At 39.6% G+C, this 72,089-nt stretch overlaps 2 protein-coding genes and 1 non-coding gene across 3 annotated transcripts; 1 reads left to right on the forward strand and 2 right to left on the reverse strand.

The window, feature by feature from the left end:
* Nucleotides 1–8,926: 8,926 nt before the first annotated feature.
* Nucleotides 8,927–9,877, reverse strand: LOC110870131. The gene has a single exon (XM_022119333.1). It carries the CDS (start codon nt 9,875–9,877, stop codon nt 8,927–8,929), a length of 951 nt encoding a protein of 316 aa, XP_021975025.1.
* Nucleotides 9,878–9,934: 57 nt separating this feature from the next.
* Nucleotides 9,935–11,792, reverse strand: LOC110870132. The gene is made up of 4 exons (XM_022119334.1): nt 11,522–11,792; nt 11,234–11,369; nt 10,645–10,838; nt 9,935–10,398 (listed from the first exon to the last, which is right to left on the reverse strand). Exons 1-4 carry the CDS (start codon nt 11,790–11,792, stop codon nt 9,935–9,937), a joined length of 1,065 nt encoding a protein of 354 aa, XP_021975026.1.
* A 56,168-nt stretch (nt 11,793–67,960) lies between these two features.
* On the forward strand, nt 67,961–68,067 carry LOC118481356. Its single transcript, XR_004865563.1, has one exon. It is a non-coding gene; the product is annotated as a small nucleolar RNA R71 (small nucleolar RNA).
* The last annotated feature ends 4,022 nt before the right edge of the window (nt 68,068–72,089 follow it).

Raw genomic sequence — 72,089 nt, forward strand, 5'->3', positions numbered from 1 at the left:
GATTATCAGTTGTTTGAAGGCCCGAAAGTTTTTACAGAAAAGACGTGTTGCCTTCTTGGCTCACATTGTTGACAAGGAAGCTGAAGAGCCGAAGCTGGAAAATATCCCGGTGGTAAGAGACTATCCTGATGTCTTCCCCGAAGACTTGCCAGGATTGCCGCCGCAACGACGAGTCGAATTCCATATTGACTTGGTACCAGGCGCCGCGCTTGTAGCCAAGGCACCCTATCGACTTGCGCCTTCCGAGATGCAAGAGCTGTCGACGCAACTTCAGGAACTTTTGGACAAGGGATTTATTTGACCAAGCTTCTCGCCTTGGGGAGCTCCAGTTCTATTTGTCAAGAAGAAGGACGATAGTTTTCACATGTGCATTGACTACCGAGAGCTGACCAAGTTGACCATCAAGAATCGGTATCCCTTGCCGAGGATTGATGACCTCTTCGATCAACTTCAAGATTCAAGTTACTACTCCAAGATCGATCTTCGATCAGGTTATCACCAGCTGAGGATTTAGGAAGAGAGTATACTGAAGACTGCCTTTAAAACTCGTTAGTTTCTAGTGATGTCGTTTGGGTTAACAAATGCACCGGCAATGTTTATGGATCTGATGAAACGAGTTTGCAAGCCATATCTCGATAAATTTGTGATTGTATTTATCGATGATATTTTGATTTATTCGCGGATGAAGGAAGAGCATGAACAACACCTTAGAGCCATCTTAGAGCTGCTCAAGAAGGAGAAACTGTATGCTAAGTTCTCAAAATGTGAGTTCTGGTTGCGTGAGGTATAATTCCTTGGTCATATAGTGAATGAAGATGGAATCCATGTGGATCCCACCAAGATCGAGGCGATTAAGAATTGGGAAACTCCGAAGACGCCAACTGAGATCCGTCAGTTTCTAGGTTTAGCTGGGTACTATCACCGATTCATTGAGAATTTTTCAAAAATCGCTCAACCGTTGACCTCCCTTACTCAAAAGGACAAGAAGTATGAATGGGGAGATAAACAAGAAGAAGCTTTTCAGTTGCTCAAGAATAAGCTTTGCGATGCACCTATTTTATCCCTACCCGAAGGCACCGATGACTTCGTGGTATACTGTGACACCTCGCGTTAGGGATTGGGTTGCGTGCTAATGCAGCGACAGAAGGTTATCGCTTATGCTCCACGCCAGTTGAAAGTTCATGAGAAGAATTACACCACGCATGACTTGGAATTAGGCGCAGTGGTGTTTGCTTTGAAGATCTGGCGACATTATTTGTATGGCACCCGATGTACAGATTACAAGAGCCTTCAGCACATATTCGATCAGAAAGAGCTTAATATGAGACAGAGACGATGGGTTGAGTTATTGAAAGATTATGATTGTGAAATCAAATATCACCCAGGAAAGGCGAATGTGGTGGCAGACGACTTAAGTCGGAAAGAGAGGATTAAGCCCATAAGGGTTAGGGCTCTGGAGATGATCATTCAAACAGCCTCTCGTTGCGCATTCGTGCTGCGCAGAAAGAAGCTCTCAAGAAGGAAAACTTGAAGGATGAATTTCTCCGTGGGATGGAGAACCAGTTGGTACCCAACAAGGAAGGAACCTTGTGTTTTATGGGACGAATTTGGGTTCCGCTTGCTGGTGGTCTTAGAGATGTGATCTTTGATGAAGCTCATAAATCAAGGTACTCGATCCACCCAGGATCGGATAAGATGTACCAAGATTTGAAGGAATATTACTGGTGGCCAAGACTGAAGGGTGAAGTTGCAACTTATGTTGGAAAATGTTTAACATGTGCCAAGGTGAAGGCCGAGTATTAGAAGCCTTCAGGTCTTCTGCAACAACCCGAGATACCTATGTGGAAGTGGGAGCAGATCTCGATGGATTATATAACAAAGTTGCCAAAGATACCCAGAGGTCATGATACGATTTGGGTAATCGTAGACCGTTTGATAAAGTCTACGCACTTTCTGCCAATCAGAGAGAAGGATAACACTGGTAAGCTAGCTGAGCTGTACCTAAGGGAGATTGTTGCACGTCTTGGAGTGCCTATCTCGATTATATCTGATAGAGATGGGAGATTTGTGTCAAGGATTTGGAAATCTTTCCAAGAAGCGTTTGGTTCACAGTTGAATTTGAGCACCGCATTTCACCCACAGACGGACGACCAAAGTAAGAGAACGATTCAGACACTTGAAGATATGTTACGAGCTTGCGTAATGGAGTTGGGTGGCAGTTGGCACACTCACTTGCCTTTGGTAGAGTTCTCCTATAACAACAGCTACCATACAAGCATTCAAGCTGCACCATTTGAAGCTCCCTACAGACGAAAGTGTCGATCACCGTTATGCTGGGCAGATGCAGGCGATAGGCAGTTAGTTGGTCCCGAATTGGTCCAAGAGACGACAGATAAGATCATACAGATCCGAGAGCGCATTAAGGCGGCTCGTAATCGCCAGAAGAGCTATGCGGACCAAAGAAGGAAACCTTTGGAGTTTGAAGTGGGAGATATGGTACCGTTAAAAGTCTCACCTTGGAAAGTGTAGCACGCTTTGGGAAGCATGGAAAGTTAAACCCATGATTCATTGGACCGTTCAAAATCCTGGAGAGGATTGGTTCTGTAGCATATAAGTTGGAACTACCTGCAGAACTTAATGGTGTTCATGATACATTCCATGTATCTAATCTGAAGAAGAGTCCAACTCAAGAGACAGTGATCATACATGCCGATGAAGTTCACATTGACGACACACACCACTTTACCGAAGAACCTGTTGAGGTTACTGACTGGAAAGTTAACAAGACTCGGAGGAGTAGTGTTAAGCTTGTCAAAGTAAGATGGAACGCACGTCAAGGCCCCGAGTTTACTTGGGAGCGTGAGGACCGTATGAAAGCTAAATACCCGCATTTATTCCCTAACACCCCTGCAGCTAGTAGTAGAGCTTAAAACTTCAGGACAAAATTTTCTTAACAGGGGGAGAATGTGACAACTGTAAAAAATTCAGGTATCCGTACAAATAATTAACCTTGATTAGTGATTAATGACTGTGCTGAATTGCAATTAAGTGCTTTCTGAATTCTGCCATATACATTGCATCACATATTGCTTGATGTCATATCATTATTGCATGATAGCTTTTTAATTCAGATGATGCATTAAGTACAATTAGCACAGTTATCTGATAAATCAGGAAAATGCTGACAGAACTCAGCACATAGACAGACAGTGCATTGAGACACAGAATGAGCCAAAAACTAAGTACTACGCTAGTGTAGTGTGTAGGAAAGTGAGGATCACAAAACTGCCTTTCTAAGTGATAGTTTAAGTGCCGGAAAGTGCCTAAAACTCACCCAAAGTGCTGAATTCAGCAAAAATTAGCATTTTAACAATCTAATATCATGCAGAAATATGATTAAATGGTCCTGAATGCTTTCCTAAGTGTCGGGAATCAAAAGTGTCACAAAAGGTACATAAAGCACAGTAAACTGCAAAGTTTAGCACTTTAACGAACCAGTAACCAACCGAACAACCGGACACTACCCGAAACATCAAATTCACGCTTGAGGCATTGTTTTAACATTACCAAGCTAGTTATGGTCCCCGAACATCATAACACCCTATAAAATATCAAGTAACTAAGTAACTAACTATATACTTGAATTTTTACCCTAAACTAACTATATGATTAAACCTACTCCACATACCCCCCCCCTAGTAATCGGCCCATGCCTCACCCCATACCTCAAGATTTTATTTCAATATTAAAAGGGATATTATTCCCTCTCTAATGACACATTACACAAGAGTTAGAATGATGAACTTGGTTTATAAAAGAATATACAAGACCATGAGTTCATTTCACACACACTAGAAAAACACACAACTCTCTCTCCCTCTTGCCTTGCTCTCGGCCGACCCCAATCACCACCATTATTCATCCATTCTCAACCATTCAAAGCTTATACAAAGGTGCAAGAGATCATACAAAGAAGCTAGGAGCTTGTGGAAGTTCAAGAACCTCTCTTATTTGCTTTTATCCATCTCATTTCTTCACTTGATCATCCCTAGCCTTGTGCTAGTGGTAAGAATCTTAATATTACCAGTTTACTTCTATTTTAAGTGGTTAAAAAGAGAAACACAACCATAATCTTGAAGAACACTAAGATACATAAGAAGTAAACATGAACATAAGCATGATTAATGATGAAACTAAGTTGTTTATGTGATGATTTGCTTGTTGAATGTTGTTTGTTCATGTATATGATATAGATCATCATATGATCTTGCTAGATCATGATTAAAAACATAATCTAGCAAGATGAGAAAGTAGAAATATTGTAGGATGATGGATCATCCACACAAAGATCATGAACTTGAAAGAATACATGGATTTCTTGAAAAATAGTGATCAAAGTAAGTTGTTAGTCACATAGATCTAAAGATTTATGGATGAGTTCTCAAAGAAACCAAGTTAAAAATATAAGTTTTACTAAATCTTGGTTCTTACATAAATAAACATTATTTTCGGTGGTTAAACAAGTGTAGAAACACTTCTGTAACAAAAAGATTTCACAAAGAAGTATTTTTAGAAATGATGATCACAAGTTGTAAACATCTATATTCTTTAAAAATGAAGTTTTTAAAGAACTATTCACACTTTAGAAGGTAACAAGGCTTACTAAGAACACTAGTAAGTTCCTACAATTTTTTACAAATATTCAAGTTCATGAAGTAGTAGATTATTACTTGATTTTGGCAAATTGGTAAGTAAAGGTTGTATATTGTTAATTGTGGATTGATTGTGATGATTTTTGCAAAAGAAAATGATATATTTGAAAGCATGGAAACCTCCATTTTTAGAGGGAAACTATGGCAAAATTTTCTAAAAATCTAAACACTTAGAAAAATATTTCTTAACAAGTATTTACAAGTGTATTTTAAACCATAAATTGTTACAAAAACTTTGCCAAAATTTTTTGTTACAAAAATACAAATATCAGATGTTGGTTTTTATAAATAAAAGTGACTAAATATGTATTTAGGATATATATATATTTAGAAGACACCATGTGCATGATTGTTTGTATATATTTTTTGTATTAGCTATCTTATTTTAGGACATGAAATAATATAACACATCAAATACCAAGGATTACTATCCAAAAATATTACCAAAATTCCAAAGAATGAATATACACATTTACACAAAAATATTGGTGAAAACCGAACTATTGAATAAGACTTACAAAATATTCCGGAAATTATTCACAAAGTATATTTTGGTAAATAATATTTTGGACACCAAGGAAATGAAAATATGATTTTTACAATTACTACAAGAATATATCATATTTTGACAAGGGAAAAATATATTATTTTTGACATGTAAGAATGTATATATTTCTTGAGATTTTTAGGAAATATATTATTTTTAAGAAATATATATTTTCTTACACAAACACGAAGTACAATATTTTTGAGATGAAAGATATATTTTCTCGAATAAATATGAAATATATCATTTTTGGAGAAAAATGAGTTTATATATATATTTTACAAGTTGGGCATGAAAATATATTGATTTTTAGAACTTATAAGAGAATACAAATATTTTTGCCAAAAAAAAAATTAAAAATAATTTTCTAAATAATATTTATTACAATATATATTTAGGAAGTATATATTGGTGGACTTTTATTAAAAGATAATATTCCGGAAAAATTAATACGAAATTAAGTATAAAGAATACTTAATGAATACAATAAAAATGCGTATTCTCATACGTATAAATGCACGCCGGAATACGAGCCTAATACATGGCAAAAATATACAAGTATAAGAATTAAAATACAAATACACCCATCCTTGGGAAGGAAATACAAGTATGAATACTTGGGAAGTATTAAGTTAAAATAATTGTTTCAACAATTATTCGAAAATTTAATAAATATAATTTAAGTTAAAATATTAATTATTTTAACAAATAATTATATAACTTGGGATAATATCGAAGATACACAGAACGTAACTCAAAGACAATAACAAATACTAAATTAGGGCACGGCTCGTTCGTCTAATAGACATTAGTACGTTGTAGGTCTTGGACTCTGTATGCCCAAGACACATATTAAATTGATGTGGCTAGTACGTTATGATCCAAGTCGAGTAATACCCAAATACAAGCTAGACTAACACTTATAATATTTATTTATGATATGATCAAACAAATAAATATTAACACTTATAATATTTAGAAATTGGTTTTCTAAATAATTGCACTTGACAAACAAATAAATTATATGGATAATTTATTTTGAGAGAATATTTTATTTTGTTATTTAATTTGTTAAATAACATTTTAAAAGGTTATGAGATATTGCATAAAGTCTTGTAATATGATATGTTATATTTTATAAATGTTATAATATATATATATATATATAAGACTTATTTTTTAAAAGAAAATTTATTTTTTTTAATAAAAGGGGTGGGTCCCCCCCCCCTTCCCAAGACAAGGGTGGTCCAATAGCGTTGCATGCAAATGCATGTGTTAAAGGCTCTTTCGTTGGGTGATGTTGGTGGCCATGTCTCTCACAAGTTTTATAAACATTTGAAGACATAATTTCAAGATGAAGAACTTGAATATATCCCCTAAATTTTTGGCCAAGAATGATGAATCAAAGAGAACTGGGACTCTGGTAGTGGTCAGTCTTTTGCTGCTGAACCTGAGACTGAACTGAAGCTGAACCTTTGCTGGAATCCCCATCCCATTTCCGCTTGTTGTCACTAGGAGTAGCAGGAGTAGCAGAAGTGGTAGCGGTAGTAGTTGCACTGATACGTTTGGGCAGCTTGTTCTATTGCACTGCCTGATCTGTGAGGCGATGAGCAAGATGCTGAATGTCTTGGATATTGTCAAGGTTAGCCGATGTCACATGGCTCTGAATCTCTGATGCTAAACCCTTGAGGTACAACTCAATGCGTTTGATTGGAGGGTCCACCATGGTTGGACACAAGATGGCCAGTTCGTTTGACCGTTTCGTATAAGCTTCGATTTCCGACCCCGTCATTTTCAGATGATAAAGCTCCACCTCCAACTTGTGGATGTCATCACGTGTGCAGTACTCTCGCTTGATCAGTTCCTTAAAATCGTTCCAAGGGGTGGCGTTAGCAGCTGCCAGCCCTAGAATCTGAACTTGCGCGTTCCACCAATTCAGCGCAATTCCTTCCAAAGTACCAGTGACATATTTCACCCTGCGAGCCTCAGGGCATTCACACATTTCAAACACCGACTCGAGCTTCTCAAACCAATGGAGGAGTCCCACTGCTCCTTCAGTGCCACGTGTTGATTGGGCACGGCCCCGTGTTTAGCTACTGTCTGAGTTAAAACAGATTGCCAGTACCAAAGATTGGGCATGGGGGCGTGTTCAGCGGGCACGACCCGTGCTTAGCTCTGCAGAAGCTGAAAATTTTACGAAAAATCCTAAAAAAGTAGAAAAATAAGAAAAAACGATTAGGCCGTTGATTCCTAACTTTCTTAAAATCCTTGTGTCCCCGGCAACAGCGCCAAAAACTTGGCCATTGGATTTAAATAATCCCAACATGCTCAATTTGGCCGATAATAATCCTAACTTAGTTATTGGCCGATAATAATCTGAACTGGTCCACTTTTGGCCGATAATAGTCCGCCGTTAAAAACAGCTTAACGGGGTTAAGCTTTTTTCTGAATTGCAAACCGATGTTTTATGGATTTTGATCAGAACGAGGATACGATTCGATTTATGTAAAACTTACCTCGAAACGGTGCTTCAAACGACTTGAATTTTGTTAATCGGAAGTTTAAACACCCGAATTGAAGCACCGTTTTCGTCGTTTGGGGCAGTATTTCGAGGTAAATTTTATATCAATCAACTCGTATCCTCGTTCTGATCAAAATCCATAAAACATCGGTTTGTAATTCGGAATAAAAGCTTAACTCCGTTAAGCTATTTTTAACGGCGGACTATTATCAGCCAAAAGTGAACCAGTTCGGATTATTATTGGCCACTAACTGAGTTGGGATTATTATCGGCCAAATTGAGCAAGTTGGGATTATTTAAATCCAATTTTCCTAACACAATTGCATTTTTTTACATAATATTTTCGATGTAACATTTTCCCAGTGTAACTTCCAACATCAGTTTACACATGATGCAAATCCATTTTTTTTAAATACTAGACAATTAAATCATAACATAGTCAAAATAAGAACCCACTTGAGTTAAGAAAACTATGTTTCAACCATTGATTAGTTTAGATCTATGGCTCTCCTTTTATCATGACCAAATGTATCATTTTTACATATTTTCAAGTGTAAGACTTGTAAAAATAGTGTCATATTTTCGGCCATGAGATGGTTATTCAAGAGGGCTTTTCAAGTTTGAAAATCAAGTGCAAGAACTCCACAACCTCCCCTCATATTTCGGCCATGGTGGTTGATCTAGATGGAAATTTTAGTGAGTTTATAAGTGTAGAAATCCTAGCTAAACATAAGGTGTTTGTTGGAAGGCTTGGGGTATACAAGCTTGAGGTCTTCTACACTTGAAGGCAACCATTCAAGAAGCATCATCTTCTTCATATCATTTACTCCTTGGAAGGTAGTATTCTAAACACTCCATGGTTGAGTTTTAATTTTTGATAGCATGCATGTTCGTATATGGATCCGGGATTGGGTTTTGCATATAAAATGGGTTTTATATCATGTAATTTTTTTTTTTGGGTAAGGGGTTACCCCGGTGATTCTATATATTCACAACCAAACAAAACAAGTAGTGTAGTGAGTCTACACTAGTTCAAACATGGGACATGCCCCATGAAAGTAACCAAATCCACCAACAAAAGTAAAAACAATAGAAAACACAACTAGACTACAATCTAGAAACTGAAAACCGAAACCAAATGCCTACTCAATCGCCATCACCATTAGTATCCGCATCTGGAATCCCCCATTCTCCTAAGAGTCTTCGAACTCTATCATTCCGCTTCAACTTGACTCCCATAAGCTTATACCGAACAGTCTCGATTATCAAATCATAGAGTTTCTCCGGCGGTCGCAGTTGATTCTTGAAAATCCTCGCATTACGTTCCTGCCATATAAGATAAGAAGAAGCTGCCACTACAAGTCTACTCACATAATCAGCCACCATCTTCGAGTGGCATTTGAGCAGAAGCCAACCGACGATATCCTCCCACTTTGACTCAATACTATCCATGCCAGCTTTGACTCGAACCATATCCCACACCTGCGTTGAGTATTTGCATTCAAAGAATAAATGTTTATGCGAATCGTGGTTTTCATAACAAAGCAAGCAGCATAACATATTCATGTTCTTCCTCCTCGATATATCCCATTGAAGGATAATATCTTGTGTAAGTAATTTGTTCCTCATGATTAACCACATCAGAAAAGAATGTTTTGGAATGCATTGCGCAAACCAAACTATTTTCGTCCAGTTGACCTCCGGATCGCAATACCGAAGAGAATCCCATATGCACGAAGCCAAAATCTCATGAATCACATCACCAACTCGCCATTTCACACTGTCACGCTTATAAACATTCGGCTGAATTTGATCCAACTGGTTAAGAACGGGATAAATATCCCTCCAGGCCGTGGGCCATTGCCAAACACCCTCTATATTAATATCAGCCACTGAACTATCCAATCTGAATCCCGCGTTTGTTATCGTTCTAGGGGATAGAAAAGTACCTAAAGGCCCTAAAGCACTCCAGGTGTCATACCAAGCTGATGTTGATCTACCATCCCCAAGAGACGTCCAAATATAGTTCCTTATTATTAGCCGAAGTTGGAGAATTTTACGCCAGCTCCAGCAACAATTCGTAGGAACCTTGACCATCCAGAAACTTTTGCCTTTTAACTTGTAGTCATGCACCCATTCCACCCAGAGAGATTTTCATTTAGTAAGAATACCCCAAACATGATTAGCCATGAGCGCTTTATTAAAATCACCAATACGCCTAATACCCAATCCCCCTTTATACTTCGGAGTGCAAACCGATCTCCAAGACACCTTTGCCCTCCCTTTTTGAAACGAATTATCTTGACTCCAAAGAAAATTTCTCATTCTAGCTTCTAGATCGTGAATCACCCGAGCCGGTAAAATAAATACCGAAGACCAATAAATATGCATAGAGGATAAAACCGACACAATAAGCTGTAACCGACCTGCAAAAGAAAGAAGCTTGTTCTTCCAATTGGATATACGCTTATCTAATTTTTCAACCAGCACACTACAGTCTTTATAAAGCAGTCTTGTGGAAATAAGCGGAACCCCCAAATACCTTAGAATAGCAGTTTTCACGTGATGAGGGACATTGCAAAAAAATATCGTGCTCTTTTGAATGCTAGGGACCAAACCTGACATATTCGTGAATTTAGAGAGAGACGCCATAATACACCTTGCAGAGCTAACATCTCCTCTAGCAAACAAGAAAAGATCATCCGCGAAGCACAGGTTAACAATTTGCTATTTCTCACACCCGTTATGAAATCTAAACGAGGAATCCAACCGTGTTTCATGATGCAGAATACCCGTTAAAATCTCCATGACAAGCGTAAAAAGGTAAGGAGAAAGTGGATCCCCTTGCCTTAGCCCCCGTTTACCTCTAAAATAGCCATGAACATCACCATTAACACAAACCGAGAAGGTTGGTGTAGAAACACAGGTCATAATCCAATTCACCATCTTATCATGAAACCCAAACCCTAGCAGCACATCTCTCAGAAATCTCCAATCTACAGTATCATAAGCTTTTTGGATGTCCACCTTAAACGCACACCGCGGGGGCCCGACATTCCTGTGATAAGAGCATTCACATTCTATCCATCAAAATTTGTGAGGGGGGTTTTTATATTATAAAGGGTATAAAAAGTGGTTGTGAGTGGAGGAGAGAGAAAATGTTACTGTTCATCTGTATATTTAAGGGGACACTGTTCACCCACTATAATTTTTTTAATATATATTGAAAGTGGTTGTGAGTGAAGGAGAGAGAAAAATGTAATGATAATATTATTTAATTGAAAAGAGAGAGAAAAAGTATTTGTTTTTAGTGAAAATATATTGATATAGGAGTTGTTTTTAGTGGAATGTATGTATAATTTGATGGATTGGATGTGAATGCTCTAATTGTGCATGAGCTCCTGAGTAAGTAAAATGTTATCTGAGATTTTCCGACCCGGAACAAAAGCTGACTGGTTGACATTGACAATCGTATTAAGGGCCCCTTTAATTCGATCAGCAAGAATTTTACTAATACATTTGTATAAAACATTGCAGCACGCTATTGGACGGTAATCTGTAACATTCGAGGGGGTAGCAATTTTCGGCACTAACACAATAACCGTATGGTTTAATTCACGTAACAGTTTACCAGTTGAAAAGAAATCAATAATAGCGTTTGACACGTCTTCTCCTAGAACCGACCAAGCACCCTTGTAAAAGCTGAGGTATAACCATCCGGACCTGGGGCTTTGTTAATACCAATGGAAAACATAGCCTTTCGAACCTCATCCGCCGTAACCTGACGCACCATAGGATTAGCAATTTCTGAAGTCAAGGTATTCGAGAACAAGTCAGCCTTTGGGGACGAGCCAATATCACCCCGACAGCCCAAAAACTTTTCATAATGTTGGACAAGCGCTTTAGGAACATCCTCACCTTCATACATGTCACCACTCGAATCCTTGATAGCATTAATACGACTTATATGGTTTCTAGCTTTTAACGAGGAGTGAAAAAATGCCGTGTTCATATCCCCCGCATGTAACCAATCCACTTTTGATTTTTGTTTAAGAAACCGTTCCTCATCCAGACACGCAACCTGATAATCTCGGTTAATAGAAGCCTCCTCGGCCCGTAACTCAAACATTCAACGGGTCCGTATCAATGCGACTTTGAATATCATCCAGCTTAGCTCGAATTTTGCTAACATTCCGATGTAAATTTCCTTGTTTGAACAGAAGAGCTCTAAGAGGAGCTTTCATCAATCGGAGCTTTTTAACCACACGAAACTGTTGAACACCATCAATATCTAACTCCCAAGCCCGTTTCACAATATCCAAAAATTCTGGTTTATGAGTAAGAAAATTTGCAAACTTAAAAGAACGCCGTTTAGACACCTCACGCTTCGGAATTTTAAGGATGCAAGGGCAATGATCAGACAACCTGTAAGGATGAAATATAGCAGTTGAACTCGGGTACTCAGCCACAAAAGGAGTATTTCCCAAAACTCTATCAATTTTCTTCAGCAAACCCACACCTTCCTTTGGTTTTTGATTCCATGTAAAGTGTAAACCAGAACGATTGATATCAAAAGCTTCAATATCATCAAGACAGTTTTGGAAATCTTTCATACAAGCCGAAATGGTAGAAGATCCCAAAGAATTATCTTTAATGTTTAGAGCTAAATTGAAATCACCCATAATGACCCACGGTTGGTTACCCACCAGCACTTTATGAACCGAAAGCTGATGCCATAATTCCCTTCTCGAGATGTAATAATTTACGGCATACACAATCGAGCAAAACATCATCTTGTTGTCAACCTTAAACCGAACCTGAATATGCATGACCTGCGATGTCTGATTCAAGACCATAATGACAAAAACATCCGGATTCCAGCCAATAATTATTCTAGCACCTTTATCACATTGCCCACCATTCGACGTCCAATCCCAATTTCGAAACACAGACTTACAAACCTTCTGAAGGTTACCCACATCAACATGAGACTCTAAGATAGCACAGAAACTCAGATTATAGTCTTTCACAATATGTCGAACCTCCTTTTGTTTCAGGGGGCGGTTCAACCCCCTTATATTCCATGCAGCAAGACTAATCATCAGAAACCATCTGATTAGGAGTGCTTGCTCCTTTATTAGAAGTCGGCTTCTGAGTCCCTCGAAGCATAAAATCACAAGTTTCATCATCCACCTCGGTACACACATCGTCCTCATCCGCAACCTGACCTCCACCATCCCCTCCCTTCGAACTTCCCGCGCTGTTATCCGGATCCGTCTCATTCAGCACATCAAACGGGTTAGAAGAAACAAACTTTTCCACGGCTTTCGTTACCTTGTTTATACCCTTCGGCTTAGGAACAACAGGCCTATACTCAAATTTTTGCTTTGGTTTATTCACATTAAAACCAACCTTCCTAGCTGCCTTCTTACCTTGCACAGTTGTATACCCATCTTCATCCACAATAGGTTGCCGCTTTAAAGGTCCAGCATCCTGAATAGGTTGCTTCATCTTCTTGTCATAACCCGGAAACTTGCTCTGTTGAGATCTGTCTTTAGACACTTTAGAAGACTGCATAGGGCAGCTATCTTCATTGTGACCAAAAACACAGCATCGGCCGCACCTATGGGGACACCATTCGTATTCAACATAGACCTTCTCCTTTACAAAACCATCCCCATCAAGGCAAGGGACCGCAATAGTTAACTCCTCCTTGAGATCAGTATCAGCTGAAATTTCAACCAGAGCACGAGCATAGCTACTTCTACCCCATACATCAACACACATTGAGGTAGTAAACGAATCCAAAGCTTTTGGCTCACCAATAGTGGTTGCAATTAAACTTAACCCATCCTCCGTATAAGCCGCTAGAGGAACCTCATGAAACTTAACCCAAACCTGAACCTTTTTCACTTCTCTCTTCTCAAGCTTTGTCGACGGCGACCAAATTTCTAAAAACAAAGGCTGTGACCGAATAATCCACGGCCCCTCAGTAAGAACTTTTTTCATACCTGCTTGATCCGCAAACTTAAAGAAGAAGAAACCATTGGCATTCATCATTGATTTTTGCAATCCAAACCGCTTCCAGTTATTCCTAACATAATCATCCACCACGGGGTAAGCAACCTGATCCCCCAGAAAATACCCATACAACGTGTTAGCAAGCTTATCATGCACTACTCTGACCGAATCCCTAGAAAGGACAACGTCACACCCATCCTGTTTCTCAACAGTCGCTAAAGAACGAAAATTCACCTTCACCGTATTAGCTCCTCTAACAGAATCAGCATATGATGCAGGTTTTACTACATTACCAGGTTCCTGCTGACTACTCTCACCCTGACTACTAGCACCCTGAACAGGAATATTCACCTTCCCCACACTTTCAAGGTTAACAGGTTTTGACACAGCCGCAAGCCCATCAATGACCGAAACATTATCAGAAAAAAACATACCTCTCCTCGGCATTAAAGGTTTACCTTCAATGTTAGTCACACGCAGACCAATACCTCGAATAGGAATTGATCCCGGAGTAGATCCTGAGTCTTGAGACGCCAAATCATTCAGAACATCCGCACCCGCCGGATAAAAAGGATAACCCTCCTGATCGCCCACTCCTCGATTCACCTGATCTGGTGGGATGTTACTCCCATTCAAATCACGATCAATCATTGAAAGAAACACAACTCTCTCTAAAACAACGTAACAGAAAGCAGCATGCACAGCCAGACACGTCCAAACGCCCAGTGAACGACGAACCAGAGACAGAAAATAAAACCCTAATCCTGAAACCCTAGTGCCGAAAATCAATCCTCAACAGATTAACCCAGAGAATCAATCTAGCTAAATTAATCTTAGTTAACCGTGACAAATATCAACCAGATTAATATGTCAGGATCTCAAAACAGCAACTATGGTGGCGATTGAAACAGAAACGAATAGAAACCCTAATTTCAGATTGATTACTATTGCTAACTAGTTCGTTATAGAGATTTGATAAACAAACTCTAATCACAGACTGTTATACAAACGAATCTCAAAGAAATTTAGGTTTCATGAAGACAAGAAAATCGCCCAGGAGAGAGAGCTTAGGGTGGAGATGTTCAGCTTCAGTTACGAAAAAGTATTGCTAACTAGTTCGTTATAGAATTTTGATTATATCATGTAAGTAACATGTTTTAAATAATATTTTCCACTGTGTTTTTATTTTATAAGGATAAAATAACTTTGATAAACATGTGTTAATCCCAACAATGGCATCAAGAGCCGCTTATATGAGTGCATGCTTCATAGGATTTAAAATTTTCGGGTTTGGAAAAACCCTATGGCCGAATTTTTTCTCCATGGTTATCCTTTTGTTTTTTCAAGATTTATTTCTTACATGCATAAAGGAATCTTGAAAAAATTATGGCATATGGATGATTGTTTTTTGTTTGGACAAAAACCCACTTTTTCGGTTTTTTCATTCTTGACCGAAAAGTAGGTTGTAAAAAGGAAACCATTTTTGCTTCTTGAATTTTATATATGTGGATATACATCTTGGTGTTCTTAACCTAGCCATGACCTTGTGTGAATATGTTGAATGATTGTGTTATGATTTATATTAATTATTTCAAAGGTTGTAATAATTAATTATTTTTGTTCTTCCATTTGTAAAGTTATGTAATTTATTTATTTTCATTTGGTATGTAAAATAAATAGATTAGGTGCATTTTATTTTACTAGAAAAATGTATTAGGATATTTTTTGTAAAAGAAGACGCACACAAAAATGCGGTTTTGGTTTTGGCTAATTTCGGGCCTAAAGGACTTCATAGTTCTTAACGGGATTTTAGCCCGATAAGCAAAACACATTTTTTAAGTCCAAAGGAGTTCGGAGCTGAATATAAAAGACATTTGGAAGCCCAAAGAATGTGAAGAAATCACAACACAAGAAGAAGACTTGAAGCATTTGGATGCGGGATCAAGTGGGAGTTTAACGACACATTATTTGTGTCTATATTCACCCTTAGGAAGGACCTTTTGGCACACTTGTTTCGGCTAACAAGTGTTGTCAAAATAGTTGGCTATGGTTATGCACCTATTGTTATGTATGTTGTGCTTGTGTGGTTGCTTATTTATATTGTTTTGATGATATTTGGATATGCATGCTTAACAAACTAATAATCAACAACAAGCTTAAAATTGGTTTTTTAAAAATCATTAAAATTGGTTAATAAAAGGTTATTAAAAACTAATGATTTTATAATAAAATGGGTTTTATTAAAAAGAACCTTGAAAATTTGTTTTCACAAAAGTACCAAGGATTTGAATGCATGCAAATGTATGGTACATAAAGTTTTCTAAACTAGAATTTTAAAAACTCAAAATCCCTTTTATAAAACAAGTCAAACACCATCCTTTTATACAACACTCGAATCACTTGGGAATTCTTATTGTGGGATAAAGGTCACCTAACCACATTTGAGGGAACTTGTATATTCGAGGTGGGTTTATCATATTTGTGGGATAAAGGTCACCTAACCACTTATGTGTATAAACTCACACGTGTGTGTAAGTTGGACGACTTGATTTGGAAACCATGAACTTAGGTCACCGAAGCATGGCGAACAAAAGGTGTTGATGGGATTAAACATGCCAACTAAACATAAAGTTGTTTAACCGATCCCATATGGCTAGAAGTTGCAAAAGGGTTGCAATTATCAAACGTTGACTACCTTATTAATTTAAATAATGGGATAAAGGTCACCTAACAAATATTTAAATGTAACGTTGGATTCTAGATTTTAATTATTAATTGTCTATGAGACATAAAAGGGTATTAATGATTAAAATATAATAATATCAAAAATACTAAAATTTGAACCCTGTTAAATTTTGTAGATGGCCGCTAACAATATTACCCAAACCGTCTGTAACCTATCACTAAAAACAATCCTTGATAAGGATCGTCTCAATCATAACACTTTATGGATTAATGTCGAAACTTAAGAATCGTTCTCAAGTAAGAAAAAATATCCTATGTGTTGAACGATCCTAGTCTCGATGAACATCTTATGGAAGATAAGGATGCCTATAACGATTGGATTAAGTATATTGAGGATACTATGCAAGCCTCTTGCCTCATGTTAGGAACTATGATTCCCGAGATTCAAAAGGATTTTTGAACAACATGAGCGTACGACATGATTAACCAATTGTAGGAAATGTTCCTAAGGGTAGAACGCTTCGAAACGGTTCGAGCGCTTCATGCATGTCGAATGGAAGAAACCCAATCGGTCTCATCTTTTGTCTTTAAGATGAAAAGCCACATTGATCGCCTCAAAAGGCTCAATATGGATAAAAGGGCTTTATCCATTCTAACGATCAATGAGGGTGACAACTAGAAAGGGCATCACCCCGACACCAAAGCAAATGCTGAAAATGGAAACGGGTAATTCAAAGGGAAAAGAAAAGAAAGGCTAAAGCAGAACCACAGAAACCAAAATATAAGAAGGCAAAGGTTGCCGCGAACGATCCATACTTTGAGTATGGAGAGATAGGACATTTAAATAGGAATTGTCCAACCTATATCAAGGAGTTGAAAAAACAAGAGGGATGCTAGGCAAACCTCAGGTACAATCTTTATGAAACATATTGACCTTAATGTTATTTCTTCTAACACATGGGTATTAGATACCGGATGTGGAACTCATGTTTGCAATTTGTTGCAAGAGTTCAAGAGAAATTAGCATTACAAGAAGGGAGACATTAGTCTCTTTATGGGCAATGGAGCGAAAGTTCAATTGAAGCCCTAGGAGACTATGTTTTGAAACTTCCAAATGGTTTGGAAATTGTTTTAAAAATGTTTTGAATGCTCCTAGTTTGACTAGGAACATTATTCAAGTTTCCCTTATAAGATAATATGGTTTTTGATTTAAAGTCAGTAAACAATGACATTTATATTTCGATTAATGACATGGTTTTACTTTAAAGCTATGCTTTCAAATGGTATTTATGAATTGGTTCATAATAATACATCATTTGATAGTTCAATGTACCAAACAATCACCAAGAAACTCAAAATGGATTTGAGTGAGACCTATGTTTAGCATTATTGCCTTGGTCATATAAACAGATGTCGCATGTAAACACTTTGAAAGAATTGTCTTTTGGAAACAAATGAAATTGGTTCATTTGATACATGCGAATCTTGTTTACAAGGGAAAATGACCAAGTAATCCCTTAGTGGGAAAGGGCAAAAGATTTATTAGGTATTATTCATTCGGACATATGTGATCCTTTTAAGCCAATGACTAGGAATGGTGAAAGATACTTCATTACCTTTTACCGATAACTATAGTAGTTATGGTTATGTGTACTTGACACAAAGATGAAGTTTTGAAACGTTCAAAATCTTCAAAAGGAGAAGTACAAAATCAACTCAATCAAAGTTCTTCGTTCCGATAGAGGAGGAATCGAACTCTATTTGGATATGGTTCGATCTGTGACGGCTAAGAGCGCATTATCTCTATCATTTTCGGGTTACGCTTTGCTCCCCACGGCCCGTGTGGCCCCAACCAAGAAAGTGGATACGACATCTTTTGAAATACTGCATGGAAGGGTTCCATCATTATCATATTTAAAGGTAAGGGGTTGTAAAGCTTATGTTAAGCTATACACCTCAAATAAATTGAAAGTCCGATCCACTAAGTGTATCTTCGTAGGATATCCTAAAGATGGTACAGGATATTAATTCTACGATCCAACAGAGCAAAAGGTATTTGTTGCTCGCAAGGCTGAGTTCTTGGAAGCTAACTTCCTTGTGGAAGGAATAAGTAGAACAGTGGAACTTGATAAGGATCAAGAAAACACAAGCCGATACACGTTTAGTTAAAAGTAGCACTCAACAAGAGGTTGTTAAAAAAATGATCAAGTGGTTGATCAAAGCACACAAAACGTTCGCAGATCTGGTATAATTAGTAGTCCACCTGAAAGATATGGATTTTTCATGGATGGATGCTACGTGGTAGATTCGAGTGAACCTACCACATACCATGATGCAATGTCAAAATCCGATTGTGACAAATGGCTTGAAGCCATAAACGTAGAGATGCAATCCATGTATGACAACCAAGTATGGGAATTGGTTGTGCTACCTCTTAACTCCAAAGTAGTTGGAAGTAAGTGGGTTTCCAGGAAGAAAATGGATATGCATGGTAACTTGGATACTTGTAAAACGAGACTTGTAGCAAAAGGTTTCACTCAAACTCAAGGGGTTGACTATGATGAGACCTTTTCGACTGTGGCGATGCTAAACTCAATAAGGATATTATTTGTCATACCTGCATAATATGATTATGAGATTTGGCAAATGGATGTCAAAATGGCTTTCCTTAATAGATATGTTGAGGAAGATGTCTATATGGTTCAGCCTGAAGGTTTTGTCGATCCAAAACATCCTAACAAAGTATGCAAGTTAAAGAAATCAATCTATGGATTGAAACAAGCATCTAGAAGTTGAAATCACCGTTTCGATGAAGAGATTAGGGAATATGGATTCATCAAGAACGACGATGAAGCTTGTGTGTATAAGAAAGCTAGTGGGAGCATTATTACTTTCTTAGTATTATATGTCGATGACATTCTACTATTTGGAAATAACATTCCAAACCTTGGAAGGTGTAAAAGCCTGGCTTGGAAGTTGTTTTTTCCATTAAAGATCTTGGAGAAGTCGCCTATATTTTGGGAATACAGATCTATAGGGATAGATCGAGGCGCTTGATAGGTTTAAACTAAAGTGCATACACTGACAAAGTCTTGAAATGGTTCAGGATGGAGAACTCTAAGAAAGGTTTGGCACCTATTCAATAGAGGACAATATTGAAAGCGTTTCAATATCCAAGCTCAAAGGATGAGCAAGAAAGAATGAAAGGAATCCCATATGCGTCTGCTATAGGATCTGTAATCTATGTAATGATATGCACTAGACCGGAAACGTCATGCGCCTTAAGCACGACGAGAAGATACCAGCGACTAACGGTCATTAAGTGACTGTTAAAATATATATATTGAAATACCTTAGAAGGACAAAGGATATATTTCTAATGTATGGATCTGGTGAAGAAGAACTCGTTGTAAAGGGTTACAGGGATGCGAGTTTCGGAATTCGTTTTAAAGGGTTACATGGATACGAGTTTCCAAATTGATCGAGATGGTTCTCGATCACAATCAGGGTAGCGTTGTCCACTACAGAATCAGAATACATCGTCGCTTCATTGATCGAGATGATTCATGTGGATTTGCCACTTGAATTATTGCCGATCTAGGGGTAGTCCCTACCATTCAGGACCCTTAGAGATCTTTTGTGATAACGATGGTGCGATTGCTTAAATCAAGGAACCTCGTGCACATCAGAAGACTAAGCACATTGAACGGAGTTTCAACTACATAAGAGATGAAGTTGAAAAAAAGGAAAGATATGTATTCGCAAAGTTCACACTGATCAAAATATTGCGGATCCACTCACGAAGCTCCTTGAACGGGCAAAGCATGAAGGGTCATACTTGTACCTTAGGACTTTGATATTCTAGTGATTGGATTTGATCTATTTTGTATTTGGATATTGGAACAATTGTTATTTTAACTCTCTCATGTGGTATGTTGAGTTATGTTCAATTTTAGCATGTTTAAATCCGTGAATAAGTTACTTATTCTAAATGTCCGTAGTCGATCATACTTGTGGGAACAAATATGAATGTAAGACTATTATGAACTTGGATTGGTGGATATTCATTAGGTATGAATATAAAGCAAAGTGTTTTGCCAAAGTTCATAGATATTTGTGGGATACAAATATTGGACTGACTCGCTCCCGAATATTACTGCATGGAATCATTTGTGATTGATCATAAGTAAATTTGAGTAAAGGAGAATATCATAATATCCTCAGACCTGAGATACATATTGGGTCTTGATATTCACCAAATATTGTACCTTGACTTATTTCTTCGCTGTTAGTAATATGACAGTACATAAGGCTAAGCTCAGGTGTGGTACAAGGTGATTGTGAGAGACGTATGTAGTCAAGATGGGATTTATTCCTCTTATTCGTTGAGAGTAAGATGTCTAAGGCCTGCTAAAGTTAAATCAACAGAGAGTGATCACTCTATGTCTCTGGATTTAACATGACATCTGTAACGAAAGGATAAATGATAGATTCACCTAAATCATATTCAAGTAAGGGACTTGAAAGGGATGATGTTATTGAATGGGACATATAGTCATACGTATTAGGGGTAGTAAACCGTAGTTAGGCGTTATTTACTACTTGCATCAATTTTCTATGTATCTTGTGCAAGTGGGAGATTGTTGGACTCTGTATTCCCAAGACACATATTAAATTGATATGGCTAGTACATTATGATCCAAGTCGAGTCATACCCAAATACAAGCTAGACAAACACTTATAATATTTATTTATGATATGATCAAACAAATAAATATTAACACTTATAATATTTAGAAATTGGTTTTCTAAATAATTGCGCTTGACAAACAAATAAATTATATGGATAATTTATTTTGAGAGAATATTTTATTTTGTTATTTAATTGGTTAAATAACATGTTAAAAGGTTGTGAGATATTGCATAAACTCTTGTAATATGATATGTTATATTTTATAAATGTTATAATATATATATATATATACAAGACTCATTTTTAAAAGAAAATTTATTTTTTTAATAAAAGGGGTGGGCCGCCCCCCTCTTCCTAAGACAAGGGTGGTCCAATAGCATTGCATGCAAATGCATATGTTAGAGGCTCTTTCATTGGGTGACGTGGGTGGCCATGTCTCTTACAAGTTTTATAAACATTTGAAGACATAATTTCAAGATGAAGAACTTGAATATATCCTCTAAATTTTCGGCCAAGAATGATGAATCAAAGGGATCATTTTTCAAGTGTAAGACTTGTAAAAAATACTGTCATATTTTCGGCCATGAGATGGTTATTCAAGAGGGCTTTTCAAGTTTGAAAATCAGGTGCAAGAACTCCATAACCTCCCCTCATATTTCGGCCATGGTGGTTGATCTAGATGGAAATTTTAGTGAGTTCATAAGTGTAGAAATCCAAGCTAAACATAAGGTGTTTGTTGGAAGGCTTGGGGTATGCAAGCTTGAGGTCTTCTACACTTTAAGGCAACCGTTCAAGAAGCATCATTTTCTTCATATCATTTACTCCTTGGAAGGTAGTATTCTAAACACTCTATGGTTGTGTTTTAATTTTTGATAGCATGCATGTTCGTATATGGATCGGGGATTGGGTTTTACATATAAAATGGGTTTTATATCTTGTAAGTAACATGTTTTAAATAATATTTTCCGCTTCGTTTTTATTTTATAAGGATAAAATAACTTTGATAAACATGTGTTAAACCCAACAGTAGGTAGTCGTGTTCACCGAAGGAGCTTGAGTTACGATTGTTGAAGACGCAAGACTGTGAGTTCATGTCCCCCTTTTCTTTAAACTGTTTTGTTTTATAACTTCGGGGGTGAAGTACATTTTACAAAATGATTACAAACAATTTCAATTGGTATGGTTAGCTTTGGAAAGTACAGTAGATCATGTGAATGGGTAGGCGCACTCTTAAGACCATTAATCCTCATGTTAGGACCGAGGGGTATGAGTGATAGATCTATTAAGTGTAGCGAGCCCACACCCGTGTGGACCAGGGTGGCCCATGAGGTGACTATACCTTACAGCCGGAGGCCCGGTACAAATCTGCTAGGTTTGAGCCTTCCTACGCCGTTGCACGTATGTTATTGGCCTTGCAAACCATTAATCGATTTGTTTCCTTGTTTTGCTTTCATACCGAGATTTACAAAACTTACATACATACAATGATATCAAAGATTTATTCATACACACAAACAAACACATGAACTCGCTCAACTCTTGTTGATGTTTTTAAAACTACATGTATTTCAGGGAATTAATGTCACACCCCAAAAATCCACCATGCGGAGTATCACCGCTTGGAGGCGTGACATGACCAGGATCAAGCCACCAATCATATTGAACAATGTATTTAAGAAGATAAAATCCAACCACACAATATAATTGGTGATCAAAAGCTAGTTAACCAAGTTCAAATTAAACAGCGGAAGCATAAAACGTGAAACCAAAACATAAGTCTTATAAGTTCATAAAGTTCAAATATTAAGCACGGGACATAACGGTCCATATCCCACAATGACCTCCTCCTCGTGCAAGCTCCATAAGTATCTAACGACCTGTAAGGCATGTAACAACGAGTCAACAACAAAGTTGAGTGAGTTCACAGTTGGTTGTTTAGCTTTAAGTTGTTTCCGAAAACATGGTTTGTCTTTTGCTGGCTTACTTGCCGTGGGGGTTACCCCATAGTTGAAAATATGATTAACCAGTTCCTTCTTTATTACCCAAACCATATCCATAATCAGTGTGGGGGCTTCCCCATGTGAACCACTAGACCGTTACCATATCGACTACTAACGAAAGTAAGTTGTGCCCTATGTCAATGTCTATCATCATTGACAGTTTGCCATAGTCCATTAGTACACGCCCGTCCGACTGGCAAGGTGTGAGGTTTGTTAAACCTAATAGCGCTATTAACTAATGACCCGCTCACCATTGGCCTCGGCGATTAAGTCGATATAAAATGAGGGACTTAATGATAGAGTTTTGTCTAGTAAGTTTCAAGGTTGTTGTCCTACCCAAGGAGGACGAGCGTACGTATTCTACCCAAGGAGAATACGCAGGATTAATATTGGCATCCTACCCATGGAGGATGGCGGTACACATCCTACCCAAGGAAGATATGTAGGTTCCGTTTTAATTCTTTAACCCATTCCCAACCACCGGGAATCCCATGCCTTAGAAAGTGTGTGAACTCACCTTGGTTTGCTCGGTTATATTAGTTACTCTAATAATCAGAAATCAAGCACGTCCTAATAAGGTACAGATAACAATCAGTTTCTCGTGCATGCATAACACGTATCCTACGTACAATTTATCTACTCATTACTTCTATCACGTACCACACAATTCTAATGGTTAAGTTATATTATTTTACCCTCAAATAATATATAACCATCTCACAAAATAATCAAGTATCCACACCAGTGTTCTAGTATAAAATATATATTCTATACATATATTTATCCATTTTACTTGTAAAAATCAACCTCCGATACTTTGTATTTTTGTAACAAAACTCATGGCGAAGTTTATTTTGAAAAACAAAGTTAAAACGTATTTGCGAACACTTGTTAGAAAAATAATTTCTAAGTGTTGGAATTTTTAGAAAATTTCGCCAGAGTTTCCTTTGTAAATGGAGGCGTCCATGCTAATAAGCATATCATTTTCTTTTCCCAAAAATCATTCAACAAACAACAACAATTTACCAAGAGCAAACTATTCCATTTACAAACCAACATGAACTTGATGTTTCATAAAAACGCGTAGTAACTTGGTAAGGCGTTTAGTAGGTTTAGTTACCCTCCAAAGTGTGTTTACTTTTGTTAAAATCTCATTCTCGAGATTTTTAGATGTTCACAACTTGTGATCATATTTTACAAAAATATTCATTTACAATATTTTCATGTGTCACTAGTATCCATATACTTACTTTATTTCCAAAATAGTGTAAGGATCATGATCTTTCAAAACCGTCTTTTAAACTTGGTTTATTTAGGAAAATCATTCACAAGTTTTAGATCTACAAGATCACTAGATCACTTTGTTTGTTATTTTACAAGAAATCATTTTGTCACCAAGTTCATGTCTAAATATGGAGGTGATTCTTTTATGTAAACCCCTAATCACCTCCTACTTGTTAAATCATGTTTTTAATCATAAGTTAACAAGTCTCATATAATGATCAACAACATATTTCAAGTAATCAACAAGCAAGCATCAACATACACCAAACAACATTATACTAGCATTATTTCATCATGTTTCATCTTATTTAAGCTTATGTTTCATGATTCAAGATTCAAGTCTTTTACTGTTCATATGGTTCATCATAATACATCTATTAACCACCAAAAACATGAAGTATCTAAGGATTAACAAGAAGCTTACTACTAGCTTCAAGCTAGGGAAGAACAAGATCGAAAATCAAGTGGATAAAACTTGTGGTTGAGGTCCTTTAAGTTCCAAGAGTTCCACACTTCGTTATTCACCTTGATACACCTTTGAGAAGCACTTGGAATGGATGAACTTGAAACAAAAATGTGGTGGTGTGTGTGTGTGTGAGATCGGCCGAGAACAAGGGGAGGGCAAGAGAGTGAGGTGAGTTGTGAGAATGATGAAGATGTTGGTTATTTGTAATCTCTAATCTTTATTGTCCAATGTGCATTGTGTTCCCCAAGTACCATTCAAGATCTCACATAATCCAAAGGAGATTTATATGGGAATTAGGGAGATCACCAAATCTTGGTGGTGATTATGGTGGGGGCCACTCTTGGGCCGGTTCTAACCAGGGGGGGTTATTTGTAAATTATTGGTAAGTAGGTAGTTTAGTGGAAGTTAAATGGTAAAAGTCTAGTGTTATGAGTAACTTGCATTTTGTAATAAGTTTAAGTGTTCGGGGACCATAACTAGCTTAGAAAAATAAAAATAACGTCTCTGGTAATATTTTAGTGTTCCGGGTAATGTCCGGTTGTTCGGTTAGATACCGTTCCATTAAAGTGCTAAGTTATTCCATATAGTGTCCTATATATATCTTTTTGTAACACTTTTAATTCCCAACACTTAGGAAAGCATACAGGACCATTTAGTCAATTTTTCTGCACAAGGACTAGTATGTTAAAAGGCACATGTAAGTATGACACAGTAATCAGAAAGCAGTTAAGTAATTCAACACAGTCATCAAGCACTTTAATTAACATTAATAAATCGTACAGATACATGTAATTATGAGGGTTGTCACATTCTCCCCCTATTAAGAAAATTTCGTCCCGAAATTTAGCACGTGGTTACTGAGGAAGCTAGTTAATTTGCGTTGGTTTCCTGGTTTTCCTGGGGTGTCACATCATTCCCCCGTTGGTTTGGAATTTCGTCCCGAAATTCTGCAGTAGCTTCCGCCTCAGTAGTGGTTGCACTTTTCTTAAACAACTTGGGATACTTGAGTTTCATTTGGTCTTCTCGTTCCCAGGTATACTCTGGGCCACGACGGGAGTTCCAACGAACTCGAACAAGAGGTATTCTGGTACGCTTGAGAACCTTAACATCTCGATCAGTAATCTCTACTGGTTCCTCGACGAATCGCAGGTGGTCATCGATATTGAGCTCTTTGAGAGGAACTATGAGGGTCTCATCTGACAGACACTTCTTCAGATTCGACACATAGAAAACATTGTGAACTCCGCTGAGTTCTGTCGGTAGATTCAGCTTGTAGGCCACTTTGCCAATCTTCTCAATGATTTCGAAGGGTCCAACATATCGTGGGTTGAGTTTGCCTCGTTTGCCAAAACGAACTACACCTTTCCAAGGTGAGACTTTGAGTAGCACTCGATCCCCAACCTGGAACTCGAGTGGTTTCCTTCGCTTGTCAGCATAGCTTTTCTGACGGTCACGAGCTGCCGCCATTCGTTGTGGTATTTGAGCAATCTTCTCGGTTGTATCTACTACAAGTTCTGGGCATGTGATTTAACCGTCGCCAACTCTGCCAATCAAAGAGGTGATCGGCACTTCCGTCCATACAATGCCTCGAACGGAGCGGCCTGGATACTGGTGTGGTAACTGTTGTTATACGAAAACTCCACTAACGGGAGGTGTTTTTCCCAGCCTTTACCAAAGTCGATTACACATGCCCTAAGCATGTCTTAAAGGGTTTGGATGGTGCGTTCAGAATGCCCATCCGTCTGTGGATGATATGCCGTGCTCATGTCTAATCGAGAACCAAAGGACTTGTGCATAGCTTGCCACAACTCAGATGTAAAACGTGAGTCATGGTCAGAAATGATGAAGGTTGGCACTCCGTGCCTTGATACTACTTCCTTTAGGTAGACGTCTGCTTGAGTAGAAAGCTTGTCGGTTTCCTTGATAGCCAAGAAGTGTGCAGACTTAGTCAATCAATCCACTATCACCCAAATAGTGTCATTTCCGTGTTGAGATCTAGGCAGGCTAGTAACGAAATCCATGGAAATTTGCTCACATTTCCATGTCGGGATCTCTGGTTGTTGAAGTAGGCCTGATGGGTTCTGATATTCAATCTTGACTCTCGCACAAGTCAAGCATTTGCTGACATAGGTTGCTATGTTGGCCTTCATACTAGGCCACCAGTGTGTAGTTTTTAAGTCTTAGTACATCTTATCCGAATCAGGATGTACTGAGTAACGAGACTTGTGCGTTTCATCCATCACACGCTCACGTAGATTACCATGGAGTGGAACCCAGATGCGCCCGTTTACATAGTTGGCGCTGTCTTCCTTTTGTTCTAACCGTTTCCTTGATCCTCAAAGGGACTCCGCCCTGACGTTCTCTACTTTCAATGCTTCAACCTAAGCATCTCGTATCTGAGTAGGAAGACTAGATTGGATGGTAAGTTGTAATGCTCGCACGCGCTTAGGTGTAGTATCCTTTTGACTGAGGGCTTCGGCCACAACATTGGCTTTGCCCGGATGATATTTGATAGCGCATTCATAATCATTCAAGAGCTCGATCCATGAACGTCGTCGCATGTTTTAACTCCTTTTGCTTGAAGATATGCTCGAGACTCCTGTGATCGGTGTAAATGGTGCACTTGGTACCGTACAGGTAATGTCTCCATATCTTAAGTGCGAAAACAACTGCTCCCAATTCCAAGTCGTGCGTAGTGTAGTTCCTTTCGTGAACTTTAAGTTGGCGCGATGCGTAGGCAATGACCTTCTCACATTGCATCAACACGCAACCAAGTCCTTGGATGGAAGCATCGCAGTAAACCACAAAATCATCTGTGCCTTCGGGCAATGAGAGGATAGGCGCGCTACAAATTCTGTCTTTTAAGTTCTGAAATGCGGACTCCTGTGCATCACCCCAACGATAGGTGACACCCTTCTGAGTCAGTGAAGTGAGAGGATGCGCAATCTTGGAGAAATCTTTGATGAATCGTCTGTAGTAGCCTGCCAAACCCAAGAATTGGCGGATTTCTGTTGGTGTACAGGGTGCGGGCCAGTTCTTGATCGAGTCGACCTTGGATGGATCAACATGAATCCCATCCTTGTTTACCACGTGGCCTAGAAAGTGGACTTCGCGAAGCCAAAAGTCACATTTCGAAAATTTAGCATACAACTGCTCCGTTCGGAGAAGTTCCAAAATAAGCCTCAGGTGTTGCTCGGGTTCTTCCTGACTCTTCGAATAGATCAGGATGTCGTCGATGAAAACTATGACAGACTTATCCAGGTAAGGTTTGCACACTCGGTTCATGAGATCCAAGAAGACCGCAGGTGCATTCGTCAATCCATAAGGCATAACCAGAAACTCGTAATGCCCATAACGAGTCCTGAATGCTGTTTTAGAGATATCCTCGTCTTGGACTCTCAGTTGATGGTAACCTGACCTCTGGTCAATCTTGAAATAGAAACTTGACCCTTGCAACTGGTCGAATAGGTCATCAATACGTGGGAGGGGATAACGATTCTTCACGGTCACCTTGCGATAGTCAATACACATTCTGAAGGTACCGTCTTTCTTCTTTGCAAAAAACACTGGAGCTCCCCAAGGCGAAGAGCTAGGGCGAATAAAACCCTTGTCCAAGAGCTCTTGTAGTTGCGAGGACAGTTCTTCAAGTGGGTTCGAATGTCGTCAAAGAAAATAAGGGACATATCTATCATGTCTGGGGATCCATATCAGCCGTATCAAGATCAAGGAAAAGTACCTTGGGTATCAACATGTTCATGGCCCAATGCTCACTGAGTAACGTTCATAGAGCGTAACTTGTCCACGTGAGAGTCCGTGGGGAACACTTTTAAGATTGTAGGGTTCAAAAGTATAACGTGTATGGGTGGGGAAACATGAGAAAGGGTAGCCGCAATCATTGAATAAGCGTTTAATAATCCCTAGCAGGGGTTTACCTGATGTCGAAGGTACGGCTGGTTGTATGCAAGTTGGGTATAGTTGGGATAAAGTATGCCGTTGATCGAATATAGCTATCACGGGGTTAAATCAATCAGAACAAGAATTCAACATAGCATCATGATTGTCATACAAATGTGTAGTGTTAAGATTCACTGAGACTTCCATCAAAAGTCGTCGGACTCGCCCACATGCGAAGGAGGAACAATTCACCTGAATCCATGAACTTAGGTGGGTTTGTGATTCATCAAGTAAGCAACCAAGTTAGGAGGAGTCCCTTGGGTTGTGCGAATGAATCCAAAATACGTCTGCGTAGTCGTGAGGTTCCAAAGGAAAAACGCGAAAACGTGTTCAAGAGAGTATGATCGTATCAACAATACATCACCACCCTCAAGGTTTCAAGGAGTGATCACTAATGATCGGAGATCGAGCCTTCCAAATTCTCTAAGCGAGTGCGTGTTCGTTTTGGTATCTCAACATGGAGTAGTGAGAACGAAATGTCACTGTGGTAAGGGAGTGATGGTTTGATCTAAGCCAATGGTAGAAATTTGGACGTATCATTAATCAATAATCGTGTGTCGGTGCAAGAGCTGGTGCAAAGATCCTGTATATTTAAGAAAAACTGTCATGAAATTATAGTACGTCTCTTGTAGTGTAAGGTGGGTCAGGTAACGTATAAATTATCGTGTTCGCCGGTGGGTTGAGTGATCCATATCTCCGTCCCCAAATGTCCTGAAGACTATTTCACCAGTAATGGTATTCATTCGCTGAGTTGGGTATACGAGAGAGCTAATAAACCATCCAACAGGGTGATAAGGTAGTCTTGTGATTGGTGAAAAAATCGTGGTATGGTTGTTGGCGTTTCGTTAAATCAGTTGCCAATCGAAGAAACAGGGAATAAATGAGGTTCATGCAAAGAATCGAGCGAAAACAAGGGTCCACCAATAACAGAAGAATTCAACCAAGTAATCTGTTGCTTAGAAGCAATTCTAGTAGTGAGGTGTGGCGGCACGACACAAATAGGGAGGCTTGTTGCATTGTGGTTACGGAAGTTCATCACTTGTTCAAAACAGAATTTGGTTGGTAGGGTTGCGAGTTGCAAAACGACAAACGCGTGTAACCGTGGCTGCTTCGTTTCTAGTAACGATGACCGATGGAGATGACGAGGTTTGTCAACAGGGATGTGTGGGTATAGTTCACCTAACCCCGAGTTCGTTTGTGCCAGGTCTAGTCTTCGCGAATGTTGACGTACAAACCTAATGTATGGAGGTCAAATGGCGACGTCAGGTCGAGATAGTGTATGAATAGATAGAACGTATATACGATTGTCGTAGCAGGGTGATGAGAAATCAGAAAGGGGTTTGACCACCACTTGTCAAATAATTAAACAATTGTGTGTCATAGAGGACGCAGTAGGGCTAACAGGCAGCATGCTACTATTCTCATTAAACATACTATAAACAACACATTACACAAAAGTGATCTAGCAAGTAGGCAATATAAACTTAAATCACATCACCTAAAGTGTTAAGCCTTGCACGTGGAGCGAAGCGTCGTTGTGTATCGTTGAGCACTGTACAGGTTATAGTATGGTTTTGTCAAAAAGCTTTTCCCTTTTTAAAACCAAGTTCACTATAACCAATGGCTCTGATACCAATCTGTCACACCCCCAAAATCCACCATGCGGAGTATCACCGCTTGGAGGCGTGACATGACCAGGATCAAGCCACCAATCATATTGAACAATGTATTTAAGATAGATAAAATCCAACCACACAATATAATTGGTGATCAAAAGCTAGTTAACCAAGTTCAAATTAAACAGCGGAAGCATAAAACATGAAACCAAAACATAAGTCTTATAAGTTCATAAAGTTCAAATAATAAGCACGGGACATAACGGTCCATATCCCACAACGACCTCCTCCTCGTGCAAGCTCCATAAGTACCTAACGACCTGTAAGGCATGTAACAACGAGTCAACAACAAATTTGAGTGAGTTCACAGTTGGTTGTTTAGTTTTAAGTTGTTTCCGAAAACATGGTTTGTCTGCTTACTTGCCGTGGGGGTTACCCCATAGTTGAAAATATGATTAAACAGTTCCTTCTTTATTACCCAAACCATATCCATAATCAGTGTGGGGGCTTCCCCATGTGAACCACTAGACCATTACCATATCGACTACTAACGAAAGTAAGTTGTGCCCGACGTCAATGTCTATCATCATTGACAGTTTGCCATAGTCCATTAGTACACGCCCGTCCGACTGGCACGGTGTGAGGTTTGTTAAACCTAATAGCGCTATTAACTAATGACCTGCTCGCCATTGGCCTCGGCGATTAAGTCGATATAAAATGAGGGACTTAATGATAGAGTTTTGTCTAGTAAGTTTTAAGGTTGTTGTCCTACCCAAGGAGGACGAACGTACGTATTCTACCCAAGGAGAATACACAGGATTAATATTGGCATCCTACCCATGGAGGATGGCGGTACATATCCTACCCAAGGAGGATATGTAGGTTCCGTTTTAATTCTTTAACCCATTCCCATCCACCGGGAATCCCATGCCTTAGAAAGTGTGTGAACTCACCTTGGTTTGCTCGGTTATATTAGTTACTGTAATAATCAGAAATCAAGCACGTCCTAATAAGGTACAGATAACAATCAGTTTCTCGTGCATGCATAACACGTATCCTACGTACAGTTTATCTACTCATTACTTCTATCACGTACCACACAGTTCTAATGTTAAGTTATATTATTTTACCCTCGAATAATATATAACTATCTCACAAAATAATCAAGTATCCACACCAGTGTTCTAGTATAAAATATATATTCTATACATCTATTTATCCATTTTACTTGTAAAAATCAACCTCCGATACTTTGTATTTTAGTAACAAAACTCATGGCGAAGTTTATTTTGAAAAACAAAGTAAACACGTATTTGCGAACACTTGTTAGAAAAATAATTTCTAAGTGTTGGAATTTTTAGAAAATTTCGCCAGAGTTTCCTTTGTAAATGGAGGCATCCATGCTAATAAGCATATCATTTTCTTTTCCCAAAAATCATTCAACAAACAACAACAATTTACCAAGAGCAAACTATTCCATTTACAAACCAACATGAACTTGATGTTTTAGATCTACAAGATCACTAGATCACTTTGTTTGTTATTTTACAAGAAATCATTTTGTCACCAAGTTCATGTCTTAATATGGAGGTGATTCTTTTATGTAAACCCCTAATCACCTCCTACTTGTTAAATCATGTTTTTTATCATAAGTTAACAAGTTTCATATAATGATCAACAACATATTTCTAGTAATTAACAAGCAAGCATCAACATACACCAAACAACATTATACTAGCATTATTTCATCATGTTTCATCTTATTTAAGCTTATGTTTCATGATTCAAGATTCAAGTCTTTTAGTGTTCATATGTTTCATCATAATACATCTATTAACCACCAAAAAGATGAAGTATCTAAGGATTAACAAGAAGCTTACTACTAGCTTCAAGCTAGGGAAGAACAAGATCGAAAATCAAGTGGATAAAAGCTTGTGGTTGAGGTCCTTCAAGTTCCAAGAGTTCCACACTTCGTTATTCACCTTGATACACCTTTGAGAAGCACTTGGAATGGATGAACTTGAAACAAAAATGTGGTGGTGTGTGTGTGTGAGATCGGCCGAGAACAAGGGGAGGGCAAGAGGGTAAGGTGAAGTTGTGAGAATGATGAAGATGTTGGTTATTTGTAATCTCTAATCTTTATTGTCCAATGTGCATTGTGTTCCTCAAGTACCATTCAAGATCTCACATAATCCAAAGGAGATTTATATGGGAATTAGGGAGATCACCAAATCTTGGTGGTGATTATGGTGGGGGCCATTCTTGGGCCGGTTCTAACCGGGGGGGTTATTTGTAAATTATTGGCAAGTAGGTAGTTTAGTGGAAGTTAAATGGTAAAAGTCTAGTGTTATGAGTAACTTGCATTTTGTAATAAGTTTAAGTGTTCGGGGACCACAACTAGCTCAGAAAAATAAAAATAATGTCTCTGTAATATTTTAGTGTTCCGGGTAATGTCCGGTTGTTCGGTTAGATACCGTCCCGTTAAAGTGCTAAGTTATTCCATATAGTGTCCTATATATATCTTTTTGTAACACTTTTAATTCCCAACACTTAGGAAAGCATACATGACCATTTAGTCAATTTTTCTGCACAAGACTAGTATGTTAAAAGGCAGATGTAAGTATGACACAGTAATCAGAAAGCAGTTAAGTAATTCAGCACAGTCATCAAGCACTTTAATTAACATTAATAAATCATACGGATGCATGTAATTATGAGGGTTGTCACATTCTCCTCCTGTTAAGAAAATTGCGTCCCGAAATTTAGCACGTGGTTACTATGGAAGCTAGTTTAGTTGCGTTGGTTTCCTGGTTTTCCTGGGGTGTCACAATTAATAATGGATCTGGCGGGCGTTGAATGTTTCAAGCTGCGTTAAGAATAAATGATGTCATCTGTTGTTTTAGGGTTTGGTCAGCATGTCTTATTCCTAGAAGAGACATGTCTCCCAAATCCCGGTTTTTGTATAGTATCTTTTGTCGAGTCTTTGTGAACTCTTAATCAAGTTGCATGGGTTGTACTCGAGTTTGAAATCTTATGTCTTAAAACAATGTTGTTGTTTTGTTTCTAAACTTAATTTAATGGATGACCATCTATGGTTTTTGTCACATAGTTGTTGTTATGATTGAATGCAATGGTATTAAGAAAGTCTCACCATAATCATGCTTCCGCAAAAGTCAGGGTATGACATCCTGAGCGTAAATCGATTTTCGAGAAAAATCGAGCTCCTTGCAATTGATCAAACAGATCATCAATTCTTGGTAATGGATGCCGATTTTTTATCGTGACCTTGTTCAATTCGCGGTAGTCAATGCACATACGCATTGATCCGTCTTTCTTTTTAACGAATAAGATCGGCACTCCCCATGGGGATAAACTTGGTTGTATGAATCCTTTCCCCAACAGTTCGTCTAATTGTTTCTTCAATTCTTGCATTTCTGCATGTGCCAAACGCTAAGGTGCTTTGGCAATTGGTGTTGTTCCTGGTAGCAAGTGGATTCTAAATTCAACTTCCCTGTCTGGCGGTAGTCCTGGTAATTCTTCTGGAAACTGAGATACTACAGAAATATCTTTCAATTCTTTTCCTTTAGTGTTAGTGATTATGGAAATCAAATACACTAGCGATCCTTTTCTTACATAACTGGCCGTTTTCATCACAGAGATGAATTTTGTGGATCTAGATGGCTTATCTCCTTTAATTGTGATCTTTTCACCCCTTGGTGAATTTACTTGGATTAACTCTTGATCACATAAAATACTGGCTTTATTGGCTATTAACCAATCCATTCCTGGTACAACATCAAATCCTGCCAGATTCATTGGATAAAGGTTTGCAATAAACTTTTAATTTAAAAATTCTATTCTTGCTCCCTGCAAGATTTCAGAAATCTTAATGGTTACCCCATTTGTTGTCTCTACTAGACATTTTTGTGGGAGTTTAGTTAATGGTCGATTGAGAAGCTTGCAAAATGAAGTATTAATAAAACTTTGGTTTGCACCAGAGTCAAATAATACTTTAGCAAAAACATCATTAACTAAAAACGTACCGGCTATCACGTCCGGAATCATCTTAGCTTCTTCTGCTGTCAGAACAAATGCCCTAGCATTTTTGGTAGTCTTATTGTTCATGGCTGGAACTAGTTTCGGACAATTCGGCTTGATGTGACCCTTTTCTCCACAGTTGAAGCACATCCCGTTATTGGGTTTCTTCCTACAATCTTCTTCCTTGTGTCCTGGTATCTTGCAGAAATTGCAGTAAGTGGAGCATTTTCCTGAATACTTCTTCTTGTAAGCCTTACAATAAGGTGCAGAAGTAGAACCTACATTTTTTCCACGGTTGGAATTACCGTAGCGAAATTCCTGGGTAAGCCTTTAAGCTAGATTTCTCCTCTGGTCTTCTTCTCGTGTACGTACTAATTCATCAGTCAAGGTGTTTGCTAGTTCTACAGCTTCTTCTATGGTTTGAGGTCTAGCTGCCTTGACTACATGCCTAATCTCACTGATTAATCCCCAGATGTAACGGGAGATTAATACTGGTTCCGGTGATGCAAGGGTTGGCACTATTCTAGCATATTCAAAGAATAATGTAGTATACCCCTTACTATCCACTCCAGTTATTCTAAGGTTTAAGAACTTATTTGCTATCTGTTCTTTTTCATTGGGAGGGCAGAATTTTCTTTCCACCATGATCTTAAATTCCTCACATTCCATATTATAAACCCTATCACTTCCCCTAGATTGGAGGATAGTGTTCCACCATTCTAGTGATGAGTTCTTAAACAGATTGGAAGCAAACATTATCTTATCCTCTTCCGCACACTTGCTTATTTTTAAGACAGCCTCAGTCTTTTCTATCCAGCGTAGAGCTGCAACAGCCCCTTCATTGCCCGAAAATTCCATTGGTTTACAAGACCAGAATTCTTTATAAGAACAACCATAAGACATGGTTCTTCTTCTTTTGGGAATGGGTACTTGAAGTATGGGTCCATTGTTTATGTTGTGTTCAGGTTCAGTGGGTCGTTTACTGCCATGATCACTTTTGTTTTCTGCTTCCTTAACTGTTTTAATAATATATGGCATCGCATCTATTATTCCTAGTGCCACTATGTGTTGAATGGCACTGTTATCCACTGGGTTTCCATTGTTATTGTTGTTCGGGTTATCGTTATTCTGGTTATTATCATTCTGGTTTTCCTGGTTCACTTTGTTGTCCATCTGAATTTTAAACATTTGCCACATATTAATATCACAAGATAATATTTAATCAATCACACACCACGCATATTGATCAAAATCGTCGAACATTGCGACTTACTCTTTCTTATATATTATGCATCTAATACAAACTGGAACTGGAAATTAAAATTACAATACTATTATGCATCCACATCTATTATCTAGATATATATATATATATATATATATATATATATATATATATATATATATATATATATATATATATTTTCAAACATACACACATATTATATATTATTATTATTTTATTATTATTATTATTATTATTATTATCACCGTCACTGATATGGGTTCATCCAGAACTCCATATTACACTCATCACACTTCCAGACGAGTCGTTCTTCGATCTGCCTCATCCTCTCACTACCTTCTAAAATCTTCTCACCAAAGGTTCAAAGTTCTTGCACATTCTCTGTGCTCATTGGGGGTGCGGAGGATGGTACTGGGTTTAGGAACTGGGGCATGGGTTCCTGATAAGGGTAAGGATTCTCTAGAATTTCCCTAATGTATTGGTCGTTATCATAGTAGGGATCTAGAGGGTCCAGGTCTAGATAGGCTGCTAGGTTTGGCATGGGTTCGTCTTCTGGTATTGGGTAGTGATGCGGGTTGGTGTGTATATGGAATTAAGTATATTTTAAGCCCTTTTTACACGTTAGTCAAGTTTTAAGTTTATAAAACACGATATTTTACTAACACCAAACACACATATGGGCAAGTGCACTGTCACACCCCGACCACGTAAAACAACAAAACGTGGCGGAAACGTCGGGGAGTGTTGTAACAGAATCATTGTTTCACAACCATGGATTAAACAAATTTCGTTTTATTGAATTAAATGAGTTACAATGTCTTAACAATAAAGAAACATAACAAAAATTAATTAGTCTTGCATCTTTTAATGTCACTAAGGCCTCGTCCAATCCTATGTGAGCATGCATCAATATCATCATCAATAGTCATCAACTATAGCACCTGAAACACATGTGAAAATACATCAGCATAAAAATGCCGGCGAGTACATAGGTTTTATGAAAAATAGGATTCATGACCTAGGTTTTAGAAAATGTTTAACAAAAACTTGTCATGAATCCAGTTCAAGTGTTTGCTTTTATAAAATGTTTGAAAATCGATGATAGATATGTATAGTTAAAAAGAATGATGTAAGGTTAAATGAATAACCAAGTAAAAATGAGTTTGTATAAAACAAACTGTCTTGTAAAACAATGTCTTGTGAAAAAATATGTTATTTGTGTAAAAATGTATAAATCCAAATGAATGATTCAAATAACGCTACGCCATGTAATATAATACAAGCACTTATATATAGGAAGTACCAGCGGCGTATCCACCATGCTTGTATCACATTACACACGTCTCGTTACTTAAGTCACTTACCCAAACAAACCACCAATGTAAATTGCCCATGTCTAATCCAATTTCAAATGTCTTTGTGAAAACCATGTCAAAATGTTTATGAAATGTATATGTCAATATCAAAATGTCTATGCCAAATGTCAATCATGTAATGTGTAAACAAATGTCATGTATGGCAAGTGATATATGTATCAACTAAACCATAGGTAAAAATGCACAAAAAATGTACTAAGTATGCGACGGATGGACATACATAGCATGATACCAAGTATAAGATGTCTTTGTAAAACGATGTACTAAATATGCACACAATGGGCATACATAGCATGTGATGTAAAATGTACTAAGTATGACGAACATACATAGCATAAAATGTTATGTAAAACGATGTACTAAGTATGCACACAATGGACATACATAGCAAAAACATAATAAAATCATGTACTACTAGTGTACTAATGAACATAGCAAGTATATGATATAAAAGCATGAAATCATGAAAGTAACAAGTAGGCACATGTGTTTCACCCCAAAATGTTTGGAAAACAGTAAAAGAGGGGTCTATGTACTCACTTGAGATTGCTTAGAAGTCCTAGGATAACCACCAAGCAAAGCTAGAAGATCACGGAAATCAAACGGCACCTATATAGGTATCTACATTAATAACCGGACCTATCGGAGGATCGGGTAGTACGAGGGTTTGTAAACCAAATAAGTATAGGAACTTATGTAATATGGTTTAACAAAGCCTACATACTAAAACGAAACCTAACCTAAGTGCTTACGACCCATTACGACCCGTTTAGGTAGCTTACGCTACTTTAACGCGCCGTTCGCGTAAAATGCGTTCGGAACGCCTAACTAGTCCTATGACAAGCAAGATATGCCTTAACATGTTTAATATTGTTGTTAAATCAGTTTAGATGTCAAAAATTACGTTATATAGGCTTAAAATGAATTTTGGCGCAAAAAGGGCATTTTGGTAATTTACCTAAGGCATATAAACTACCTATCATACAACTACTTAAACGACGTGACCATAAGGTATAACCTCGGAAGGTTATTCCCTATATAACTATGGTCACCTAAAGTGTTTGGTCGGATCCCAAAGATCGACCAAATGGGTCGGGTTCAAAAGCATAAGCGATTGATTAGATCGCTTACCTTTACGACCCTAAACAAGCACAAATCTGAAAGTGACGAGCTAAACATGCTAGAACATGCTTAGTAAAGTTAGAAAACAGGTTTGGTATCAAAACAAACGGTTTTGATACCCTAGAGTAGTTTGGTTACAAAATACGCGAGGAAACGCATTTTGGCCGAAACTACGACTCGTCACTGAGCCTAGATAACGTGGTAATCAGTGGGTATAGTCACTAGGGACTATAACCATCGTGATTACGCTCACGTTATGAAGTTCAAACGAACTTCACATTGACCATAAACTGGTTAATGCAGAAAGTCAAACACAGTTTGACTTTAACGCTAAAACGAATGAAAAACGCTAAAGAATACTTACAGAAGGTCCCCGCAAGATTCGAACCCGATTCATTCTCAGGTAGGAAGCTTATAAACTTCCACTTAGAGAGTGTTGAATCAGATTCAAATGTGAGGGAAAAATGAGCAAACATGGGGGGGGATTTATAGGAAACGTAGGACCGTTGGGATCGTTTCTTGTTCCCCAAGCGATAAATCTGAGTCGTACAACACACACCCACTGAATTACAAACCCATGGGAGCCCCTAGGATTGCTAGAAACCAGTTGCAAGTGGTTTTGAAGTGTTAAACAGCTGTAAACAGCTGTTTGCAACAATTTTGCAGAACTGGGAGTCTGATGCGGCCCGCCTGAGAGTTACCAGAAGTGTAGGCGGGCCGCCTGGCCATGTCAGATCAACAGCAACTTTGAAAAATGACAGTTTTGGTCCCTGTTGATGTTTAAACTCATTTCCGACAATTCTAAGGCCCGTTTGTAAATCCGTGAGGATCTTGATGATATCAATCTAAACTTGTATAAGCGCGGAATTCAAATACAAGTCGATTCAAGAACAATATAAGATCAAATAATAAACAAACAATAAAAGAACAATCAAACCGAAACTTGCATTCAACTGTAACGATGACTGATACAAGATCGGATGGAACTCGGTTCCTTGCTTGTGTCGCCTTGCCTTCTACTCGTGATCAACAACCCCTAATCAAGTGATTAGGGGTGTTTATATACAAAACATATTAGGGCCGAAAACACTCTTGGCCCATGCGACACCTATTCTAGCCCAACCCACAATGTTTAACCCAAAACATAGTTAACTAATTACTAATCAATCCCTAAACGTTGTTAACCTACATGAATAAACCTTCAGGTTCCAACAATCTCCCCCTAGGTTTATGCAGGCAGGTTCTTCTGTCTTCAGCTGCTTTGATGACCACCACTCATATTATCCTTGTATCCACCAAATCCCCGCTTATGAATATGCATAACAGAGGCTACTGCAGACGTCCACCCCTTAGCAATTTCTTCATACTTTTCAGTGGCTCTGATTTGGTTGCTCGCCAGTACTTCAATATCTTCAACTGCAAGATTCAACAAATCAATCTGATCGACCAAACAGTAGCTTTCATCTCCATCACAAACAATCACAGCTTGACCAAGACGTTCATTATACGCCCAAAAGTGCATTGTCTTCAGCGCCCCTTTCGGAATCTTTCTAACCAAAGGAATCGTCTTTTCTTTGTCAGTAGCGGGCCAGTGCACTATCTTCATCCGCTTGTTCGTATATGGATCCCTGATTCCTTTCGCTGGTTTAACAGTGGTATCTGCTGTACGCATTGAGGGAAAACCTTTGGCAACTTCCCTTTTCAATCTCTCGAAGAACATGTGACCAGGTCCACTAAGCTTATCATCCACATAAGGTTTATTTACCAAATCTGTTAAATCTACCTTAGTGAATGACTGAAATTGCCCTGAACGCTTGTACCATTCGACCGGTCCAACTTTTCTCTTAATCCACCACCTGTTACGATCATGATCATAACCCCAGCTAACAACACCAGATCGATTCCCTTTCTTGTCGTAGAGAGTTTCACCAACATCCATCAAATGATGTGTAGCACGTGCATCTTCATCATCAGGATTTGCATTTTTGTTCTTCAGAATTACAAACTCTCTCTTCTTCTTCAACCTCTCTGCTTTCGCTTTCTCTGCTTCTGGATCAGTAACCCTTTCAAAGTACTTTTCCATAGCAGCAGCCTTTTCAGCATTATCTTTCTCAAAAGCTTTCTTTCTGTTCTCTACATCAGTGGGATCAGAAAACTCTTGACCAAATTTCTTTTCAAGCTTGCCTCGCAGATCATAAACAATATTGAACAATAGACCAACATCTCCCTGCAGTTGCTCAATCTGTTGATCTTTCTTCACAATAGTGTCTTCAAGTTGTATGATCTTCGCATCTTTATGAATAGAATCTTGTTCGAGCACAACCAAGCGTTTCTTCATTTCTCTCATACTTATAAACTCATCATCATCACTGGAATCACTGTCGAAAGGCATTCTGAGTGGTTCAAAAGGCCGTTTACCACTTGAACTGTCCGGTTCTTCATGAATAGTACCAGAAGGTCCAGCACTAACAGTTTCAGAGGGCCCAGCTTCAGTGTGAGCTTCAATATTAGATACAGCTTCAGTTTGAACTTCAACATTAGGCACTGCTTCATTTTGAGCTTCAACATTTGCCATAACTGTATCATCACCTTGAATTCCAGCATCAGACTCAAAGAAATTATCTGTAGTGGTGGTGGTGTCATCAACATTTGTTTCGAAATCAAAATTATATAAACCTTCAGCATCATCAGCAACAGTTACGGATTGATCTTTGCTTTGTTCGATAAACATTCCGGGTCTCGGATCCCGTCTTTTCCTTTTTAACGGAATAGCATCAGAATCCCGTGAGCTTTCTTCTGGCTCTTCAGTAGATACTGACAGATTGGTAGGAGGATTACCCATCGTATCAGCCACTTTCTTTAACAACATAGCCAAATTCTCAGCAGAAATCACCGGATTAACTGTAGAAACAGCATCAGCATTGACTTCAGGAGGAAGTTCAAAGTCATCATCATCAGAATCACATGCAATCTCAACACCTTCATCGTCAGAGTTAATAGTGATACGCTCTGGCTCTGGCTCATTTTCAGTACTCCTTTGAATGTCATGTTCTTCAGCAACTATGGCACGTGCAGGTACGGCTAGTGCCCTGACTGGATTCTCAACAACATCTTCGGTCTCTGCAAACTGACCGAACTTCTCTAACTCAATCAAACCCTCAAACTTCTTCTCTGTTCCTTTCTTTGTTGTAAGGGTACCAAAGCAAGAAGGACCCATGGGCTTTAACTCCAGCGTGTTACCCGATCTCTTCAATTCAGGATAACGAGCATTTAGAATCATCTGTACAAATCTAGGATACATCAAAAACTTATCCTTTCGTAGCCCAATAGCATTCCTTTTCATTGCTTCTAGAACGTATCGTGAATAGTTGAACGGCTCATTCGTAATCACACAAATCAATGCAGCCGTCTGCGTTGTGTTTAGTTGATCAATTCCCCCTCGGTTCTCTGTCATGCACAACAGAAACATGTGCAATAATAGACGCCAGTACGGATGAACAAACTTCTTAACCAGGGGAGGAAATCTTCCTTCATAGCTTAGTCGTGGCAAAATAGCTTCAATTGCTCCAGCAGCAAGCTCGATTGGATCTGTTTCCTGATCATTGAACTGCAATACATCCCTGATAACCTGCTCCGTCACAATGATCTTCGTCCCGTCGATCTCAGCAGCTATTGCTCCCTTTCCTTCAATAATTTCCACCTTTGCAGTCTTCCAGAAATCTCGTATAAGACTTTCATACACAACCGGATTGTCTCGAAGAGCGTGAACAATACGGCATGTATTTAGCCCTTTGATCAAAGACGTGAACAGCTGCTTATGCTTTACAGGTGGAGGTGCCAAATAAGCTACTTGATTGTGCGATGCAATAAACTTCAGATCCATTTTCCTACAAAAAATCAAATTATATAAGTTTCCACCCTCAACAGTGATAAAAATTAAAATAAAACAACACTGTTACTGTTCACTCGTAACCATGAGTCGCAACCCAAGGTTTCGAGTCGAAACCATGAGTCGCAACCAGGATAACTGAGTCGCAACCATGAGATTGCGAGTCGCAATCATGAGTCGCAACAAGCTAACTTGAGTCGCAACCATGAGTCGCAATCTCGAGGTTGCGAGTCATAATCATTGGTTTCGAGTCCTGTTGTTCTTGATTGCGACTGGAATCTTCATCGGAAACTTCAAAAATTCGTCGGAAAACTCATCGGAAACATCAAATCTTCATCGGAAACTTCATATTTTCGCCGGAATCCTGCAAAAACTTGAACAGTGACGTCACAATACCTGTTGATGATCTAACTTGATTGCGAGTCGCAACCGGATTTGAGTCGGAATCTTGATTGCGGCCGGAATTTCGAGAGAGAACTTGAACGAGAATGCGAGTGAATAATGAAGAATGACTCGTAATCTCCTTTTATATATGCACAGTTTCACTTGGGCCCAAGTCTGTTGGGCTTGGGCCTTATGGACTTGGGCTCAATAAAATGATTTTCAACACTTGGGCTCAAGAAAGGTTTTTCAAAAAAATGTTTTCAACAAACCCAATAAAAAATTGATTTTTCAATAATAACCCATTAAACCCATTGAGCATTATTTTGCAAAACAAAACCTAAAACAAAAATAAATAATAAAATATTATTTACAAAAATAAAATCAGGAAATTTGCAAAGATATTCAGGGATCAAATCACAAGGTTTCGGGCATGACTTCACTTATCAACACTGATCTACTAGAGGATGATCTAGACGATTGCCAGTATATTTGTCCTCTTAAACTCATCTCCCTAGATCTTTTCCATATAACTGCCTGTATCTCTTTTTATCATGTTTTGATATTTTTAATAATGAACACCCAAACAAATACTAATCAAATCCAGGAATTATGCACAGCTCACTCTATCATGCAAGCAGTTTCCCTACCACATATTTCACAAGCCCAATCCAAATTTCTGAAATCTTAACTGGGAATAGGTTGAGAAAAGAACAGAATAGATCTTAGAATGAGATGATATAATATACAGATCAAATGAGTTTTCTCAATTTGATATAGGTTTATTGGGTTTCTTTTGGGCACTAGAGGGCCTCTTTCGGGTGTTAATTGATCTACAGATCGACAACGTACAGCTAGGTCAGCATGTATCTGGATGCAGCAGAAGCTGACGTTGCCTAGCACCTCCAGGTCAGCATGTATCTGGATGCAGCAGAGGAGGTACACGACTTTTTCAGATAAGATTTCAGAATCAGACCAAAATTGTGTGTATCGGGAAAAGCATACAAACATTCAAATAGACATGAGCTAATTCCAAGTGATTTTCTTTTCTGAGGTCATGTACTGGTTTAGTTCTGAACAGAAACAGCTATTGTTTCCAATCTTAAGGATAGAGCCTACCAACACATCATACTAGAGTCAAACAATTTCGATACTGGTCTTACATGAGTCAGCCCTTGACCATAAAGTGAAAATTCATTTCATTTCCCAGTCCAGCCATACTTCCTTTTGAAACTCTTTTTGTATTTTTTCAATTTTTCAATGTTTTTGTATTTTTCGATTTTTCTCCCCCTAAATTTGTGCATAAATAAAAACTACCTAAGAATAGAAAACTTTATGAACAAATTTACCTACGAAAAACAAGACAAGACAAAATATGCTCAATCAGTAAAACGGATCATTTTTAGAAAATCCACAAGCACTCTGAATTTCGAGCTGCTGACAGGTTTAGTGAACAAATCGGCAGCATTTGCATCTGTGTCGATTTGTTCAAGCGTAATCAGACCTCTGTCAAAACAGTCTCGAATGAAATGAACTTTAATATCAATGTGCTTGGTTTTGGAGTGAAAAACAGGATTTCTAACAATTTGTATTGCAGCATCATTATCGCAGTAAATAGTAGTGTTAAGATATGTCAAACCATAATCCTGCAATTGATGTTGCATCCACACCACTTGAGAGCAAGAAGCAGAAGCAGCAACATACTCAGCTTCAGCTGTGGATATCGCCACCGTTTGTTGTTTCTTGCACTGCCAAGAAATGAGCCGATCACCCAAAAATTGACATCCCGCAGAAGTGGATTTCCTGTCACTGTCAGTACCTCCAAAATTGCTGTCAGAGAAAGCAAACAAGTCAAAATTGGAATCTCTCGGATACCACAGACCAAACCGAGGTCGGCCTTTTAGATACCGAAAGATCCGTTTAACAGCAATAAGATGAGAAGTTTTAGGATTAGCCTGATAGCGTGCACAGTTGCAAACAGCGAACATGATGTCCGGACGGCTAGCTGTGAGATACATCAATGACCCAATCATTGACCTATATTGACGTTGATTTACAGACTCTCCTTCTTCATCTTCAGTCAACAATGGTCTCTCAGCCATAGGTGTCTCAGCAGGCTTTGCATCCGTGAACTTGAACTTTGCCAGCACATCATCCACATACTTCCCTTGATGAATCAGAATTCCTTGCGAACTCTGCTTGACTTGAAGGCCCAAAAACAGAGTCATTTCCCCCAGAGCACTCATTTCAAACTTTTTCTTCATAACTCTCTCGAACTCCTTGCACAGATCCTCGCTTGTAGATCCGAAAATAATGTCATCAACGTAGATTTGAACCAAAATTTGATCACGTCCTATCCTCTTGATAAACAGAGTCTGGTCTATGGTGCCACGCGTATATCCATGAGCCAACAGATGCTCTGTTAGGGTGGCATACCAAGCTCGAGGAGCCTGATGTAACCCATACAACGCCTTGTCTAACTTGTAGGCGTACTCAGGATGATCTGGATGCACAAACCCTGGTGGTTGCTCGACAAAAATTTCCTCCTTCACATCTCCATAGAGAAACGCGGTCTTGACATCCATCTGATAAACAGTGAATCCCATGTACGACGCGTAAGCCAAAAAGATCCGGATGGCTTCAAGTCGTGCAACCGGAGCATATACTTCATCATAATCCAGTCCTTCGATTTGCCTAAATCCCTGAACCACCAGTCTTGCTTTGTTTCGAACAATGACACCTGCAGAATCCTGCTTGTTTCGAAATACCCATCTAGTTCCAAGCTTACGCTTTCCTGCTGGCAACTTGACAAGCTTCCATACTCCAAGTTTTTCAAACTGGTTCAGCTCTTCGTGCATAGCATCTACCCAGCCAGGTTCCTGCAAAGCTATATCAATGGTTTTAGGTTCGATTTGAGAAAGATAACTAGAATATAAGCAAGTGTTAATGGTCCCTGATTGACTCCTGGTCAAAATTCCTGCATTTACAGGACCAATCACATTTTCGATTGGGTGATTGCGTTGAACGCTCGTCGGTATGGCCAAATCTGGTACCATCTCCTCTTCAGTGGTGGTGTTGCTACACTCCCCCTCATCAGGTGCACTTGTAGTGTGAATTACAGGAGAAGTGACTGTACAATCCTCAGGGATTGGATCAGGAAACATTGCAGAGTCACTGGTTGATGCACCTTCAGGGGATTGATTGACCATCGGTGTCGGTGTAGGATGTTGCGTGAACACCATTCCCGGTGGATCAACAGTATGATGCTTCACAATTTCTTCCATCTGTACTTCGTCCTCTGTATCTTCAAACGACAATGGTTGTTTTGGAACTGATGCACCTGCAACTGAAACATCACTTGACAAAATGTTAAATGATTTAAACAGAGCAGAATAATCATATAACCAATCTGGACCGACTCTAGCGTCCGTAGCATTTTCTTCAAGCCATTCGATGTTGCACGACTCAACGACTTTCCTAGTTACTTTGTTGTATACCCTATAAGCAGAGCCTTTAGCATATCCAACAAAGTAGCATTCGTCACCTTTGACTTCAAACTTTCCATTTGAGTCCATTAGTAATAATACACATGGACAACCAAAAATACGAAAGTGTGAAACCGAAGGTTTATGTCCTTCCAGAATCTCATAAGGGGTTTTCATGTGACGTTTATTAACTAAAGCATGATTCTGGATATAACAAGCCGTGCTAACAGCTTCGGCCCAAAAGAAGCTAGGAAGCTTTGAATCAGCCAACATGGTACGTGCTGCCTCAATTAAAGTACGATTTCTTCTTTCAGCCACTCCATTCTGTTGTGGAGTGCGAGGCGCACTGAACTGTCGATCAATTCCCTTTTCACTGCAGAACGTATCCAAAGTAACATTCTTGAATTCTGTCCCATTGTCTGATCGAATAACCTTCACCGTAGTACTCGCTTGATTTTCAGCCAATGTAATGAACTGTTTCACCAGTGCAGCAGTTTCGTTTTTGTGACTGAGAAAATACACCCAAGTGTAGCGAGAGTAATCATCGACGATTACCAGACAATAAGCTTTCTTCCCAATACTCATCACATTCACTGGACCAAAAAGGTCCATGTGAAGTAGTTCGAGTACAGCGTTTGTCGAGGGTACTGGTTTAGTCCTGTGAGGTTTTCGATGAGCCTTTCCTTTCGCACAAGCAACACACTTTTCCACCAACATGAAATCCTTGATCGGAAGATCTCGTACCAATTGACCTTTAGCTAGACGATTCAGATTTTTCATATTCACGTGCCCGAGTCGACGGTGCCACAATAGACCATCATGCTCTGAAATCTTCGAGAATAAGCAGGTGATCTCTTCACACGGCTTCTTGTTCATATCAATGACGTAAGCGTTTCCTTTTCTTTCAGCTGTCATCAAGAACCAGTCTTCAGGAATAACAATCCCTGGCTTTAGAACATGACATCCCTTCTTCGTAAAATGAACTGAATTTCCTCTATCACAAATCTGCGAAATGCTCAACAGATTGTGTTTCAGTTCTGGAACATAATTGACATTTTCAAAGCTGAGAACACCGTTTTGAACAGTTCCTTTCAAAGTGATTCTGCCAGATTCACCTCCCGCAAATGAGACATATCCACCATTAAATTCTTTGACATTCACAAGTTGGGATAAGTCTCCTGTCATGTGCCTGGAACAACCACTATCCATGTACCAGAGGCGCACGGTAGTCCTCCACAGCTGTTCCTGCACGAGTAGCGGGATTAGTTAGATTTAGGAACCCAGCCCATAGTGGATCTGGGTTTTCCTTGAGCATCGAAATACGTTACCCTCTGCCAAACTAAATTGTCTTTATTTAAAAATTTTGATGAATTCGCATTGGCAGAATTTTTATGAAGTGTATGAGGCAAGTTGGAATGCACGGCTTTAGGTTTAGGTTTCCAATATTGTTTAGACCAGTTGTTAGCATAATTACCAAATGCCTTAAATCTGTTTTCTGAAAAATGATTTTGCCGGTTTTTATGTCTACGTTTGGCTGCATTCCAATCTTGATCAGAAGGCCTGACCCTACGATGGTCGTTCTTCATTGTCTTAGACCTATCAGTCTTCATTGACTTAGAAGGACCAAATTGATTTGGTTTGGCTTTCTGAAGTTGTGCGTGTTGAGTTTTAGACTGCACAGAGGAAGACAAAGAAACACAGTTTCTGGCAATGTGCCCGGCTATCCCACAATTGAAACAAATCTGTCGTTTCACTGTGGAGGATTTTTGAGGATTCACAGTGGCTGCGGGTCTTTTGGGTCTTGAAGATGGCGCTTGCTTGTTTTGTTTTGATTGACTTGCTTGTGCCTTCCCTGAGCTTGTAGAAACCTGAGAGTCAGAACTAGCACTGGCACAAGCATGAGAATCTGAAAAAATAGAGTTTTCATTCTTTACTGTTTCATGAAAATCATTTTGCTTAGGTGTTTCAGATGTTGACTTATGATTTTCTTCACAAGTATTTTCTTTCAAACTCTCATTTAAGAAAACTTCTTTCTCATTTTGCAAATCATTTTGAGTTTCAGTCTCGTTCGAGGCTGAGACGTCATCAACAAATAATGACTCCTTTCTGTCGTTGCCATCCAAAGAAGTTCCATCAGATTCATCAGTAGAAATGTCCACTGAATTTGATTCACACGAAAAATCAGTGTGTGATTGGTTTTCTTGTGAAGCATTTTCAGTGGTTTCACTGAAAGTGTCCTGAGGAACATCGTTGGTCACACTATTTTCACCTTGAGAATCAGAAACATTAGAATCACAATTTTCAGCAGTTGCAAAACATTCATCATCACACGCATTTTTAAAATGTTCATCACAAGCATTCACTGTTTTGCCCAAAACATCAGGCCCAAAAGAAGACGAAACATAACTATGAAAAGAGTTCAAAAACGCTTGTCCAAACACACAACCAGAATTAGTATTATCAAAAGAAGTTTTAGAAGAATCAGATTCTAAAACTTGTTCACTTCCAAACACATCTCCCCATATCACTTCAGGTACTTTATCTGCACATGACGAAGAACTGTTAGGATCAAAAGTACCCTTTGACACAAAACACGTTTCTGGTTTTACCTGTTCTTCAGCAGGTTTACCATTAACTGAGGACTTACTATTTCTGAAACCTTCAACATTCACTGAGGGCTTATTAGTTTTGGGTCCGTATGTCATTTTTCTTTCATTCAGCATCTCCTCCTCGGTCATAGGTAAATATGTGTAATTGTTATTGTATGGAGGAGGAGTCTGATTATAACCCAATCCCGACCCTTTCTTCTTAGAGTAAGCCAATTGTTGATCACAGAGATTCTTAACTAATTTACTGGAGGAATCAAATTTTTTAATGTTTAACTGATTGATTTGATATTTATCCCTAACATTCTCCAGTTCCTTAGTTACCTCACACAGTTTTTCTTTAACTATGATGAGTTGGGCCGTGGCTACACTAACATCGTCTTTGAGTTGGACGATATCCTTACGCTGAGCTTCGATTTTTTCTTTGAACAGTTTTTCATTTTTCGTTAAAGTGAAATTTTTGCGTTTAATTTCATTATAATCTTCGATTAGCTCAGCGTTATGGATTCTATAGGCCTCAACTCGTTCCCTACATTCAGAAGTGCAGAAAACAGAAATTACCTCTTCTTTAGTGAGACCTTTGACAGGTGCTGACAGGATTTGAGTCATGAAGGCAAAGTTTTCAGCTGACGACTCCTCCTCCTGTGCTACCTTCACATCATCATTCACCGAATCGTTGCTGGCCATGAAAGCAATATTGCTTGAGTTGGCTTGATTTTCAGGAGCTGAGATGTTTAATCTTTCTATCTCTGAACTCCAGTCAAAAGGCGAATCAGGCTGAACCACCAAAGCTTGGGCCAATCCCACAGATGGGCTTCCACTGTTGACATTTTCAGCAGGCACACCAGTTGTAGTCACAAGAGCTCTTTCTCGATTGGGCGTAACAGGAGCAGCAGGCTGAGCTGGAGTTTGTTCACCATTCACCTTGGGTTTCGTGCAATTTCTGGCTAAATGACCCTGTTCATGACAATTATAGCAACGAAACTCAAATGGCATCTTTGCGGGGCCCGAGAACGTAAGATTCTGCCATTTGTTTTTCCCTGTTTTCCTCACAAAGTTTTTAGCTCTAAAAGCCGCCATAGCCATCTGCCACGTGATATCCATTTCTTCCACATCTTCTGGAAGAATTTGATCCAAATCATCCATGGAAAACTTAGGAGGACCAAGGTTTCCCGAAGTAAAGGCATTCAAGCAATTTATGACTGAGGCTGCAATTTCTAGATTTTCTTTTGACTGTTTCGAGAAGAAGGCAACCATTTCATTGCTCGCCACAGAGGCAGAAGGTGCAACAGATGACTTTCCAGCACTTGTAAGGGAAGCTTGAGTAGAGGACCCTGAGTTGTAGACGTTTGCTGAAGTGGGAGCAGGTTTAGCAGCTGAAGCATTGCGAAACATTTGGAATCCTCCTTGAGACAGAAGAGCTGTGTTACTGTCACTGGATGTGGTTGGAGCTATTGAGAAACCGGCAGCCAACATGCTGTTCTTGTAGTTAGTCTCTCTCTGCTTGTCATCCAATTCACAAGCTTTGATATGCGAGATCATCTCAGACAGGGAGCATCTTGCAAGATCTTTGGTCTTCTTGATCATAGCAACATGATGATCCCAACTCTTGGGTAAAGCATTGAGAAGTTGTCTGTTGGTGGAGGCGTTTGTGGTATGAATTTCTTCCATTTGCATTTGAGTCACCAGCTTGACAAACCTTTGGATCTGATTATCTACTGTTTCACCATAAATATGGTTGAAATTGTTGAAATTTTGTTGCAGCAAGTTCCTTCGACTTTCTTTCATATCTTCGTTACCTTCATACACTTCTACCAGAGAGTCCCACAGTTCCTTGGCAGATTTGCAAGTGCGAAAGCCCATAGCGATATTAGGTCCCAAACCCATGGTCAGATAGGAAAGAGCTCTATCATCTTCTTCAACAATGAGCAAATCATCTTCAGTGTATTGATCTCGAGGCTTCTTGATTTTAACATCAGGTTCTGTAGGGCTTTCCATCATAATCTCCCTAGGTCCTCTCAAGATACTGCGCCATAGCTTGTAATCTTTAACTTTCAGATGTTGTTCAAAGCGCCATTTCCACTCGGGAAAGTCATTGGCATCAGTTAATCTCGGAATACGTGTTGTGGTTCCTAACTTTGAATCCAGTTCTTGTTGTTGAGTTAGGGCAGACAATTCACTGTTGTTGGTTGACATGATTAATTAATCAGTTCAGTTAAATTAATTAATTTTATTAAGTCCAAAGTCAACAGTCCAAGTGTCCGTCACAATGTCGTTGCGAGTCGAAACGGGGTTGCGAGTCAGAATTTCTATTGATTGCGAGTCGTAATGACGATGGTTGCGAGTCAAGTCAAACTGTGGATGCGAGTCGTAACCGAAATGGTTGCGAGTCGTAACAAGACAGGATGAGCCGAAACCACGATTGCGAGTGAAGGTCAAACAGCCGGTTGCGAGTCGTAACTGGGCAAGATGAACCGAAACCAAGACTGATTGCGAGTCGTAACTGGGCAGGATGAACCGAAACCAGCAACTGTTGCGAGTCGTAACTGAAACGTGATGAACCGCAACTAAGAGATTGCGAGTCGTAACCTGCAAAACAAAAGTGATAAGAACTGTTTACTCGCAATCCCGACTTTTCAGCAATTTCCAAAATTCAAAGATATTGTAATCTTTGAATCTGTTGCACCGAAATCCCGAAAAATCAGCAAACACCAATGCTGAAATCAACAGAACCAAAATCAGTGATTTTTCAATGAATTTTTTTTTTTTAAGAATAGTCGATGAACAAATCTGCAAACACACTTCAACAAACCGGATCAGTAATATATGGAACTTCTTGAATCCGATTGATATCAAAACCGAGCCCTTGAATGGCTTCAATGGCTCTGATACCAATTGTAAATCCGTGAGGATCTTGATGATATCAATCTAAACTTGTATAAGCGCGGAATTCAAATACAAGTCGATTCAAGAACAATATAAGATCAAATAATAAACAAACAATAAAAGAACAATCAAACCGAAACTTGCATTCAACTGTAACGATGACTGATACAAGATCGGATGGAACTCGGTTCCTTGCTTGTGTCGCCTTGCCTTCTACTCGTGATCAACAACCCCTAATCAAGTGATTAGGGGTGTTTATATACAAAACATATTAGGGCCGAAAACACTCTTGGCCCATGCGACACCTATTCTAGCCCAACCCACAATGTTTAACCCAAAACATAGTTAACTAATTACTAATCAATCCCTAAACGTTGTTAACCTCCATGAATAAACCTTCAGGTTCCAACACCGTTAAGCCAACGTTAAGGCCCTAAAATGATGCCTAAACATTGTGGACTTGAAACATGCTCAAAAATATCTCGGATGTCGGTTCGTTTGGTCGTACGGTTGCGTTATTCGCTTAATTACGACGGAATGCGCATAAGCGCGAAAGACGATCCAAATTGCGCGACGAATGGATTTTTCTTATGCCAAACACTAAAATAAAATATTTTAATGCTTACATAAATTTTTGGATGTCCGGATGTATTCAGAACGTAAGTTATGCGCGAAAATGCAAACTTATGCACTTTTTGACGCTTTTAGTCCCTGAATGAGCATAAAGTTTATTTTTGCGCACCAAACACCTCAAAGCCTATTTCTAAGCTATGTAAAGGATATTTAGGGCATATTTATCTTATGATCAAGTTCCGGAAGGTCTGTTACAGTACAAATTGACATACTTTCGCAGTTTGTCGAATTTAGTCCCTGTAAGCGAATAAACTTGATTTCGGCATACCAAACCATCCAAAACTTATTTCTAAGTTATGTAAGGGTTATTTAAGGTATGCTAAGCCTATGTCACTATTCTGGAGTGTCTGTTGCATTAAACTGGTTATATTTACGCATCAGTGCGCATATAACCTTCCAGAAGGCGATTTAGAGCCCGAAATCGAACAAGAATTGATATGTGCAAAAGATACACATGTTTATACAAATCCCAACTATGAAATACAATATTTCATTGGCTTGTATTTGTGTGATGGTGGTGGTGACACAGGTGTCACATGCACCCATCGTGAGCGTAATATAGTGTTGGCAAGATACCGAGGTCGTCCAAGGACACAAGAGCTTTTAGTACCGGATTATCCTCAACGTCTATCAAAGCAAAAGTTAGAAAAAGGTTTTAAACTAGAAAAATAAAAACTAACTAAAAACAGATAGACAAGATGAATCACTTAGCTCTGACTCGTGTATAGTGTAACCTTTGATTATTTCCGCACTTTTGCACTTTTTAAGAGATTATCTTAGTTATTGTAGTAGGCCCCTCTTTTGAAGGTGACGTTACCCTCAACCCAGTAGTTTGAGTCAGCAAGGATACAATCCTAAAGGGTCGGATTATTGAAAGATAATTAATTAAGTTATTAATGCATATTGTGGTAGGCCCCTCTTTTGAAGGTCACGTTACCCTCGTCTAAGTAGTCTGAGTCAGCAGGGATACAGTCCTAAGTAGCCGGTTTAAAATATTAATAGTAGTTTAACTTATGAGGGGATCAAGGAGTTTGGACCCCCGCCATCCAATACCGGTGGGTATTGAAGGAGGTCCTACTAAATTTGACCCAGGTCCTTTCCAGGATCTATACACTGAACAATGGCAAGACTCTTACCAAACCGTTCCCTTAACCCCCGACCAGGTAGCCAACATACCTCCATATAGACCATGGAGATATGAATGGTGAAAATCTTTTATTTTATATAGACTGTAAAATAATGCCAAGACACCACGGACAAACGATAAGGAAGAATCACCTTCAACATAAGAAACTAGTTATTAAAGTCATTAATACATAACCAAGTAAAAAGTGCGAAAAGATTAAAAATAAAAAGTATTACACTAGACACTTGTCTTCACCAAGTGATGTAAGAGACTTAGGCAAACATGGCCTTTGATTGTCAAGAACTCTTACGATCAAACTTGGATCCTGAGACGACTCACACCCTCTATGATGGACAATGGATGATGGTGGTGGATGATGGTGTTGTGATGGTGGTAGGTGGTGGGTGAAGTGTGAGAGAGGTGGTGTGCCAAGGGATGAGTTGCAAGTGATCCAAGCACTCCTATTTATAGGCTGAACAGAAGCACGGGCACGGCCCCGTGTCCATCCTTCTCTCTTTCTTCATTAATTGCAGTTTGTCTGCATTAGTTTACCACGCCCCGTGTCCGCTGAGCACGACCCCGTGTGCAGAAGCGTATCTGTACTATCAAGATTTGCCTGGATTCTGCGAATCTTATAGTTGACCACGGCCCCGTGTCCCCTGAGCACGGCCCCGTGGTGGGCGATGGAAGCTTCTACAACTTTGTCTTTTCTGCTGACACTTGGGCACGCCCCCGTGCTCACTGAGCACGGGGCGTGTTCAGCCTTCTGTTTTCTTGATTTTGATTGGGAAGATGCTGTCGGGGGGTCGGGCATGCCACGTTTGTTCCTTTTCTTGTATTTATGTTAGATTTAGTTGCCTTTTTGCTTCTTTTGTTTATTTGAGGTCATTTAATCCTGAAAATACAAAAGGAAGACAAAAGCACACTTTTTCCAACATTAGTACTAAAAAAGGGTTAGTTTTACGCCACAATTGATGTAATTTATATGTTGCATTTTGTGTACATCAAATACCCCCACACTTGAATCTTTGCTTGTCCTCAAGCAAAACTCTTTATAATGTGGCTTTACACTCCCAAATGGAATGGGTAGAAGAGAAGGTTTTTGGGCTTGTTGTCACACCCCCAAAATCCACACGCGGAGTACCACCGCTTGGAGGCGTGACATGACCAGGATCAAGCCATCAATCATATTGAACATAGCATAATATAAATAAGATAGTTCGTAAAACCCATTTCAATACGATTGATGTTCTAAACCAAACATAGTATCAATAGCGGAAGCGTAATAATGAAAATCCAAAGTAAAGTTATAAGTTCAATTGTTTAGCATAATGTCTACGATCCGAATCCCACAACGACCTGCTCCTCCTTGTGCAAGCTCCATAAGTACCTAAGGTCCTGCAAGGCATGCAGCAGAGAGTCAACAACTAGTTGAGCGAGTTCACAGTGTATAGTTCAGTAATAGTAATAGAATGAATAGCATTATGTTCGTTCGTTATGTCATGTATTGTAATGGTTTCCATTGCGGCCTCCCAGGCAGGTATGCGAAGATTAGGGGATGTTCTTCCCAAGTATTCTAGACTAGGTTTAATTGTATCGCGGCCTACCAGGCAGGTGTGCGAAGATGTTAGTAAGTTTAGTTCGCGGCCTTCCAAAGGCAGGTGTGCGAAGTCAGTCATAATATCACGGCCAACCCTTGGCAGGTGTGCGAAGATCAGTTCAGTATGTGTTACTAGTCTAGTCGTATCTTATCGTTTGGTTCTATCAGCTGAGTATGTACAATAATTCAACAAATCCCATTCCCACCCGGGAACCCCATGCCTTGGCTGTGTGAACTCACCTTGGTTTGCTCGGTATGCTAGGTATGCTCAAAGTAAATCACTCACGTTCTACAGTGTGCACGTATATGCAATCAGTTTAAACTCGTAAAGTTTCACATATTGCTTGGCAGTTATCATCGTGTACCACGTAACAGTTTATCAAATCAGTTTCATGTAACTCATGTTTCATAAACAAGTCCTTCACCGTTTGTACTAACCATAATTATTCAATAACTCACTTAACCTAGTTAACAAGATTACTGGATTGATATGTGTAATGGAGTCACATAATTAACAGGGTTAATCCAGTTAGCAGAGTTAATAACATAACAGAGTTTATTCACTTAACACAGTTAGCACCTTTAACTTAGTTAATAAACTTTACAGATTTAATAAGCACTTGGGCCGAAAACATAACTTGGGCCGAAATCACTTATAGCCGAAAACACTAATGTGTTTTCGTTGAGTAAAGGGATTTCGTGGGGGGGGGGGGGTTCATCAGCCAGACATCACCATCAACACAACAATAAATTACGAGAACACGTCAATTCCTATCTCAATTAACAGTTTCAATAACAAGAACAATCGATCCATCAGGAACTAATAAATCACTTAACCGATTGCCTTAAATCTAATCTGTTTTACATGTAGGAAATTTATGAGTTTCACACACACAAAGAAACATCACATGGAAGGGCAGGAATTCGGTCCAATCACAATCCATTCATACAAATCATTGTGCACAAACAATCTATTTCACCTGTATTCCTACTGACAACTCAATAAATGTACACATGGTTATGTCGGATCCCATATTATGTTTCGGTAATAATAGGCAAAATATGACAGAATTTTTAATGGCCCTAGTGGCCGGCACCTATCCCAACCGCCAAGCACCATTGGACCAAATGAAAACCATAACCGACAATTACTAAACAAATCATAGGTAGGCACAATTTGCTTTTGATATATCTGAGTATCTAAGGTGCCTTTACTCTTGATTGGACCAACATTGACCCAGCCAACCATCGGACCAATGGCGCTCAATATTCAACCAACAACCTCTGACAATCCATTAACAAGCATCCACCCAAATCATATATATATGATCAGTTAATGTATTCGGTCAAATCAAAACGTACAGTGTGGCCGAACGACATTACGCATTCAACACATATATCTTGAAATCAATTATTAAACACAATCACATACACATACAGATATGAAATCATGCATCGTTTAAACGACAGTGCAACTAACCGAGATGGAAGGTCACTAGATTGATCGAAAGGGGAGGTTTGGAGATTTGCCGTTGCCGTCACATCACAGATGCAAAGGTAGGGTTTGTTCTACTATCCTTTCAAATAACTCACGTAACAAGAAATTATATGGACAAGGGGGTTTGAGCCGGTTGTAATTCTAATCACAGCCACAATAGATTGGGCCGGCTACAAATAACAATCAACACAATGATCTGGGCCAAAGCCCACCTTTGTTTTCGTTGGGCACATATGGACGAAAACACATATGTGTTTTCATCAGGAACTGTTTTCGTGAGTGAGGGTGTTTTTCGGCTAGGAAGGTGATTTCATAGATTCCAAGTTTATTGATATTAAGCATGATGTTAAACAAACATATATTACATACACACTAAATCCCCACACCATATAAATCATATAAATCACTATACGTGTACAGTTGTGAACAAACAAGTCGTGAAAACAAACAATCCAAACAATTAACGTGTAATAAATGCGAAGATAGAAATCGTGGAAATTCGAGTTGTCACATTATCCCCAATTTGAAAGAAATTTCGTCCCGAAATTTGGTACGCACCCACTGAGGAAGCTAGATAGGTTGCATCGTTCACTGATTTTCCTGGGGTGTCACATCCTCCCCCCGTTGATCTGGAATTTCGTCCCGAAATTCCGTGGTAGTAGCTTCAGCCTCAGCAGTGGTTGTATTGGTTTCGAATAACTGGGGATACTTTTCTGTCATCTGGTCTTCGCGTTCCCAGGTGTACTCTGGGCCACGACGGGAGTTCCAACGAACTCGAACAAGAGGGATTCTCTTGTTTTTGAGGACCTTAACATCCCGGTCCGTGATTTCAACTGGCTCCTCGACGAACTGCAACCGCTCGTCGATAGTGAGTTCCTTAAAAGGAACTATGAGGGTCTCATCTGACAGACATTTCTTCAGATTCGACACGTGGAATACGTTGTGAACTGCACCGAGTTCAGCTGGTAGGTTTAGCTTGTAGGCCACTTTGCCTATTTTCTCAACGATTTCGAACGGTCCGACATACCGCGGATTTAGTTTGCCCCGTCTGCCAAAGCGAACCACACCCTTCCAGGGTGAGACTTTAAGTAAAACCCGGTCCCCGACCTGAAATTCCAACGGTTTCCTACGCTTATCCGCGTATGCTTTCTGACGGTCGCGTGCAGCCGCCATGCGTTGTCGTATTTGTGCAATCTTTTCCGTGGCGTCCACTAAAATCTCTGGACCCGTAATCTGACTATCCCCCACCTCTGCCCAACAGAGAGGTGACCGGCATTTACGTCCGTACAATGCCTCGAATGGAGCGGCTTGTATGCTGGTGTGATAGCTGTTATTGTATGAGAACTCCACCAAAGGGAGATGCTTTTCCCAGCCGTTGCCGAAATCGATAACACATGCCCGAAGCATGTCTTCAAGAGTTTGGATCGTTCGCTCAGACTGCCCATCCGTCTAAGGATGATATGCTGTGCTCATGTCTAACCGTGAGCCGAAAGATTTATGCATCGCTTGCCATAGCTCTGACGTGAATCGTGCATCCCGATCCGAAATGATGGAGGTGGGCACCCCGTGCCTCGAAACAACTTCTTTAAGATAAACGTCTGCGAGAGTGGAGAACTTATCCGTTTCCTTTATAGCCAGAAAGTGTGCAGACTTGGTGAGTCGATCCATGATCACCCATATGGTATCATTTCCACGCTGGGATCTGGGTAGGCCTGTAACGAAATCCATGGAAATTTCTTCCCATTTCCATTGCGGTATCTTGGGTTGCTGAAGTAGGCCCGCTGGTTTCTGGTACTCGACCTTGACTCTCGCACAAGTCAAACATTTGCCGACGTACGTTGCGATGTGGGCTTTCATGCTTGGCCACCAGTATGTTGTTTTGAGATCGTGGTACATTTTATCCGAACCTGGATGTACCGAGTAGCGAGACTTGTGAGCTTCATCCATCACAAGTTCTCGTAAACCGCCATAAAGTGGGACCCAAATGCGCCCTGTTACATAATAGGCACCGTCATCCTTTTGCTCCATTCGTTGCCTTGAACCGCGTAAGGCTTCAGCTTTGACGTTGTCGGGTTTCAATGCTTCGATCTGAGCAGTTCGTATCTGTGCAGGAAGACTGGACTGAATAGTGAGCTGCAAAGCTCGTACACGCCTAGGCAGAGTGTCTTTCCGACTGAGAGCGTCAGCCACAACATTGGCTTTGCCTGGATGATACTTAATAGCGCATTCGTAATCATTCAGTAGTTCGACCCATCTTCGTTGTCGCATGTTCAAATCCTTTTGCTTAAGGATATGCTCGAGACTCCTGTGATCGGTGTAAATCGTGCACCTGGTACCGTACAGGTAGTGTCGCCATATCTTAAGCGCGAAAACAACAGCTCCCAGCTCTAAATCGTGCGTCGTGTAGTTCCGTTCGTGAACCTTGAGTTGACGAGAAGCGTAAGCAATAACCTTATCCTGTTGCATCAATACGCAACCAAGACCCTGTATCGATGCATCACAATAAACCACGAAGTCATCTGTGCCCTCCGGCAATGAGAGAATAGGTGCGCTGCAAAGCCTATCCTTTAGGTACTGAAAAGCGGTCTCTTGGGAATCTCCCCAACGGTAGGTGACACCTTTCTGTGTCAGTAGTGTGAGCGGCTGTGCGATCTTGGAGAAGTCTTTGATAAACCGTCTGTAGTAACCCGCCAAACCCAAGAATTGGCGTATTTCCGTTGGTGTACGCGGTGCAGGCCAGTTCCTGATCGAATCTACTTTGGATGGATCGACATGAATCCCATCCCTGTTCACCACATGGCCTAAGAAATGGACTTCACGAAGCCAGAAGTCGCATTTGGAAAACTTGGCGTACAATTGCTCCTTTCGAAGAAGTTCCAAAATCAATCGTAGGTGTTGTTCGTGCTCCTCTTGGCTCTTGGAGTAAATCAGGATGTCGTCGATGAAGACAATCACAAACTTGTCTAAGTATGGCTTGCACACCCTGTTCATCAGATCCATAAATACGGCAGGCGCGTTCGTTAACCCGAATGGCATGACAAGAAACTCATAGTGACCGTAGCGAGTTCTGAATGCGGTTTTGGAGACGTCCTCATCCCGGACTCTCAGCTGATGATACCCTGACCTCAAGTCTATCTTGGAGTAGTAACTCGACCCCTGCAACTGGTCGAATAAGTCGTCTATACGCGGAAGAGGATAACGGTTCTTCACCGTCACCTTGTTCAGTTCACGGTAGTCGATGCACATCCTGAAAGTGCCATCCTTCTTTTTCACAAAAAGTACTGGAGCTCCCCAAGGAGATGAGCTGGGACGAATAAAGCCCTTTTCCAAGAGCTCTTGTAACTGCTTCGACAGTTCTTCCAGTTCGGTTGGAGCTAAACGATACGGTGCGCGGGCTATTGGTGCTGCTCCAGGAGCTAACTCAATCTGGAATTCGACTTGGCGGTGAGGCGGTAAACCGGGTAAATCTTCAGGAAACACCTGAGGAAAGTCACGCACAACTGGAATATCCTCCAGCTTCTTTTCCTTTGCTGCTGTGTCAGTGACAAGTGCCAGAATTGCAGTGTGCCCCTTTCGTAAACATTTCTGCGCCTTTAAGAAAGAGATGATGCCAACCACAGCACCACTCTTGTCGCATTGAACTTCGAGAGGTTCTTGACCAGAACGGGAAATACGGATGATCTTCTCGCTGCATAAGATTTCTGCCTAATGTTGGGATAACCAATCCATACCGATGACGACGTCGAAACTACCCAAAACTGTGGGTATAAGATCAATCGAGAAGGTCTGACCAGCTAAAACGATGCTACAACCCTTGATTACATGTGCGGCTTCTACACTTTTACCATTTGCTAGTTCTACGACATGTTTGGTGTTTAGGGGTGTTGGTGTACGTTTTAACAATTTACTCATTTTCAAGGACATATAACTTGTATCAGCACCCGAATCAAATAAGACAGTAACATAAATATCGTCGAGAAGAAACTTACCCATAACCACATTGGGATCATTCACTGCGTCACCCCGACCTAGCACAAAAGCACGACCCCGAGCTTCATTGCCACTGTTGTTGTTGTTTCCCCCGTTGTTGTTGTTGTTGTTCCCATTGACCTGGTTATTGTTGTTATTGCGATTCTAGTTCTGGTTCAGTTGAGGGCAATCACGTTTGTAGTGGCCTTCAGCCCCACACTGGAAACATCCCCGGTTCCCACGCTGTGGCTGCTGCTGCTGCTTCTGTGGAGCTGGCGGCGGGAGTTGCTGGTTCTGATTTGCTGGCCGTGAGCTTCTACAATCCTTAGCCTCATGACCCGGCTTAAGGCATCTTTGACAACGTTCCCTGCGACATCTTCCACTGTGGTGTTTGTTGCACCTGTTACACCACGGGTGAGTTCCCCGATACCCACTCTGCCCCTGACTACCTGATGATTGCTGATTCGGACTCTGGTAGTCATTAGTCTTGCGCTGCTGTGCTTGAGACTGAACAGAAACTGATCCCTTGCTGGAATCCCCCTCCCATTTTCTCTTGTTGTCACTGGGTGTAGCAGAAGTAGTGACAACAGTAGTGGTAGCACTGATGCGTTTTGGCAGCTTGTTCTGTTCCACTGCCTGATCGGTGAGTCGATGAGCAAGACGCTGAATGTCTTGGATGTTGTTGAGGTTAGCCGACGTCACGTGGCTCTGAATCTCTGGCGCAAGCCCCTTAAGATACAACTCGATGCGCTTAACTGGAGGGTCCACCATCGTTGGACATAAGATGGCCAGTTCGTTTGACCGTTTCGTGTAAGCCTCAATCTCTGACCCCGTCATCTTCAAGTGGTATAGCTCATTCTCCAACTTGTGAATGTCGTCACGTGTGCAGTACTCACGTTTAATCAATTCCTTGAAATCCTCCCAAGGTGTGGCGTTAGCAGCTGCCAACCCTAGGATCTGCACTTGCGCGTTCCACCAGGTGAGCGCAATCCCTTCCAACGTGCCAGTGGCATACTTGACCCTGTGAGCCTCAGGGCATTCGCACATTTCAAACACTGACTCTAGCTTCTCAAACCAATGGAGGAGTCCCACCGCCCCCTCGGTGCCACTGAAAGTACTTGGACGACAGTCCATGAAGTTCTTGAAAGTGCAGACAGGCTGCTGCGCGTGTTGACCTATTGTGTACGAATAGGACAAAGTTAAATACAAGAGTTAATGTAGGATCTAAAGATCCTAATGTGAGTCAATACTGCAGGGTATACTACCTGCTTGTGCAGCTGCAAGTGCCGCAGCAACTTGAGCTTGAACGAGAGCCTCTAGCTGGGCTTGAGTCATGTTGATTCGTCCAGACATGATCTTCATTGCAAAAGTAGCGTAAGTGAGAATGGTTCGCGAATAGGACGATGACAGAAGAGTGTAAGCACATAGGTATTCTCATGTAACGACGTATAGCAAGCAATGAAATCTAGCATACTACGAGCAAAGTTCTATATAGATCTAGCATGCAGGTAATAAACATAAACCTTATTACCTAGGATGTTGAGTCTTGCACGTGGAGCGAAGCGTCGTTGTGGATCGTTGAGAGCACTATTCTGGTTATAGTCTGGTTTTAATAAAACGTTTTCCCATATTAAAACCAAGTTCTCTATAACCAATGGCTCTTATACCAATCTGTCACACCCCCAAAATCCACACGCGGAGTACCACCGCTTGGAGGCGTGACATGACTAGGATCAAGCCATCAATCATATTGAACATAGCATAATATAAATAAGATAGTTCGTAAAACCCATTTCAATACGATTGATGTTCTAAACCAAACATAGTATCAATAGCGGAAGCGTAATAATGAAAATCCAAAGTAAAGTTATAAGTTCAATTGTTTAGCATAATGTCTACGATCCGAATCCCACAACGACCTGCTCCTCCTTGTGCAAGCTCCATAAGTACCTAAGGTCCTGCAAGGCATGCAGCAGAGAGTCAACAACTAGTTGAGCGAGTTCACAGTGTATAGTTCAGTAATAGTAATAGAATGAATAGCATTATGTTCGTTCGCTATGTCATGTATTGTAATGGTTTCCATCGCGGCCTCCCAGGCAGGTATGCGAAGATTAGGGGATGTTCTTCCCAAGTATTCTAGACTAGGTTTAATTGTATCGCGGCCTACCAGGCAGGTGTGCGAAGATGTTAGTAAGTTTAGTTCGCGGCCTTCCAAAGGCAGGTGTGCGAAGTCAGTCATAATATCGCGGCCAACCCTTGGCAGGTGTGCGAAGATCAGTTCAGTAAGTGTTACTAGTCTAGTCGTATCTTATCGTTCGGTTCTATCAGCTGAGTATGTACAATAATTCAACAAATCCCATTCCCACCCGGGAACCCCATGCCTTGGCTGTGTGAACTCACCTTGGTTTGCTCGGTATGCTAGGTATGCTCAAAGTAAATCACTCACGTTCTACAGTGTGCACGTATATGCAATCAGTTTAAACTCGTAAAGTTTCACATATTGCTTGGCAGTTATCATCGTGTACCACGTAACAGTTTATCAAATCAGTTTCATGTAACTCATGTTTCATAAACAAGTCCTTCACCGTTTGTACTAACCATAATTATTCAATAACTCACTTAACCTAGTTAACAAGATTACTGGATTGATATGTGTAATGGAGTCACATAATTAACAGGGTTAATCCAGTTAGCAGAGTTAATAACATAACAGAGTTTATTCACTTAACACAGTTAGCACCTTTAACTTAGTTAATAAACTTTACAGATTTAATAAGCACTTGGGCCGAAAACATAACTTGGGCCGAAATCACTTATAGCCGAAAACACTAATGTGTTTTCGTTGAGTAAAGGGATTTCGTGGGGGGGGGTTTCATCAGCCAGACATCACCATCAACACAACAATAGATTACGAGAACACGTCAATTCCTATCTCAATTAACAGTTTCAATAACAAGAACAATCGATCCATCAGGAACTAATAAATCACTTAACCGATTGCCTTAAATCTAATATGTTTTACATGTAGGAAATTTATGAGTTTCACACACACAAAGAAACATCACATGGAAGGGCAGGAATTCGGTCCAATCACAATCCATTCATACAAATCATTGTACACAAACAATCTATTTCACCTGTATTCCTACTGACAACTCAATAAATGTACACATGGTTATGTCGGATCCCATATTATGTTTCGGTAATAATAGGCAAAATATGATAGAATTTTTAATGGCCCTAGTGGCCGGCACCTATCCCAACCGCCAAGCACCATTGGACCAAATGAAAACCATAACCGACAATTAATAAACAAATCATAGGTAGGCACAATTTGCTTTTGATATATCTGAGTATCTAAGGTGCCTTTACTCTTGATTGGACCAACATTGACCCAGCCAACCATCGGACCAATGGCGCTCAATATTCAACCAACAACCTCTGACAATCCATTAACAAGCATCCACCCAAATCATATATATATGATCAGTTAATGTATTCGGTCAAATCAAAACGTACAGCGTGGCCGAACGACATTACGCATTCAACACATATATCTTGAAATCAATTATTAAACACAATCACATACACATACAGATATGAAATCATGCATCGTTTAAACGACAGTGCAACTAACCGAGATGGAAGGTCACTAGATTGATCGAAAGGGGAGGTTTGGAGATTTGCCTTGCCGTCACACCACAGATGCAAAGGTAGGGTTTGTTCTACTATCCTTTCAAATAACTCACATAACAAGAAATTATATGGACAAGGGGGTTTGAGCCGGTTGTAATTCTAATCACAGCCACAATAGATTGGGCCGGCTACAAATAACAATCAACACAATGATCTGGGCCAAAGCCCACCTTTGTTTTCGTTGGGCACATATGGACGAAAACACATATGTGTTTTCATCAGGAACTGTTTTCGTGAGTGAGGGTGTTTTTCGGCTAGGAAGGTGATTTCATAGATTCCAAGTTTATTGATATTAAGCATGATGTTAAACAAACATATATTACATACACACTAAATCCCCACACCATATAAATCATATAAATCACTATACGTGTACAGTTGTGAACAAACAAGTCGTGAAAACAAACAATCCAAACAATTAACGTGTAATAAATGCGAAGATAGAAATCGTGGAAATTCGAGTTGTCACACTTGTCATAGAGTGTCGGGATTTCCAAGATTCGTTATTAAGTTTTATTTTTATTTATTTACAATCCTATTCGTCATGATTTATTAAAAACGTTTTATAAGATAAATTACTTGTTAGGGCATAACATGCCTTTTTAAAATTCCATTTATATACAAGTTCACATACCTCATGGGGGATCACTCAACACTCGGCCGAAGGTGTATTTTTAGTGAATCACTCGAGAGCGGCATGGAACTTACTCCTACCATAAGCTTGCCAAGCAATCAATCCTCCTCCTTTTTAACTATACACCTTTGTAAATATCAAGAGGACTTTTTGGGTGAAGGGTGAGGCTTGGGCTAAAGGTGGGTGGCTGGGTTAGTAGTTAGTAGAAGGGCGAAAGGCGTAAAAAACGTCGATTTTCATAAGACTTGATATATTTCATAACTTTTTATTTTGATGAAGCATTTCAAACAAAGTTATTTTTGATAAACTTGTTTGTTTATTTCTTTGGCTTCATCCTCATATATATATATATATATATATATATATATATATATATATATATATATATATATATATATATATATATATATATATATATATATATATATATATATATATATATATATATATATATATATATATATATTCAAGTCATAAGAAAAACCAAGCTTTGTTACTAAAATAAAGGGTTTAAAAGGAAAAAGGTTTAGGTGGGTGAAAGGGTGTTTGAATTGGGTAAAGAAACGAAAAGGTTAGGCTCAAAAGGGTTAACTAGGGGGATTTTGGGTAGGTGGTAAAAAAATAATGGTGTAGAAATAAAAAAAAGGGTTAGTCCTAATGCCTCCATCATTTACTTACTCGGGTTTAAGTTGGTAAGGACCGGGAATGTATCGTCGTGGCAAGTTCTAGAGTCGTAAAAACCAAGCGGCTATTCACACAAGAAACGAAAAATGAGCATTTAGTTTAAAGATATGTATTTGTATGCTCAATAAAGGCTCAAAACGCACTTTGGTGGGAATGGGTTTTATGTGATCAAGTATATATAATCAAATTTTAACTAAGCTTGTCATGCCGTTTCATAATTTTCTTATGTTGGTTCTTTTTATCACGACGCTATCGGTTGTAAATTTGTAAAAATATAACCTTTTTAGAATTTGAAATTCCCAAGTTAATCCTAGACAAGTAAAAAAAATGGAAATTTTTTGAAAAAAATATGGGGTGATTAGCGGTTCCAATAGAGTTTTGTGCAAGGCTTGTTAATTAGGACTTGCAAGATATCCCCCCCCCCCACACTTAAATTACACATTGTCCTCAATGTGTACCAAAAATAAGTTTTTAGGTTGATTGAATGTGTGAAAATGTGTGAAAAAGCAAAATTTTGTGTTACTAGGCATCTGAACACGGCCCCGTGGTGTCCGGGCACGGCCCCGTGTTCAGGTGCCAGTAACAAAAGTTTGTAAAAAGAAACAGAAGCCTGGACACGGGGGCGTGTTCAGTGAGCACGCACCATGTCCAGTTTGCCTGAACTGGGCATTTTCTGCAGATTGTGCAGCATGGGGTCGTGTTGGGCGGGCACGGCCCGTGCTGAGCTTGCTGTAACGAAGAAAAATTTGTCGGATGGCCCTGTTTTCGTGCATGGGTCGCTGGTGCAAGTTTCGCTTGTTATCCTTCACCATCCCGAGTGTGTTTTATTCCTGAAAATTAAAACTAAACTAGAAAACATAAAAATTAATCTAAACTAACTAAGGATAGTTCCGCGGAATGCCTCCGTGGTGCGCCACGTTTATAAGGGTCCTTGGCTAGACCCAAAGCCTTGTCATATGTTACCCAAGGGGGATGTTTTGCATCCCATGCTACACCATCGGAGAGCATCATCCAAACTTGAGTCAATGACCTTCATGTAGTTGACCGGGTCTTCGTCTTCTACTCTTTTTCCGACTCCAAACTTTACTTCCTCGTCCCCAACCCTCAATGTTAGTGTTCCATCATTCACATCTACCGCTGCTTGGGCTGTAGCTAGGAATGGCCTCCCTAGGATGAGTGGTACTTCGGTATCTTCCTCCATATCTAGTATGACAAAGTCGGCCGGGAAGACAAATTTGCCGACTTTGACCAATAGATTTTCAGCGACACCTTGTGATATTTGACGGATCTATCGGCGAGTTGTATACTTATTTTTGTAGGACTTGTTTTTCCTAAGCCGAGTCGATTGAACATTGATGAGGGCATGAGGTTGATGCTTGCCCCGAGATCTGCTAGTGCATTACGAATGGGAGATTTCCCAATCGAGCAAGGAATTGTGAAGCTTCCGGGGTCAAGCTTCTTTTGCGGAAGTTTATTGAGTAGTAAGGAGGAGCATTCTTTGCCTAAGTTAACTAATTGCACTGATTCAATTTTCCTTTTATGAGTGAGGAAGTCCCTCATAAATTTTGAATATTTTGGAATTTGAGTTAGGATCTCGATAAATGGAATATTAACATGCAATTGTTTTAGTAAATTTTTGAACTTTGCGAATTGCTCATCGGTCTTTTGACGTATTAACCGACCGGGGTATGGAACCGGAGGAGTCTTAGCCGGCTCTTGAATTGGTGGAGAAGCCTTCTCTTGTTGGGGCGTGGGTGGAGTTGGTTGTTTAGATTGGCTTTCTTCAGTTGGTGGAAGTGGAGCATCTTCAGGACCCACGGTACGGTTTCTCAACGTTATGAGATGTACTTGCGCCTTTGGGTTGGTTTCGGTATTACTTGGTAACCCGCCTTGTGGTCTCTCGGAGAAATTTTGAGCTATTTGATTTAATTGTTTTCCAATGTTATGAATGCTAGCTTGTTGATTTCTAAAATTCGATTCTAATTGTTGAAATCGATCCGAGTTTTTCTTTTCGGTGTCGGAGACGAGGCGAGATACAGTATCTTCAAGCCTTTCTCGTCCACTTTGTTGTTGAGAAAAAGTTTGTGGTTGTTGAAAGTTAGTTCGTTGGTTTTGTTGGTTATTACTATTGCCGGGATCTCTCCAACCAAGGTTAGGGTGGTTGCGCCATCCTTGGTTGTAGGTACCCGTTGGGGGACCCGACGGCCTAGGTCTATTATCAATGTAGTTTAACGTTTCCGTTTGATCATCTAATTCTTTCATACATTCCAATTTTCATGTGGCCCAGCACACCCTTCACAAGCCATTACCGAGACTGTTTTTGCCATTACTAATTTTTTGATTTTTGAAGAAAGGGCCTCGATTTGGGCTTGCAAAGAAGTGCTTTCATCAACCTTATGGGCGCCCGGGGCAATAGATTTATTGCCTTGGGGAGTGTGCCACTGAAAATTGGTTTGAGCAATTTCCTCAATTTGATTATATATTTCATTTGGGCGACGATTACCTAAAAGTCCCCCGGAGCTAGAATCAAGTGTTTGTCTAGCGTGTGGCAACAACCCATTGTAGAAAGTGGATACTTGTTGCCATACCGCAATACCGTGATGAGGACACTTTCTTAGTTGCTCCTTGAACCTTTCCCAAGTTTCATATAAGGACTCCCCATCCTCTTGTGAATATGTAATAATTTCAGTCATTAATTTAGCCGTTTTAGCAGGAGGGAAATACTTGTATAGAAACTTTTGGGCTAGTTCATCCCAGGTGGTTACTGAGCCAACTAGAAGGATATTAAGCCAAGCCTTAGCTCGGTCTTTTAGTGAAAATGGAAACATACGAAGGCGGATGGCGTCGTTTGATGCCCCATTGATCCGAAAGGTATCACATATTTCTAAGAAATTAGTAATATGTAGATGAGGATCCTCGTCCGCAAGCCCATGGAAGGTTGCGGAGTTTTGAAGCATTTGTATCAAATGTGGCCGAAGTTCAAAGTTGTTGGCTTCGACATTCGTTGCATTGATAGTGGCGCCGAGATTACCTACGGTGGGGCGTAGGTAATCCATGAGGGTACATTGGTCCGCCATCGGAAGTGGGTCTCCCGAAGCTTTCTCCTGGTTTTTAGCTTAAGTCTTTTTCTAAGAAAGCGTTCGGGTTCTTCGAGAGGTTCTTTTATGTCTCTACTAGAACTGGAGCTCATACACTATGTAGAAAGCTGTGGCGCCTGGGTTCCTACTCCTGCAATAAAAACAGAAAAGAACGTTGGTCAGAATATTCACCACGGCCCCGTGCTCAGATGAACACGGCCCGTGGTCGGAGATACAGTGATTGTTTTCCGGATCCCTGTTACTGGGGAGTTGGACACGTCCCCGTGTTGCACCGACACGGCCCCGTGCTCAACTGTCTGTAACTCGAAAAATAAAAACTGCCAGTGACAATGCTGGGCACGGCCCGTGTCCAACCAGGCACGGCCCGTGCTGAGCTCTGCAGAAACTGAAAAATTACGACAATCCTAAAAAACAGAAAAATTTAGAAAAAATGATTAGGCCGTTGATTCCTAACTTTCTTAAAATCCTTGTGTCCACGGCAACGGCGCCAAAAACTTGATGCGGGCTGGTGTGTATATGGAATTAAGTATATTTTAAGCCCTTTTTACACGTTAGTCAAGTTTTAAATTTATAAAACATGATATTTTACTAACACCAAACACACATATGGGCAAGTGCACCCATCGTGAGCGTAGTATAGTGTTGGCAAGATACCGAGGTCGTCCAAGGACACAAGAGCTTTTAGTACCGGTTTATCCTCAACGTCTAATCAAATCAAAAGTTAGAAAAAGGTTTTAAACTAGAAAAATAAAAACTAACTAAAATGCTGAAAAATAAAATAAAAGTAAAAACAGATAGACAAGATGAATCACTTGGCTCCGACTCGTGTATAGTGTAACCTTTGATTATTTCCGCACTTTTGCACTTTTTAAGAGATTGTTAGGATCGGAGGCTCTCATGATTGTGTTTGTTTGTATAATTTGTTCATTAAGAGAATATGAAATAATGTAAAGTGCAGCGGAAATGAATACAAACTTTGTAAACACAATCAAAGAAGAGAATTGTATAATAAACAAATGCTTCACATTAAGTCGAATGATTGAATTACAAAGCAAATGATTACAAGCATGCTTAGAATACTAAACTCCCCCTCAGCCTGATGCTCCAAGGTTGGTTGCACAAGATGAAAGGATTAGACTTGAGAAGAAGAACTTGCTCAGTCAATCAAATGTAACAGTACAGAGTACTGTTACATTTATAGGCAGTCCAAACCACTGGGCATCTCAGCTGACGTCACCATGAAAGTGACATCTAACAAACTAATAAACTCTATCTACTGATCTATACTACTGCTTTGCTAACTACTGATGTTACATTACATTACACAAGATGAATAAAACTGTTGTTGCATCCTTCCACTGCTGTGAACCCAGCAGTACTTGTCATGATCAGCAGTGCTTGACTCAAGGCAGTAGATTGGGCAGCAGGGCTTTAGTCTTCATCAGTCTTTGAGCAGATCAGCAGTTTTTAGTGTCAGCAGTTGTTGATAAAGGCAGTACTTTGGAGTATATCAGTTGTTGGAGCCACAGTCAAAGGGAAAGCTTGTAGTAGACAGCTGCTTATTGTGAATCCGTTGTTGTGATCCGGTTTTGGCTTTCATTATCTGTTCCTCTGGTAGGGTACAATCCCAACAATCTCCCCCTGGAACAGATAATGCCAAAACCCTTCATTATTCTGGATTTTTATTTCTCATCAGAAGTTCCTTAGCTTGTCTTTTAAATTCTTCTTCAAAATCCTTGGAACTTGAGTCATCCTCATCCCTGCACAGTGAAAGTTCAAGGAGAACCTGCAAATCGTCAACACTAAGGCCTACTGCTTCTTTCCTTGATATGTACTTCACTTCGCCATTGGATCTGACCAAGGTCAATACGTGGGTCTTTTGATCAGACATCCACTTTAGTACTTTTAATCCTAATGGGTTTCTTGGGAGAGATTTATTTCCAGATGAGTTTGGAGATGTTGGCCTTGTGAAAAGTTGTAAGCTATCAGACATTTGTTTGAGAGCCTTCTCAATGACATCATTTGCTACAGCTACGTCTTCTGCAGTTTCCTTTTCAATTTGCTCTTGTCTCTTTTGTTGATCTGGCTCAATGTCTGATACTTCTGAAGTGCTTGGTGATGCAGGCTTGGTTAATACCTTTTTGAAAAGGTTTTGAAGTTTTACTGAGCTCTCTTCTTTTAGACCCATTTTCTTGATGGTTTCTGTGAAGTACTCAACTTCCTTTTTCTTTACTTCTTCACCAGACAATTGTTTTCCTTCTTCTTGGTTTGACACAAGAATAGGATTGTCAGCTGATGTGAGCAGTGTTTTGAGATTTTCAATCTGTTGTTCAATCTTTTTGTAGTCAGGCTTCTTTGAAGTGTCTGAGACAGTTATCCTTCTTTTCTTAAGCCTTTCATAAGCTTCATCAGTATGATGCTTTAACCATTTTGCTATGGCAGTGGCAGTGCCTACCTTTGCATCCACTAGCTCCTGTATCTTTCTCTTGTACTCAGATGTTAGGTCATCTATGAGCTTTTTGTATTTGCTCCAATTTGGAGCAGTCTTCTTCTTTCTAGGATCGTTTTTTATTCTATCAATCCTATCTGCCTCGTGCTTTAAAGCAACTATTGGCCATTCTTCAAACTGTTTTTCTTCACCAGGATAGAATATTTCTTTCATAATATAAGCAAGATATTCTTTTCTTAATTTATTTCGTTGATCAGCTTTTTCTTTGCTTAATTCTTGTGCAAAATCTTCCATCTGCTTAACTTTTGTGAGCAAGAATTCCAGTTTTTCAGAGATGGCTTCATCACTTTGACCTTCACATTCAATCTTGGCTCTTATCTTAGCCTGCCTTGCTTTGAGCTCAAGATATTCATCTATATCTTCTGGGACTATGAAGCCTCAGAGTGAAGGGAATCTTCTGTTTGAAGGATCATCCTCAATGTAGAATTGTCTCATCTCATTTTTTATAGCTTCTAGTTCCAGTGGATATTTTGCAGCATTTGGATCATATTTGCCTCATTTGCCTCAGTAATTTTTCTTTTTCTGGTGTAAAGCTTTGTGGATGAAAGGGATTTTGGTTGTGATGTAGGAATAGTGAGAGTAGTGGTTGACTAACAGCTGTTGAAACAACTAGTGTTTCAACCGCTGTTGTCATTACAACTACTGATGTGTCAGTAGATGTCTTCTGCTTTTGAGCAGGGGTTGGAATGGTAGTGATTTCTGTGGCAGTGGTTTGTGGTTGACTAACAGTTGTTGAAACAACAGGTGTTTCAACCACTGTTGTCATTACAGCAGATGTTGTGACATCTGCTGTCTTCTGCTTTTTGGCAGGAGGTGATGATGGGGTGGCTGTTTTTAGTGATGAATTTAGTTTTGGTGATGTGATCACAGATGATGATGATGGTGGAGCAGTGGTTGTGGTGGTGTGTGGTGATGTGGTGTGTGTTGATACTGCAGCTTTGGTTTGGCTATTCTTTTCCGGCTCAATGTAGATACCATCTTCAATTCCCTTCTTTTTCCACTTGATCTTCTCCCCCTTTTTGGCATTATCTGAGAAGGGTTCATTTATGAAAAGAACAGTGGTAGGAATTTTTCCAGAGGCACTTTGGATATGAGCTTTGATAACTTTAATGTC

The sequence above is a fragment of the Helianthus annuus genome, chromosome 8 (genome assembly GCF_002127325.2).
Source record: "Helianthus annuus cultivar XRQ/B chromosome 8, HanXRQr2.0-SUNRISE, whole genome shotgun sequence".
Taxonomy (NCBI): domain Eukaryota; kingdom Viridiplantae; phylum Streptophyta; class Magnoliopsida; order Asterales; family Asteraceae; genus Helianthus; species Helianthus annuus.

What these genes read in the sequence shown, in the direction of transcription:
- LOC110870131 (XM_022119333.1), bottom strand. Translation starts at nt 9,877, where the DNA reads ATGGTCAAGGTTCCTACGAATTGTTGCTGGAGCTGGCGTAAAATTCTC.
- LOC110870132 (XM_022119334.1), bottom strand. Translation starts at nt 11,792, where the DNA reads ATGAACACGGCATTTTTTCACTCCTCGTTAAAAGCTAGAAACCATATA. An exon ending in AAAGGCTATGTTTTCCATTG is followed by an intron (nt 11,370 to 11,521) that starts GTATTAACAAAG and finishes TTATTGTGTTAG; the next exon opens with TGCCGAAAATTGCTACCCCC. An exon ending in ACGATTGTCAATGTCAACCA is followed by an intron (nt 10,839 to 11,233) that starts GTCAGCTTTTGT and finishes CTCTTATCACAG; the next exon opens with GAATGTCGGGCCCCCGCGGT.